Source organism: Manihot esculenta, chromosome 15, assembly GCF_001659605.2.
Source record: "Manihot esculenta cultivar AM560-2 chromosome 15, M.esculenta_v8, whole genome shotgun sequence".
NCBI classification, from domain to species: Eukaryota; Viridiplantae; Streptophyta; class Magnoliopsida; order Malpighiales; family Euphorbiaceae; genus Manihot; species Manihot esculenta.
The window spans coordinates 2,521,444-2,591,223 of NC_035175.2; the positions used below are offsets into that span (position 1 = coordinate 2,521,444).

Below are 69,780 nucleotides of genomic sequence, written 5' to 3' on the forward strand. Positions count from 1 at the left end.
AAAAATTGAACTAAATTTCTGAATTAATTCAATTCGATTAATTTTTTCGATTTATGTTAAATTAATTCAATTCGATTTATTTTTTCGATTTAAACATAATATTATTTACCCCTATTAATCGATACTAGTCAAATTTTTAATAAATTTAATAATAAACTTCAACTAATTTAATGTGTATAAAAATCAAAATATATATTATTACAGGCTTATTATGATTTTAAAATAATATATTATATTAATTTATTTTATCAGATTATTAATTTGAATATAGGATGACTTGTTCATAAACATTAATTACGTAACTCTTTTAATTCAATTTTATTTTAATTGTATTACTTTGTATATTAAATTATACAAAGTGAAATTAAATTTTATTTATATCAAATTAATTCATTAAAAAATTAAAGTGTTTTTTATAAATATTTATTTTATGCAAATAAATATCAAAATAATTAGTGCTATTTTCATATAACTTAAAAAGATACAAAAAGATAATTTAATGCAGAAAATGACAAATAAGCATTCAGGATAAACTTTGGTGGGTATCATTATGCATGGACCTTCATATGCCAACTGAAAGGGCCACCTTCATTTAATTTTGGGCATGCGCCCTCTTCCATAATAATTATGGAGTACTTAGTCTACTCGAGTTAAAAAATTATAAAAGCAATTTATTCGGTTTATTAAATATCAGATTTATTTTTTTTAAATAGAGATTTAAAATTAAAAAAATAAAATTTAAAATATTTTAAATTTATTTAAACGTATATATTATCATCGAATTAAATCTATTTAAATTTATGAGTACACTAAATTTAAATTATTAACTATTTAATAATAATTTTATTATATAAATATATATGCAGTATCATGTATTTATGATAAATTTATTTAGCGATGTATGCAAACTTTATATAAATTGAAATAAGAATAAATAAACATAGAGACAGACGAGGGAATGGAAGATGATGACGTAGCACAGGCATGCCACAAAGCCACGCGCAAATTAGCAGAAGAAAAAAAAAAAAAAAACGAAAATCCAGGGTGGTGGCTGCATGAAATAAAAAGAGAGAAAGAAGATGTTAAAATTGTCAGGGCACTCTCCTATCGTCTGTTGGGTTGTCTGGTTCAGAAAAAGCCAACGCCTCAGTCTTTGGTTCCATGTAAGAGTACGCTCTCACAGACCACAGTCCCGTTAGCTTCACCTGCTCCTCTGATTCCACCATCATCGTCCTATTCGCCATCCTCTGCACTCCGTCCAATGTGTTTCTAACTTTAATTTAGATGGGAATGTCAATATCTATCGCCTCTTTCTATCCCATTCCAGAATTCCTCTCCTACCCCGCAAATTCACTCTCTACTGCCGTACGTTTTATGAAAGCTCAGCTCCTTTGGATTTTCTATGTTACATATACAAAATTGTGTTTTTCCTCATGTAGATGCCAAAAGACATGGAATTACCTTGTCCGACATCCTTTTTATTTTCCTTCCATTTGCATGCATGTCATTTATTATTTCATTGCACTCATAACTACCACAGATGATAGCAAATAAATGCTAAAAATCTAAACTTTACAAATGATAATTTGAAGTTTTACAATGCTAAAACATAAACTTATTGTTATTAAATTAAAATTCATTGGTTTCTTTAATTTTTTTTTTTTCTGAAAAAAGGCTATGACATGAGTAATGAATGCAAGGCCTGTATAGTTGCCATCAATCCATTAAGATAGCTGGAATTCCTCCCTGTTACATGAACAATATAATTGAGGTGAAAGATTTTATTTACCACATTTATAGTCGATATTGGACCACAACATTCAAATTTGTTTATGCTATCCCAAGCGGAGGTAATTGCTTTTTAAGGAAAATGAGTTTTAAAGATTCGAAAAATAATTAAAAGAATTAGAAAATAAAGAAAGAAACCAGCATGGGTCTCAATTGATAACGCCATGTGGAAGTTGTGTGGCTTTCTCCCATGCCAATGATTGATGGTAACCATTCACTGGTGGCTGTTCTCAGGTTTTCTTCAGAAAAAGTTTTTCATTAATTACTCCACATGGTTACAGATCACAGGTTATATTCGAGTCCCTACAAATAATTAATCAATAATTTCTTTATTTTTTTTCAATCAGCTATATGAATTGGATCTTATTTCGAATTTAGTGGCAATTTAATATAATTCATACCAAAAGCTGATATGAGCAAATGAGGGAGGGAGTTGTTGACACGGGCGTTTGCGGTTGCTTTGTAACTTGTAAGATATAAGTTGAAGGGAAGGAGAGAGTCAAAGTCAATCGGGATGGGGAGATACAAGTCAAACATCCAGGACGAGCTGTGTCTGAGGATATACAGCAAATCCTTCCACATCATTAAAATACCAGAATGTACTGCAAACGCTGATCCGCATCCTCACCGCACTTTCGTATCTCCCACCCTCGCAGATTTCACCGTTTTCTTGCTGACTTTTTATTTTCTGATTTTTTTTAATCAGAGGTTTAATAACTGAAAAATAATTAGTGGATTATGGTGCGAGACATAACCACTTTCTTACTATATAAATGAATAATTTTATGGTAATTGTGATTAAATTAAAACTATTTCGAATAAACCGTTCGACCATAACTAAATTTAAATAAAAAAAATGATTCAAACCGTGGAGGCTAAAAACAAAATCTAAAATCAAATCCAAATCGGACCATGAGCAAAACTAAATAAGTCCACATGGATGCATGTCATGCCCTAAATAGACGAATCAACTAGCTGTAAGTGTCATCTAAATGGACTAATCAAAAGATTCCAAATCCCATTTAATCACAACAAAAGCCTTTTAAATGTAAATTCTAAGTTTCTAAAATAAATTATTTTAATAACTTGCATATTTTTTAAGAGAAAAGAATGATGCAAGAAGACCTTTATATTTAAATTGGTGGGACATTAGTGATAATTTTGAATATTAATAATATTTAACACTTTAAAATATATATTTTAGCTTTTAATAAGAAATTCAGGGAGTAGATAATTTAATTTAATATAATAAAAATTAATAAGTGAAAAAATATGATTATTGAGTTTCGAATATCTGTTTACAGGCTACTAAATTCGTGTAGGAAGACCGGACCATATGTAACGATCCCAAAATGGACCGTCACCGGCGCTAGGATTCAGGTCGGCTTAAGGCCGCCAGAACCCGTAGCAAGCCTGCTATACTCTCTGTGTACCTGTAAAGCTCATACATGATTATACATTTTCTGTGAAAATAAAAACTTTTTTCTGAACCAAGACTTAACATGTGCATGCACTATCTCTGTACTCTGTACTCCTGACTAGAGCTTGCTCTAGATGGGTTAACTCATACCTGTTAAGCCTGATGTTTCACATACAGTAAAACATATATACATATACAGATTATGTACAGAACAAACATCACTAAGTCAAGCACATTTCTAATTTTATACACAACTATTACATCTCTTTAATATTACATGTCCACTCTAAACTATTACAAATCTCTTTACTCTTTCTGTACTCTGTGGATCTCCTCTGTATACTGTACACTGAACTTGCAAAACTGGGGTTAAGGGAGTGGGATGAGCTCTATAGCCCAGTGAGTAGAACAGTAAAACATCTCAGTAAAATATGATCTCATGGAATGCACCATATCACAAACAATCCACATCAAGGGTCAACCTGTCACCACATAGTCCCGGAAACTCTGCCGTGCCAGGGCGTAGAATCGAGCACCTGGTCTTCCTGTCATATATGTATATGTGTATATAACACCTCTGTACTTACCATTGCCAGGGCGTAGTCAAAGGCTCCTGGACTTCTCTCAGAGACTATTGGATCATTCAGCATTCACCCACAACAACAATTAATTATGCAATGCAACATATTCGTGAATTCTAATGCAAACAACCTGCTGTATATTCATGATGCATGAACTATGCTGAAAGCAGTTTATGTCTCAATTAAAAGTATTCAGTTTAGTTCCACTCACCTCTGGCTAACTGGACTGACTCTGCTGGCTCTGAAAACTCTGGCGCAGTACTCACTGCTGCTCTCTCTGGTTCCTCTGGTCTGTACCTATACAGATGGACTCAAATGAGGGACCAAACTAGTTTATGAACAACTCTATACAACTCCCCAAGAATCCCCTTAAACTCACTCTAACATCCATGCAAAGCATGCAAAGGAAAGCTGGACAGGACATTTTCGGCGGCAGGTTCGGCGACCGAAAGTCCTCTCCAAAGATGAAACTCAAGCACCTTCGGCGGCCGAAGCTCTACTTTCGGCAGCTGAAGCTCTACTTTCGGCAGCCGAACCCTTTTGGGGGCAAGTTTCGGAGGCCAAAAGGCACTCCAGAGACGAAAGTCTTTGACCTTCGGCGGCCGAACTTCCCTCCAGAGCCGAAAGTCCAAAAGCTCGGGGGCAAGCTTGGGCAGCCGAAGCCACCTCCTCATGGGTTCGGCGGCCGAATGTACCTTCGGCGGCCGAATCTGAGTTCATCCGCAAGGCAGAAACTTGCTCTGCCTCTCGCCAAAAGCACCAAAACCCTCTCAATCTCAACCACCTCAATTCCTCAACTTGCATATACCCAAGTATATGCTCAAAGGGGTCAAAAACTACCTTACAACCCCAAACACACAACACATACAAAACAAAAATAAGCTTTACTCACAAAATCATCAAAACCTCACAAATAACCCTATTCATGCAACTCTCCCCCAAAACCACATAAAACCTTCAGAAAACATAAAAACAAGCTCAGGATCTTCACTTACCTCTTGAAACCAAGAAGATGAACGATCCTAACGTGGAGTTTTGGAGCAACTCTCCTTCAAACTCTCCAAACTTCACAACTTTGAGTGTTTAGCTTAAAACCTTCAAAATACCATAAAAACTAATCAAATCTTTGCAAGATTGGATGAAAAACATGAAAGAATACTCACAAAGGACAGGGTCTCACCTCAGAACGTGAAAGAAACTGTGATGTTTATCCTTTCAACCGACTGAGGGCCATTTATAGGTGGCTGGCCAGACCACCTTCGGCGGCCACACGTGAAACCGAAAGCCATGCATGTTCGGCGGCCGAACCTCAACTTCGGCGGCCGAACCTGGCTTTTCTGCCTTGGTTCATTTCACTCAAAAACTCATTTCCTTATGCTTTAAAACTTATGAACATATCAAAACAAGATAGAAAAACATAAATCGAACCCTCTAGAGACTTCCGGCATCCGAAACTCCATCGGAAAGTAGAATTCCGATGCCGGACTCTAGCCGGGTATTACACCATAGTTTTATCACATACCACTATATCGTTCGTCTACTAGCGCTTTTGAACAAATAAGCCGGACAGATTAGGATTTGGATCCATCGGAGAGATATTTAACTCAAATGATTTGATGGGTTAGTATGGTAACAAACCCCTATATATTTGGTATCGTGTCTACATGACGCCGAAAAAAATTAAATGGTCGTTTGACAATGAGAAAATACACGGTACATCCATTTGTACGGTCTAGCGTGATGTTGACAAGATATACTATAGTATGACGGCGGTTACAAGTCATTAAAGGACAAAATAAAAATGAATAAAATAATAAAAGTATGGACCAGTTAGACTAAGTACACAAATACATATCTTGAATCTACCCTCTATTGGATATCAAGATATCCATTAGCGTCGTTTGTGGGGATAAAGGAGATCCTTTTATAACCAAAGTTCTCATACTCACTATACTCACCATACCCACTGAGATCCGCATGGCCAATCACGACAAAAATTATACCAGAAACATCCTAAATGATCTGAATTCTGCTCAGGAAGGACCACAGTTTTCATTTTCCAGCCCTACCACCCCACTGAATCAATCACCTGTGTTGTTTAACCATTCGCCAAACTCAACAGGAACCATGCCTCGAACCACCCTATCTGACCATGAGCTATAAAACATAACTCTCCAACTCCAAAATACTGCTTATTGGTTATGGCAGATATTACAACAAAAGGGACTCAGTACCCTATTGAGCATATTACCAGTAACAAAGGAGATTCAGCCCGGATAAAGGAGCACTTAATAACTATTGGGTCTCGGATATCTTGGCCACAGTTAAGCCCATGTAGAAAGGCCGAACCGTAACCTCATCAAAGCACACCATGTGAGTTCATCCAATAGTGCACGATCCTGATTTTGGGCAAATAGGCCGGATAGAGTAGGATTCGGATTCATCAGAGGGAGATTCAACTTAATTGACTTGATGGATCAGTGGGATACAGACTCCTATATATTGGAAATCGTGTTTACATTGAGCCTATCAGAGAGAGATTCAGCTTAATTGACTTGATGAGTCAGTGAAATCCAGACTTCTATATATTAGAGATCGTGTTTGTATGGCGCCGGAGAGAATTAAATAGTCGTTTGACGATGGAATAAGATATAGTAAATCCATACATAAAATATAATGTAATAGAACAGTGATTATATATCATTAAAAAATAAAATAAAAAAATAAAAAAAAAGTATGGACCAATTAGACTAAATTTATAAATAAGTACGTTAAGTTTATTTTCTAATTGAATTGATGATAAAATTTTATTAATTTAAAATATAATGCATAAAAAATATATTTATTTAGACAAATCAATTTTTATAAAATGTAAGTGAAACTCGTATTATTAAATGTATAATGAATTCGATCCGAACGGATTGATATTTATTAATTTTATTTTTTAAATGAGAAATAGATTAAGGTTTATGAGATCACATATGGGATCTTTATTTTCTTCTTTTTATCATTATCTTTGATCGAAATCTTAAAGAAAGCACATAGGAGCTGACATCTTAGTCAGATTTGTCTCATAACACCTTCCTCTATAAAAGCAGCCACCCAACCATTTCTCCAGTAACGACGCCACTTCAGCAAAATACACACGCTCTCTCTCTCTTCTCTTAGAATGGACAAACCCATGACTGAGCCATGGCGCCCGGACTTGGCTCTTTTCCGTCCTCCGGAGACTCCAAGTGAACCCATGGAGTTCCTATCTCGTTCGTGGAGTGTGTCGGCCTTTGAGGTTTCAAAAGCCCTTGCGCCGCCACAAATGGTTCTTGCTAAGACCATGAGTGGTTGTACTATACAGGAGGACATTGCTGGAGAGTTAGAGGAGAGTGCTACTGTATCTGGGAACCCATTTTCTTTTGCTTCCTCTGAGACCTCTCAAATGGTCATGGAAAGAATCATGTCACAGTCGGTGAGTTATGCGAAACAGAGAGCTAGAGGATAAAGAGTTAAAAGACAACTTATGGGATTTTTGCTGTTTGGCTCTTGGTCTTAAAGTTCTAGCTTATGTTTTGTTTTCTTCTCTCTCGTTGATTGACTAGTTTTGTCCCTTATTTAGTTTGGTGGTGTTGTTGCAGAGTTTTGGCTCTTCTGGGTGCTGGGTTTGAATATTTTTGACAAATTGTTTTCTAATTTAACATTTCATTTCCTATGGTATTGGTTTTGAAGTAAACATAGTGGAATTTTTGTATAACTCAACTGGTATTGAAACTTGAAGTGAGATTTGTAACATTTTTATTTCACTCCTGCCAGTCTTTTGTTCCAAGGAAATCAAACCGCTGTTATGAAATTGCTCAATAATCTCTTCTCCATTTCACTACTGAAGAGTAAATTCCATTATCGCCACCTTGGATTTCCTCAAAATTTATAACGCGCCTTCTTTTGTGCCTCTTAATGCAGCAGGAGGTGTCCCCACGCACTTCGGGCAGGCTCTCACACAGCAGCGGCCCTCTTAATGGTTCCTTAACCGACAGCCCTCCTGTCTCTCCGTCCGAGATAGACGACGTTAAGGTACATAAATTTTGTGTGTATCCTCTTGTTGTTTAAGCACTTTTTGGCTTCTACAAAGCACGATTACTGAGCTACACTGAGTACTGACTCGTTCATGCCCAAGAAGACAAATCTCAGGCTTTCTCTATAACCAATGTTCCCTTTAATCTCCTCCGGAAGCAATAGTTTTGTTTCCTTTTCTTAAAATATGCTTTCCTTCGGTGGAAAGAATATCTGGCCCAGTTCTAGTTATATATATATTTTTAATTTTAGCGAAAATTCGGAGGACGTTATTTGTTTGATTTTGATGAAGCATATAATTACCTAATTGACCTTGCGGTTTTTGACACAAGTCCAAAGGATGGAAGAAAATAGAAACTGCCTATAAGAAATCTGTTGTGGACCTTTGATTCTGTCAAAACGTGGTTATGTTTAGTTCCCTATCCGAATTTGTTAAAACAATTACAGAGCTTTCCATTTATGGCTTATGTACCTTCCCCATCAAACATACCTGCTTGGGACGATTAATTATTGGTTAATTAATTTTTGTTGTTGCCCGTGAATTTTGTTTTTCGATTCTTCAATGGTTTATCATGATGCACAAGAGAAACAAATCGGAAATTTTGCCTCGTCCAAATGGTAATTTGATGAGACAATTCAATTGCTTTTCTTCTCGGCAGTATTCCCGTCCAAATAATAACGTTAACACCCAGTTTCGTACGCCCTCTGTAACGCCTGGTGCTGCCATTAGTGCCGTCGGAGGTGGTGGTGGTGGTAAGACTGTTGGTAGGTGGTTGAAGGACAGGAGAGAGAAGAAAAAGGAGGAGGCCAGGGCCCAAAATGCCCAGCTTAACGCTGCTATCTCTGTAGCTGGCGTCGCTGCAGCTGTTGCAGCTATTGCTGCAGCTACCGCAGCTTCTTCTGGGAATGGGAAGGATGAGCAAATGGCGAAGACTGATATGGCGGTGGCGTCTGCTGCCACATTGGTTGCAGCCCAGTGCGTGGAGGCTGCGGAGGCCATGGGGGCGGAACGCGACCACCTAGCTTCCGTTGTAAATTCTGCTGTAAATGTGCGGTCTCCGGGCGATATAATGACATTGACAGCCGCTGCAGCGACGGGTAAATTGACCTGTTTAACTGTTCAATTTCAATTAATCTACGCCAAAGCCATCATATTATATGGCATTCATGGGACTTTGTGAATGTATTTATATCGACAGATTTTATCTTGTGCATGTTATATTATTGCAGCTTTACGTGGGGCGGCAACGTTGAAGGCCAGGGCATTGAAGGAGGTGTGGAACATAGCAGCAGTTATTCCTGTGGATAAAGGATTAGGTTTTGGAAGCGGAAATGGTAGTTCTAATGGCAGTTTCAGTGGTGAACTTGTGCCTGAAGAAAATTTCCTGGGCATCTGTAGTAGGGAATTGCTAGCCAGAGGCTGTGAACTCCTCAAGCGAACTCGTAAAGGTGAGTAATGTTTCTGATTGTTGCAATTCCCTTGTTAGCTTCTTTTTCTTGACATGAAATGGATATATTGTTGAGCAATTCAAAATTTCTGTTTTCTTTTTGAACTTGATGTTGTTACTTATGGAAGAAGGGGATTTTGATTATTTTTTTGTAATTAATGCAGGTGATCTTCACTGGAAAATAGTTTCTGTTTATATCAACAGAACGAATCAGGTACAGGCCTCTAAATCCGAACAATCATTCTCAGGGTGTTGTTTAGAAATATGAAATGATGTTTAATTATTTGGGAATGATGGCTGTTATGAATGTGAATCTGATGAGGAAAAAGGGATCAGGACAAAAGCTAAAGCTCTCTGATCATTACTATGAAATAAATGGATCTGCTTTGTTTCTAATTTCTGTTTTCTTCTCTAACCAACCTTTAACTTTTGAAACTTCTTTTTGTGCAGGTTATGTTGAAGATGAAGAGCAGACACGTTGCTGGGACCATAACCAAAAAGAAAAAGAGTAAGTATCATTGCTTGTTTTTTCTCTAGTAAAGGGAAAAACGGAATTGGATGGGTGGGTCTTCTTCCATTTAGGGATTTGAGAAAGTTGAAATGGCATTAAAGTGTAAAAGATGAGAAGGGATAATCTTTAAATTCCTCATTTTGGCTTTTTGAACTTGCAGATGTGGTGTTGGAGGTGATCAAAGATATTCCTGCCTGGTCGGGACGCCACTTGCTCGTGGGCGGCGAGAATAGGCGATATTTCGGATTGAAAACTATATTGCGGGGCGTTGTCGAGTTCGAGTGCCCGAATGAGAAGGAATATGATATGTGGACTCAGGGTGTGTCGAGGCTTCTGGCCATAGCAGAAGAGAAGAACAATAGACATAGAATTTAACTTCCATATGAGGGGCAAAAGCTTGGGAATTGGGAAAGGGAATACTGGGATAACTGGTGTAAATATATGGCCCTTTTGAACGTCAATGTTTATAGTGTTGGTTGGGCTATATATATATAAATATATATTTGTTTTGTTCCTATATTTTGTGGAGGAGGAAAAATGATAGATTTTAGTTATATTCATATTAGGGCATCTCTTTTTGTTTAGTGGAGTGGGAATGTGTTTTTGTTTTTGAACTGGAAAAGTATGGCGGTTTGAATCAAAGAAAAGCAGGAACCATGTTATGAAAGCAATTGTTTATTTCAGTGAACAGTAAATGAAAGGGTTAAGTTGGACTGGGGTGGTCAAAAGGGGGGAATTAAAGGACGAAGAGCCCACGTTGATGATAGTAGAATATAGAATTAAAATACAAGATAAAGGTATTATGTGCTTTTGTTTTATATTATCTGTGGCCCTGGTTTTTGTCCCCAATATCGTCATAGGGCCCTGGGTACTTTGCTGTGGAGGCATGATTGTGTAGATTTGTTATCTTTCACTTTATCAAATAATTTGACTGCATTAGGTGAATGGAAGGGCTTTTGCAAATATTTAATTAATGTAAAAAGTATGATTGGATCCTCAATGTCCGAGGAATATAGGGAATTATTTTATTATGTTATTATGGTGAATGCTCTCAGGAGATGGGTCTTAAAAAAGGATTGTTAATTCTTGATCCAATAGTCAATTTTTATTCTTGATATTAAATTCAGATCAATTGAATTCCTAGAAGAGGGAGTACTTTCAAGCAAGTACGGCGTAACATAGTCGATACTCCTAACAATTTGATTTTTTGATATTAGAGTCGAGATTAATAGAATTCCCTGACTTCAAATTCCGGGGATGAAACAAGATCTATGTAGCTTGAGGACGTGAACTGTGGCCCAGTCCTCCAAAACTAAGAGACGCATCATTGGTTAAAGGGGCGCGTTGGTAAGAAAAGAGTTGAAAATGTTTCGCAGCTTCCAAGCTATGGAGCAGCAGGTGATGGAATAGGAAGATCAGTTGATGAGGAACTGAACGGGTAGGTCGTTGTAAGCTATTGTTACGACAGGTGACTTCATTTCGAAGTCATAACCATATCCTGTTCAAATGTTGGTGTATATTAGCAGGAATATTTCTTCTTTATTCCATATTTGTTTACGCAAAAACCAGTCAACCTCCGAAACAGCAAGTGGAATTCATTGTCAAGAAAATTATCATAGTTCCAGTGGAAACAACAAAATATCAACATAACATTCCCAACTCCTCGTAGTCCTAGGCTTAATAGAAATGCTCGTAACTTCAAATAAGAACACAGCCAAAAAGGACAACCCAGAAAGAGAGAAGACTAGAGAAGTGATCCAAGAAAAACGAACTTTCGTCTTGTGGGTTGCGGTGATGTGGGAGCCTTAGGTCTTCCTCACCGGGTCGCGATTCAAAACTTGCTGTAGAGTAGACGAGGCTCGAGAGCATAAACATTCTAAGTTTTGTCCTCGTCAAATACATACACAACGTCCTTGGGCATCCGAGAACGGTGGCAATCTAGTGATCGCTTAACAGCATATCCTTACCAACTATGACTCCACCTCCAGGTACATTGACAGTTGCGAGCAATGTTAGTACTCATCCGGAGAGGATAAACATCAGTAACAACTAGGATGATAACCTACAAGCTAGTCAAATGGCAGCATACATTCAAGTTTACATCATGTAAAGCGCATAGCTGCTCATGGCGGTATATTTTAACTCGGGTTATATTACAATCAGAAGCAGAGAATTTCTCAGGACCATGATCCTAGCACAAAATTGAGCAGCTGAGAATGAAATCTCTATCCCTTGTCAACAAGTAATTCTCTCATAGGGATCTCTAGACACGGGAACACCTAGAAAAATAAAAATAAAACTGCCTTCATCATCAGGAACGAGCTCAGATCATGAAAGATGCAAACATGCTGAAGATTGTTCGGTTGGCTTCATCTTTGACAATGGGAATTGTCTGTACACCATATATTACAAACAGCATGTCAACGTTCTTGGACATCTGCGAGTACCAATAATACATAAGCAACCTTCACATTCATTTATCATAGAATCCCACTTTACATAACTTGTATATGAAGAATTGAAAGTTTGCCTAGAAGCTGCAATAGAATTACCTCACAACTGCATATCACTTGCATCACAAATTAGAATATTATGATAAACTATTTTCATAAGGTTAGCAATGTCACGCTGAGCAGGACACAAGGAATTCTACCAAACCATGGCATGGGTATAACCAAAAGTAATGGTTACAATGGCATACTAATACACAGTAAAATACAAAGGCTGTCAATCATTACAGAAACATATCTTTTACTGGCATTCTTCAGATTCCCAGCAACCAAAACAAGATGGGACAGCCCATCTATCAACTGTTTGATATCAGTTCAATAATGAGCTCTACAACTGTGATTAACATAGATACTATGCACATTCCAAGTCGTAAAAAATGAAAAGAATTCTGTGGCCTACCTTCATTAAGATCAACAGAAAAACTTGCAATCTTCGGCTGATCATCAGCTGAGCTACACAAGGCATGTGGCATTCCAGGCAGAGGTGGAGAGCTTGTGCTGCTCCTGGCTAATTGTCCATTTGAGGTATGTGTCCTCACATGATGGTTGACATAAAACTCCAAGCTTGAAGAGGTAGGTCCTGTACTTTTCCTTCCCTTAAATTTCCCCCTGCAGCAACATATGCGGTACAAATAAAGAAAACACCATGGTGTCTGATTCAAGCGTTGTAATAACTGTAATATACATGAAACATGAAGTTAACGCAACTCATTAACAATCTTTGCCACCGACAGTACCTATCTTTTTTCTTCTCCAGATATCTTCGCAATGATACCTTTCGATTTGCTTGACCCTCTACATCTTAAAAAAAGCAAACAATGTTAAAAGGTTAAGTGATCAAGCCAAATTTAGACCCATTTTTCATATTGTTATTTATGTTAATCACACATTTTCTACCTAATATTATGGTTTTGATCTTATTTTGCAGAAAATGATGTAAAAGAATAATTTGGTAAAAATGACATTAAAACTGCCCAAAAGAGAGTAAAAGAGAACAAACCTGGTTTGCCCAAACCAAGTTACAACTGAAAGCTACAGACTTGTTGTTTGACCAAGCAAACTGGGCAAACAGACACGCAGGACAAAAGCAGAGTGCAGACAGCACCCAAGACTGAGTTGTTTGCCCACACAACCCGGGCAAACAGGGCCTGCGACAGTAGACAGCACAGACGCAGGAAAACTTAAATTTCAAGTTTTCAAGAAGTCTTTCCCTCCCCAAACACACGAGGACAGCTCAACAAGTCTTCAAGACATCTCAGCACTCTATCCCATATATCTAGGAAGCCAACTCTCAAGAAGATACAATTGCCTTCCAAGAATTCAAATCCAAATAGGAAAGAGAACCCCATCTCAACAAGGAAACAAAGGGCAACCTATTCAGCTATAAAAGGATAGCAAACCAGCAAGAAAAAGATTTGCTTCATCGGGAAAACGGACCATCAGCCGCGCACCAGCAGCCGACCCTTCCTCTTCTCCTTCTTGCTTTCTTTCTTTAATATTTGTGTTAATTTCAGCCATGAGTGGCTGAAACCTTTTTTCTAGTTGAAGATTAGGTGAAATTTCAGTTTGTTTATGGATTGTGAGATCTGAACACATGTTGTTTATATTTTATTTATCAATATTTATGCAATTTCATATTTAATTCTATTATTGCTTTGCTGTTTAGATCAATAGCGCCCATTGATTCTTGATTGTAAGGTAATAATTTGTTAGTTTGGATAGTTTGAAGTCAGTAATTGCTTGAATTATTCAAACACAAGTAATTCTTGGTGTAAAAACCAAGGAGATTGCATAATCTAGCAAGATCACCATACGTTTATTAGGTCTCTCTATTTCTTAATGCAATTGACAGTTGTATGATGCTAAAAGCCCCAAGAACGTTCCTTGGCAAATCGTTGATTAATGATTAATTAGAGAACGTTTCCTAGTTAATCTATGCTTAAGGAGGGATATGGAGTTGAGAAGCGTATTCCACCTCCATAATTGATTTATTGAGTCAAATTAAAGAATATAAATGTCAATGATCAATCCCAACAACTGAAGTGAATCCAACTCTTCAACTAGACTTTTCTCATTATTGAACTACCTTTACTTTATTATTTGCTTTCCTTTGCTATTTTTAATTCTAGTTTAGTCCATTAATTCCAAAACCCCCCCTTTTTATTTTATTTTCAGTTTATTTACTTGGTCTTGATAAGAAAAATAGGTAAGTATCAATTCCTTATGGATTCGATCATTCTACCACTATCTACAGTTATAAAATTGTGGATAACCAAAAAGGTTATTTTTGACCGGTTTCGACAACCACACAGTCATTAACCAACAACTGAAAATTAGGGGTGAGAGCCTGGTAGAGTTAGGAACAAAGAAGACTTGAAAATAGAAAGAACAATAGAGAGAATCTAAAATAGTATTGAGAACTTGTACTGATTGATAATGAAAAACAATACAACTCTAACAATATAACCTTTTCATAGATTTACAATCCCTATCCAAAAATAAGAACAATAAAAAGGAGCCAAACAAGGAAATTAAAATGGCTCATAAGGACCCCAAGGATCAATGTCTTTGCAAGAAGCCCCTCTGTAACAGCGAAATTTGTACTCAAAACCCAACCTCTCTACTCCCCATTTCATTCCTTATTTATACTCTTTTCCAGTTGGCTCCTTTCCATGTATCTTCCTCCGGAATTCTCTCTAATAGAAAAATATTCCAGCTCACCCAACTCTAGAAAAATATTCCAGCTCACTCAATTCTAGAAGTTTCTCCATACTCTGAAGCTTACCCATTCCTATCCCTATTAGTGCCATTCAATTTGAACCAAAATTCTAAACTAAACAACCTTAACTCAGAAATTCAGTTCAATTTATCAAGTAATTTGATTGGAGTCAATTTGAAACACAATCAAGTTCAGCTTCGTTCTTAAAGGAAAAGGATTAGGAAACTGAACCAAAATGCTTCAAAACTCCGCAAGTTAGGTTACTACTTTACGCTTGTGTGCAAAATTCCCTTTGCCCCCTCTTGATTTCTTTGACCTTTTTTTCAATTCACGCATCATAATGAAAATATTTATCAAATCACGCAGAATCCGAAAATATATTCGGATTCTGTGTGTTAAAGGTGCCGAACACGCCTGTCCAGCACTTAAGAGTGCTGGACAAGCCAAGGGGTGCAGCGGGCATGTTCGGCACTTTGTGTGCCGAACATGTCCCTGCAATGGCTAATTCGGCAATCTTAATGCTGAACTACACCAATGGCCCAAAATTTCCAACGGCTGCCCACCCACCCGCATCTCATCTCTAATTTGCTCTCTGCTTTTATAATCTTGCTTTTTTTTACTTAATTAAAACACATTTTTACATACATATTCAGTCAACATGTCAATTATGATCACCAGTCCTACACCCTCGATGTCTCCACTCATGTGCAGCCCATAAACGACCTTGCCATGGTCCCGGTGCTAGGAATTGTTGAGGATCCAGATCATCCTGTGTTGTCGGTGCATTAAGATAAGCATTTTGCACCTCAGCAGCAAATGGATCGGATTAACCAAACAGACCGATACCAGTATGGCTATATCCCAATCCAGCATTATACCCTACAAGCATATGCTCTGTAGTGCCGCCTGACATGTAATACTGCCTAGAAGTAGAAGCTCATGCACAGGCTTTGATGCAAATGCAGGAAACATCGATCCTATTGGTGTATATGGTACACCATAAGAACCAATCATAAATGAAGGCATAGTAGTCGGTATCGAAGGTCCAGACGTCCATCCCATGAACTGACACTCTGAGAAGGATAATACATAAAAAGACACATGAGATGAACTGGGCGGCACATGAGATGAACTTGGTGCATCTTCATCATGCATGAACTGATGGTACTGTATCGGGGGAAGCACTGGATGCACATCCCTCTCACATTGTGATGCTTGTGCCTGATCCCTTCTACGACCCCTAGCATGACCACGACTCCTACCCCTACTACCACGTGAAACTGACTCTGTAATAGGTGGGTCATCTGGGTTAGCCGTGATATGCGGTGCAGCAGGTGCTGGATGTAGAGCTGGCAACTGTGTCTGCCGTCTCTCCTCCATCATACAATAAGAAACGGACTGTATGAGGTCGCATATAGCCATCACGCTCCCAGTGGTTGGGTTGGTAGCAATAGCGTACATATGCTCCAGACCATCCTCCTGCAATACATATATTCAATTATATTATTTAAAATATGCTATTATTATTGAAAATGACATAAAAATTATAAATTTTTTTACCCTAATCTCTTTGCCGCTCCTTTAATAGAAATCCAGCGTCTGAATACCCTACGGTACCACTCCACATACTCTGAATGAAAATGGAGTGACTCTACTGCTGGCGGGCCAATAATTATTCTTCGATCTCAGGTGTTCCAGCGCGCGATCCAATGTGAGTGCACTTCTGCCCAAAATCAAAATCATGGAGTGCAGCAGATTGTTGAGGTTCAGCTGGAATATACTGCTGCATACCAAACTGTTGCATGACCCGATCCGGCTGATGCCACTCTATAATATGAAAGCAGACTAGTAGAACAACAACTTTCCAAATTTCTCGTCCTTCGGAACAGTATTCGGGGAGTGACTCAATCAGGGCATCAGTGTATAGCTCCCAAATTACTTGAAATCAACATTTAAGTGTTAATACATAAATTAATGTAGCAATAAAATATCCCAACACTTAAGTCCCTCACTTTCTTTTACAAAACAAAGTGTCCAGATTGATAATCTCCAGTCGGAACAGTTCGAAGAAGTGAATTACTAGATCTTGACGCCTCTTGCGGCCGAAAGATTGGCGAGGAAGAAATCGGAGATGTTCACTTACTTGGTTGCCGCTATGATGTCTAGTTTTGGGATTACTTCCATGGCTGTTATGGCTTGTTACTATAGATTTTATTGGCAAATGGAGGTATGTTTTAATTGCTTCCCTCTATCTCTTATAATCGAGTTTCCACGTATGTGTATTCTTGAATTGGATTCTTTATGGCGTAGGGTGGAGAGGTGCCTTTACTCGAAATGTTTAGCACATTTTCTCTATCAGTGGGCGCTGCTATAGGTTCCATTTTTCTCTATCACGTTACCATTGGCCATCAGTATGTAAGGCATTATTAGATGTCATTCCACCTAATAATGCCATAAGAGGGTGCTATTTGAAGATGATCTAGCTAGCTAAGGAGTTTAGTCAACTTCCAGATGATGCTGATGAGGAAGTTATACAGAGGTTCGCACGAGCATATATTATGAGGGTCATTAGATCTATTTTCAGTGATACATTTGCTTCGCGTGTGATCCAAATGTTTTTACTGTTGCTAGTCGATCTAGAAGAAATCGGCAATTATAGCTGGAGTGGGGCATGTCTGGCATAGTTGTACAAACAATTGTGTAAGGCGACAAATTCCAACATAACGCAGATGGCTGATCCATTATTTATACTTCAGATATGGGCATGGGACCATATCACAGCGGTATTGCCGACACTGTCTAGCCGAGTACCACATCATGATGCTCCACTAAGCAGCAGGTATGTGATATTATATTATTGTTAATTTATTTTTTTAAAATTTAATATTTAAAGAAATATTTGCTAATATAATATATTCTGCAGGTGGAGTAATGCCAAACAGATAACTGAGGTTGTCACCCACGTGCTAGTAGCGCTGCATTATCAGATTGATCGATTAATACCTGAGTAGGTAATATTGTAAAATAAATTTAATATTTTATTGCTACATTAATTTGTATATAACACTTAAATGTTGATTTTAGGTAATTTGAGAGTCATACACTGATGCCCTTATTGAGTCGCTCCTCGAATACTGTTGCAAAGGACGAGAAATTTGGAGAGCTGTTGTCCCACTAGTCTGCTTTCATATTATAGAGTGGCATCAGCCGGATCGGGTCATGCGACAGTTTGGCATGCAACAGCATATTCCAACTGAACCTCAACAATCTGCTGCACTCCATTATTTTGATTTGCGGAAGAGCGACACAAATTGGGCAGAAGTGCACTCACATTGGATCGCGCGCTGGAACACCCGAGATCGAAGAATAATTACTAGCCCGCCAGCAACAGAGCCACTCCATTTTCATTCAGAGTATATGGAGTGGTACCGTAGGGTATCCAGACGCTGGATTTCTATTAAACGAGCGGCAATGGGATCAAATGTAAAAAAAATTATAATTTTTATATCATTTTCAATAATAATAGCATATTTTAAATAATATAATTGAATATATGTATTGCAGGAGAATGGTTGGAGCATATGTACGCTATTACTATCAACCCGACCACTGGGAGCATGACGGCTATATGCGACCTCATACAGTCCGTTTCTTATTGTATGATGGAAGAGAGACGGCAGACATAGTTGCCAGCTCCACATTCAGCACCTGCTGCACCGCCTAGCACGGCTGACCCAGATGACCCACCTATTCTAGAGTCAGTTTCACGTGGTAGTAAGGGTAGGAGTCGTGGTCATGCTAGGGGTCGTAGAAGGGATCAGGCACAAGCATCACAAGGTGAGAGAGATGTGCATCCAATGCCTCCCCCGATACAGTATCATCAGTCCACGCATGATGAAGATGCACCAAGTTCATCTCATGTGCCACCCAGTTCATCTCATGTGCCTTCTATGTATTATCCTTCTCAGAGTCAGTTCATGGGATGGACACTTGAACCTTCGATACCGACTACAATGCCTTCATTTACGACCGGTGCTTATGGTGTACCATATACACCAATAGGATCGATATTTCCTTCATTTGCATCAAAGCCTGTACATGAGCCTTCTACCTCTAAGCAGTATTACATGTCAGGTGGCACTACAGAGCATATGTTTGCAGGGTATAATGCTTTGGGATATGGCCATACTGGTGTCGGTCTGTTTGGTCAGTCCGATCTATCTGCTGTTGAGGTGCAAAATCCAAATCTTAATGCGCCAACGACATAGGATGATCTGGATCCTCAACAATTCCTAGCGCCGGAACCATGGCAAGGTTGTTTACGGGCTCCACATAAGAGGAGACATCGAGGGTGTGGGACTGGTGATCATAATTGACATGTTGACTGAATATGTATATAAAAATGTGTTTTAATTAAGTAAAAAATAAGCAAGATTATAAAAGCAGAGAGCAAATTAGAGATGGGAGGGTGTAAAAAATAAGTCAGATAAGATATGAGAGGTTGATTGTAACTGGGTAAGTAGATAACAATTTATAGAGATGCGGGCGGGTGGGCAGCCATTGGAAATTTTGGGCCGTTGGTGTAGTTCGGCATTAAGATTGCCGAATTAGCCGTAGCAGGGGCATGTTCGGCACACAAATTGCCGAACATACCCGCTGCACGTAATGTCACAGGGGTGCAGAGATTCCTCTGCAGAGGGGGAATCTCTGCGCCCCTTGGCTTGTCCAGCACTCTAAATGCTGGATAGGCGTGTTCGGCACTTTGCAGCCACAGAATCTCTGCACCCCTTGGCTTGTCCAGCACTTAGAGTGCTGGACAGGCGTGTTCGGCACCTTGCAGCCACGGGAGCAGTTCAGATTGCTCCTGTGGCAGGGAGCAGTTTGTTCAACACTAATAGTGTCGAACAACATGCCCCCGTGTCAGTTCGACATCCATGGTGTCGAACTCCCCATTGTTCGATACCATCGGTGTCAAACAAGCGTATTCGGCAGTATAACTGTCGAACACGCTTTTTTGACACACAGAATCCGAAAATATTTTCGGATTCTGCGTGATTTGATAAATATTTTCATTATGATGCATGAATTGAAAAAAAGCTCGATTTCTTTCCCCTCTCCTACAGAGTTCTCTATCCTCTCATCACTCTCAATTTCCTAATCCTCTTTGATCCTTTTCATTCTTTTGATTTTTCAGTTTTCCTCTCTAGCAGCCAAACACCAAGCTGAATAATCTCCTCATCCTCTCAAGTCATGGCTGCAAAGATCCAAGCTCTAGAAGTCTTGGCTGAGCTCTCTACCTAACTGAGCAAATTTAACTATTGGTGAATATGGAAAATTTGGAACTAGTTATGTCAGTGAGGTTTTGAGCCTAGTACCGAATTCTGCTTCTGAAAAAGAAAGTGAGCTCATTTTATTACCTGTTGCAAATTGAATATAGATGCTTGAAGATGTTTGACTTGCTAAGAAGGCCCAAAATTAAGCCCAAAACCAATGAATCGAACTGTAACAGGAAAATGAAAATGCTCAGGGATAGAAATGAGGGAATGTCTACAATGCCTTGAATTAATCGGATACAATTTGAAGGATTTCGTAGGCTCATTTGGATAGGTTCAGTGCGGCTCCTATTAAGCTTGAATTATTCAGTTTTTGCGGTTTTCAGCCAAAACAGCTGATGCTCACCCCTACTGACTATGTAGACATTGTACTTTTAGTAACTTAATAATCTAGTCAGAGTACTTCTTACTGCTAAATCACAAGCAAATAGCATGCACGACAAATGCACCGGTAGAGCAAGCACAAAGAATCAGACTGGCTGTGGCACCACATTTGAAAAGTGAAGCTGGATGGGGAAATCGGTGTCAAGGACAAGGAGACAGTGCTGATTGTTGGAACCTAATTCAAACATGGCTGATTTGGTTTTCAAAATATCCTATAAGGTTTTAGATTCATATTTTTCAAGATTATTGTATTTCAATTTTTAAAGTAAAGATCATTATCTTATCTACTTATTGAGATTCTAGTGGAATTTATTTTATTTAGTTAAGTTTTAGTGCTATATAAACAACACATTTAGTAGTGTTTGAGTCATTGAGATACAAAAGTTTATCAACATACAATCAAAGTTTTTCCTATGTTCTTAAGTATGGTTTTCCTAACAGTGTTATCAGAGCTTTAATCATCCTATGGAATTTATGAGAAAAAGAAAGTACTTACAAGAAAGAACTTGTGAGAAACACTCAAGTAAATATGTATGCACAAGTTAAGAGGTTTTATTAGAGAGTTATAAAAAAGATAAAAGAAAAAGGAGTTTCATTGGTGAAGTGCGCCAAAATTTTTATGGATTATTAGAGAGAAGTGCAAGTGTTTGATGAGATGTTCTCCAAAGAAATATTTTAAGAGAAGTACATCAACAAAAAGATTCATTTTTTTAAGTTTGGATAGAAGCGCTACAACAAAAAAAAAAAAAGCAACAAAAGAAGTTTGGTGATTTGTAGAAAAGTGTTCCAAGATAATGAACAATTAGAAAGTTGGTGACAAGAGCGTCAAAATTATCAATTGCTGAGATGCGCTCCAACACACAAAATTACTAACCGAAAAAGTGCTCCAATCGATTAAATTCTCATCTGAAGAAAAGTGCTTGAACTACAATTAAAAAAAAAAAAAACTAATAAATCGAGTTTTGAATTGAGGGAGAGAATGATGGAATCTACTTCGATCGCAGTTGATTTTGTCTTTAGAATATCATATAAGATTTTAGATTTATATTTTCAAGGTTATTGTATTTCAATTTTTAAAGTAAAGATCATTATCTTATCTAGTTATTGATATTTTGATGGCATTTTATTTTATTTAGTTAAGTCCTTAGTGCTATATAAATAGCACATTTAATTAGTGTTTGAGCCGTTGAATTACAGAAGGTTATCAACATTCAATAAAAATTTTCCCTATGTTCTTTGGTATGGTTTTACCTAACCCCATTGGCGCTTGAGAAGATAATTGTAGTTGCACCTAATACTGATGGTGTAAGGTGCTGATGTAAATAGAGTGGATCCCAACACATGCAATGCAAAGAAGCATGACATCACAAGGGTTAGTCTCCAAGATTTCCACACCAAAAAAAGAAAAAGAAAGAAAGAAAGAAAAAAGAATCATGACTGACAACGCTGACATGGATGCACTATTGGTGGCAGCAACAGCATGTTATGCAATGAATAACCCTTTCTTTTTCAGATAATTAGTCTCCAGGAAAATGTCCTTCATTTATATTTTTCACTATTGTTATGCAAAGCAATAGAAAAAACAGTTAAAATTACTTGATGCCAATAATTTGTTCAATCACTTTGTTAAGGGTTGATAAAGCATCAATCAACACAGAAACTTAAAGCATCAATAATTCTTAGAATTTAGCATAAGAAAGCACATTATTGAAATGTGAATATTCCCTGCCGCTAACTTTAACCAATGTAATGTTCTAGAATTTATCTATTGCATAATAAAGATACTCATCCTCATCAAAGAACTATGACAATGTTTTCCAACAAGTAAAAGAAATCTACAGACCAAGAAGCTAAGGGCAAGTCCTTACCTGGGTCATGAGTCGTGTTCAATTTCTCCCTACACTGATGAGAATATTCTGTCGACTTCTCTGTAAAGTTTACACAGAGCATTTGATTCAGTATTGCTTGATGAAAAGCCCCTAATCTTGAGCTTATGTTTTGAACATTATAGTTTTGAATTATGAGTTATTTTATACTAGATCTCATATGAGTTTACTTCTTGTGGAACTCTAGTCAAATGATTCACATTAGGTTCTATTTGGGGCTTTTGTAATGAAGATCTAGAAAAGTGACGTGTTATGGAACTTTGGAGAACTGCTACATTTCTTTCTAAAAACAATAATAACCAGTGTTACAATTTCTTTTTCTCGTGTTAAGGTCATGCTGACACGTGTTGATATACCTTTCCATTTACTAAATACACCTCGAGCTCTAGCTACATCCAATGCACCTAGTAATTCTAGGAGACACAACCTCAGCACCCAAAGTCACAAGGTTTAAAGGGAAATGATAGAAATCTTACCTGTTAGAGTGGCATGGACAAATGCAGCATTAGGATGAAGAAAGCCATGTTTGTCACTTGGGGTCTGAAAATGACATGGAAATGAAAATGCAGGTCTATGAATTGGATCATCCAGATGAGACTGAATTGGACTTGCTGCAAGATGCATGATTGCCTGGGCCTGCAAATCCATAGTTTGGACGCATTGGAAGGCCAACATGCTATCATAGTTATCTCCAGGTATCCATGCAAAAGGGGAGCTTCATTACCTTATCAGGTGGGACTCCATCATACACATTCACCTTGCCGCAATAGAAAATTGTCATTTGCCTGACCAATCCATCTGTTGCACCAGGACTTCTGTGGCCGCATTTTAAAATAATTCATTAAAATGGTCAAGTTGGAGATAACTATAGCTAGCCAGGATTAATAGGATTGCCTAAGGCCTAGCTTTGATCGTGTGTTCTATTTGTGCCAATTTACATTTCAGACCATATTTCAAAAAAAAAAAAAGTGCTATGTAAACAGGACTGCATATGCAATCAGAAACAAAATATAGCAAGCTTGAAGTAACGCATTTCAAAGTTGTACTGTTCACGAACCATTCTCAATTAATAGGTGCTCCCAAGCTACCCATTATACTTCACCAGAACATTCTTCTCTTCATTTCCAGTATCGAGTTCCAATCATTTGGGCCACAGAATAAAAAGAATAAAGGATATAGCATCATCTCTAAAACATACTTTCACAAAAAAAAAAAAAAAAAACCTACAAGCAGATTATGGAGTTTAAATAAGAAGTAAAAAGAAAACCTGACCAAAAAATACCAAATCAGCTAATCCCTAAATTTAAAGGAGAGACTAAGAGCCACGTTTTTACTAAACTACACATACCAATATCAAGAGTTATGCAGCCTATAGTAAAACCCATGAAGCAATTTAATTCATGAAGAATCAAACCTAACCCAGAATTGAATAACCATTTCTTAGAGTATTAAAGTGCAGCTAAATAAAAGCATTAAACTGGGAGCCATATTGCAAGGTCCATCTACATCAATTGATATAAATCAGTGAGTTGCTTATATTCGTCATTAACTAATCCGGCTAACATAATAGAAGCAAAAACGACAAAAAGAAAAAAAGTTAAGAGCCAAAATAGAAAAGCACAGGTTAACCTGGAAGCAATGGCTTTATTATCTGCCTCTTCAGCTTGGCAATCCAACGGTCCCGGAGGAGGGGATTTTGGAGAATCATTTTGCCGGCAAGGAGCCGTCTCATCTGCAGACCCCGAAATTGCGATATTATTTGTATCACTCGGTTCCTTAATTGAATCAATCGAAATTGAAGTAGCCTACAGATAAATTAGATGTACTTATATATGCAATCTTAAAAAAATAAAAAATAAAAATAAAAGAAGAAGAAGAAAAGGAACAACAGCAACAGTTCACCATTAGTCGAGGGAGTTGGGACTCACCGGTGGTTTGGAAACTAAGATTTTCCGGAGAGCACCGGCGCCGGAATCTTCACTAGTTTCAAGGAGTGCTTTGAGGGAGATTACTTGCTGGATCGCTTGTGATTTGTTCCAAGAAGGTCTCCGCATTCCTGTACGGACATAATCAGAAAACCGAAACAAAACGAAGACACGTGTCAGCTGCCTCTAAATTTACAGGCACCGGAAAATATGGCGAAACTCAAGGATAATTATGGAAATGAAATGGAGGATAAAAAAACCACAAACGAAAAAAAAAAAAAAAAAAAAAAGGAAGAAAGAAAATGAAAAAGAGAAAATAGCAAATAGAAAGGAAGTACCTTTTTCTTTGAGGTATTTGCGGCAATCTTCGCGGGTGAGCTGGGAAATGTCTTCTTCAGTAAGCTGTGTGAGGGGTTTGTCGAGTATCGACCGGAATGCCGTGACACCGGCGTCCATGCCGTCGGATTCACCGGAGGACAGTCGAGGGCAGGCGGTTGTAATTTCGTGGAGTGGTGGAGTGGGCGCGTTGAAAAGTGGGGTAAAGCAGAGACGAGACGAGGAAGTGAGTGAGTGAGTGTAGGCGATGACGCTACGCTCGCTTTTTTTTTTTTTTTTTTTTCTCGCTCTCTCCCTTTCTCTCTTTTTAAGCTTGGGAATAGAGGGAGCTTTTTGAGGATGGGGATGCACCCTATACTGCCACGTAGATGAAAGTCAAAGTTAATGGTGGATTAACTTTGTTTTTACGCTAGATTAATGGGTTGTTAAAAGGTAACAAATTGCATTTATGCCACTAAACACGTGACGCACACAGTTGTCTGTTTCCTCTTCTCCGCTCCCACAAACCCTCTGCCTACCGTTTCCGTTGCACATGGTCAGTCGGACATGCTTGTTAAAATAAAAGTTCTTATTTAAAATAAATCGGAAAAATCTTTCATTTGTTTATTATTACGTTTTAAGAAAATATTTATCAAGAAATATAATTTTATGTACTTTCAAAATTAACTTAATTTTATTTTACCAATTTTAGGAAATTTACAAATTTATCTTTATTTATTGACTTTTTTTGTCAATTTGAATATATAAATTTAACTCTAGGATGCTTTAGAATCAAAGTTCATTATTTTTTTTCTTTATAAATTTACTCTCAACAATTTAAATAAATCTTTAATTTTAAATTTAAGTCTGTTTAATTAAAAGTGTATAAACCCTCATTATAATACCATGTTTTAATGTGAAATTTAAGTCTTGTATCTTATAATTTAATAGAACTGGATGACCAAAAAAAAAACATAAAAAATGTGGCTTTTTCGTGCTAGCTTTCACGCATCATTTTCCACCATTCTTCAACAATAAGAAGATAAGAAGTTTCATGCATATACGGAATCAGGTGGGTCATACACTAATCATTTAATTGGCTAATAACATTTAAACAGAAGACTTAACTATAAGCGAGGTGGATTAACAGCAACTTATTCTCTAAATGCAAGGCCACTGATGGGAAAAAAAGAAAAAAAAGAAAAGAAAAAGCTAAATGATTTGGTGGGTTCTCCACTAGGCAGCTCCCGTTCCGTCCCAAAAGTGAAAAGGAAAACACATCCCCAATAGAAAAAGCTTTGAATTCCAGCCCAGAAAATGTACAAATGAACATAAATCAGACTAAAAAGGATTGTATAATTATACATTATCGGAGCATGAAGAGTCCCTTTCAAATTTGTATACCCGATGTATCTAATCCAAACCCTAGAAAAGCAAGGGGTTGCTTGCTGATGCTGCCATAGTTGTCTCTGACGTAGGTCCACACTGTTCAACAAGAAAAGCTTTTGTTTTCAGAAGCTCAAAATCTCCTCAGGGCCTCTACAGTATCATTTAAGAAGGCCTGTTCTCTTCTCGGATTGCTACAATCTAGTGTCAGGCCCACTTCCCACTTGCTACGAGGCCTAATTATTTGGAGTTTTCCTCTTCCATGCATATTACCATTTCCCATCATTCTCTCATGACGTTAATATTGCACCCAAAATGCTTCGCTGATTGTTTTCGTACTACCTAATCCTAATCCTGATGCTTTCCATTTAACGAGTAAAGTTCTATTTGTGTCTATCTATATATTATTGATTTAATCATCTTCAGGTCTAAGCTATTAACTGGTAGAAAGATGAAAAAAAAGAAGAAGAATTAACTATTTTCCAAGGTTAAATGTGGCGTGCTAATCTTGGTGGTTGCTCTATCAGACACAAACCGGGAACTGAGCAAGGCAGTGATGTGTAAGTATTGAACTTAGCTTAGCTTCCGGCCTTAAATGCAAGCCACCGAACCCAAAACTCCATTGATCACTGTTTGCAGAGCAGAAATTTCAAACCCAATTGCGAAGCTGTGGTAGGTTTTGCTTAGGCCCGCACTCACAGAAAGATCACGGAGGGGTTGAGTTGGGTTCATTTAATATTTATGATAATTATTATTATATAGTTTTACCATATCTGCAAGTAAAGTAACGCTGTCAAACACGTTCGGTCTGCTGTTCGCTTGATGGGTCCCAATTCAGTGGGTCCATCCCATATTTATTAGCCCATAGTACTCGAAGGAGGGATAGAGAGAGGTTTAAACTTTAATAATAATAATTTAATAATAATAATGGGTGAGAGGTAAAATGAAAGGGTTGTTGAAGAGGGGAAGGTTAAACCTTGAGTCCTTGACGCAGATATTCGTTCTCGTACGAGACAGCACTCCCTACCCTTGCACACGTACGCTACCACACGGGTGCTGTAGCCTCCACCTGAACACCCTCTTCTTTTGGAAATATTACCTTTTAGCCTTCCTTTGCCATGTTTCTCTTATTACACCCTCATTACTTCCTCCTCTCTCTCTCTCTCTCTCTCTCTCTCATATGCTGATAACGAGAGATCATGAACCATCAAGTTCAATCCTAACTAGACTTCACTCAGAAATAACTGTTTCAGTGTTTAATTTTGATTGGATCACTTTAGATTCGTTTGGTTCAAAATTTTTTATTTCTTAAAAACTATATTTTTTAATAAATATAAATTTATAAATAATACTTCCACCATCTCATAATTTTTATCAATTTTTTATTTTTTAATTATCTTAAAATTATTATTCACTTTTTTTCATATTATAATAACATATAAATTAATTATTATAATTTTATTTTATTTTATTTTATTTTTAAGGAATCTATTACAATATTTTTAATATTTAATAAAATTTAATATATTTAAAATAAATATAATTGTAAAACTAATAAAATAAATTTTATTTTTTAATATATAAAAAATAATATAAATAAAAATTATAAGATGAATAGGTATAATAAAAATGTGTTTGATATTTAAATTTACTTTTAAAAAAGATAAATTTATTTTTAATTTATAAACAATAACAATATTTATAATATAATTTAAAATATAATAAATTAAATAATAAATAAGTAATTTATTAATAGGAAAAGTGTAATTACTTACTAAGGGTTACTTAACTAAATTACTTTTTAAAAATATATTTTAACAATATAAATTAAATAAGAGAATTTTTTATATTTTTTAATCTATTTATTCTAATTAAATAAAATTTTAATTTAATTTTAATTTTTAATTTTATATAATCACATCCATAATCCTCTATTTTCGAGATAAATATATGTGAATTATATACTTCCAATAATAATATTTTAGTTTATGTACTACATGTTCTTTTTGAATGGTATTTACCATGTATTGCAATAATTTCAAAGACATTTTTTATAAATCATCAATATTTTTGGAATGCCCTTGTCCTTGTTTATTTTGTTAAGCCCTTAAACCGATGACGACATGGAAGTAATTAAAGTATTTAAAAATTGATGGAAAATTGGGAGAAATCCGAGGTATAGAAATCAGAATCCGGCCGGCGGAAATGGATGGTCTGATTTATAATACTATGCAACTACGTGCCAATCATTCAGGGTAGAGCCCACCCCTCTCCCTTTGGCCAAACAATAAAACAAAACTTCACCTGTTCCTCACATTTTCTCTAATCTTTTCGGTATATGTCTTTGACTTAGACCTCTCCTCCCACACGCTCACACGCAAAAACTTTTGCAATTACCTCTCTCTCTCTCTCACTAAACCTATGCTCCCGTCTTAGGCCCTTTTCTTTCTTTCTTTTTCAGTACACAACACTTGTTGCTTCCTCACCTCCACCTTGGCGATGGCCCTCCTACGCCACCGCCACCTATCAACGCTGCTCACTGCCTTCACTTTTCTCCTTTTCTTATCTTCTTCGGTTACCACTTTCTCCTTACACGGTAGGATTCTGAATCAATCATCCGACACTTCACTTCACTTCACTAACTAAGCTACACCCTCTTCTTCCATTGTTAATTCAAGTCTTAATTAGCTTCTCTATTGTGCAGGTAATGGGTTTTCAGAGAGGAACGACGGGGAGAGAAGAAGAGCGTTAAGGGTGTTTGACAGAGTTCTCAGTCAGAAACGACTTAGTGGACCAGGTTCTTCACCACCCACGTGTAGATCCAAGTGCGGAAAGTGTTCACCATGTAAACCGGTTCATGTGCCGATTCAACCTGGTTTTAGTATTCCATTAGAGTATTACCCAGAGGCTTGGAGATGCAAGTGTGGAAACAAGCTGTTCATGCCTTGATATAAAAAAAAAAGGTTTTTTGTTCTGTTACTATTTGGTTAACTATTGAAGCTCGAAGGAGGTGGTCTTGTGGTGCCTTTCCATGCTTTGCATTATGATGATTTTGACTCCGGACAAGGAACTCCGGGAATGTAAGTTGTAGAGGTGAGATTACCAAGAGAGATCTCCTCTCTCTCTCCCTCTCGTGTTAATGATCTCTTCTTCCTTTTTTTATTTTTTCACTCACTTGTATTGATGCAAAGTTCATTAAGAGACAGATGGAACTGAGTAAAAGCTGTAATTAAGATGAGTTTCTTTACATAAGAACAGAAGCTGCGAGCCTGCGATGCTTAAAGCCTTCTCTCTCTTATTTCGTTTTTACTGACAATGAAAATAGGAAGTTTTACTTCCAAGTAGGACAGAAGCAGCTGAGTAAAAAAGATTTTTAGTGACCTAAACTATAGATTTACAAGCTATAATGTTTCTGTTCTAAGAAGGGTATCTGGAGCGCTGGGTTGCTCTCTCTCTATCTAAATGCCACTAGTGAACAAATGTATTTTGCAGACTATGTAGCAATAACAAGAAGAAATGGGCAGTTTTGCAGAAGGAGAAAAACGGAGATGTTTTGATGAAAACTTAGCCCTTGAAAGCTTTGGCATGTGAACAAAAACATGGGTTTCCATTTTCAATTATAGTATTATGAAGCAAAATTCGGGAGAGTGAGCCATCAAAGGAAAAACGATGGGGACACTACTCTTTGTTTGTTTCTTTTCGTTTCTTGTCTGCAGTCTGAAATTGGTTCTTATTACCATTATTTAAAAATTCTAAATGATTAATCTCCCTTCCCACCCCCCTCTTTTTCTCCATATTATACCTGAGAGTCTCATCAATTTCGTATCCCCAAATTACCCCTGATAAAATCCATAAATTTCTTTAATAATAATAAACTTATGGTATGTGCAATAAAAATTTGAGTTATCGATTTAAATGGTAGCAGGCAATTAATATTTGTGATGAGGTATAGACTGTTGGCATGTGGAATGTTCATTGACTGGGAGACAAATTGCTTTCCAGACTCACCTGAAACAGATTTACAAAGTTTCTCTTTCAAATATGAACCCAGTTTGCCTTGGTCTTTTTCCTTCAGGTTTAACCATGTCTGAATAGTATAATAATACGTTGTCCTTTTCTTTTTTCCTGCAAGTGAATACAGGTACTTTTTAATCTATACTATTTTCTAGCCGGTAAAAGGAAGTAAAAGTATAAATAAATAGGCTTAACGTGAGAGGTTTTAAGGTTCGACTCTCCCAATCCCTATTTAAAAAAAAAATATAAGCAAATTTCATCATCTCTCTTTACATTTCTATATTGTGAATGCATTATCAAGTGTTAGTCAATTGTTTCGTAGTTTTTGAACACTGCCCATGTGTTATAAAAGCTTTATAATATGATTAATTAAGTAAATCAGTTAATTTTATGATAATTAAAGTTGATCTATCACTCCGAGTTTAAGTGGTGGAACCTTTACGAAATTTCAGGGCACACGAGGGGCCTGTTGAGTTTCCTGTGCACATACAATTTGAAGCTGAACGTATATTTTCCTGTGGGTTTGCATAAAGCAGTGTTGTTTATATTGAATAAGGTAAAATAAATAAAAGAAAAGAAAAAAAGATGACTGTAAAAAGAAAAGCCCTCACGTACTCTATCTTCATATGGCCCCACCCAACTTTAAATCAATCAATCAATCAATGAGATGATATTTATGGAAGTGGTCATGAAATTCCACCCTATATTTCCTCACAGTGTCTTTGTTATCTGCCCACTAGACCACTAGCATTTCCTTTTTTCAATTTCTTGTAAAAATTAAGAGTATGATCATGATAATAATGGGAATTTCGATATACTAAAAATACTAAAATTTTATAGTTTATATAAGAAAAAAAATGTTTTCATATATTATTTTGGTGGTATAATTATTTGCTGGATTGGGCTAGACAGAATGACAAGAGAGGAGAGGAAGGACAATGGGCAATTGAAAGGGGAGAGGTTAGGCGGCTTGTTGAGTGGTGTGATGGCTCTAAATAGAATATTAAAGGTCTGAATTCTGAGTCAGTTTGCCCATTTCTTTGGTAGCCTTTGGCTTTGCTCTTGGGTTCTGAGAGATCTATCAAAGATAAAGGGGAAATGATATTTGAAGTGATATTTGATTTGACAGTGTTGTTGGGGTTGCCGGTGGACTAGGTGGTATAGGACCATAGACTTCTTCTCAAGAATGAGGACTACCATCTTTAGTTCCAACTCCAAAGGCGTTTCAATAATTCACTTCAAAAATCAACCCTCTTAATAACTATAATTTTCTCTGAATCTGGCGCAACTAAATTAGTTTTATTTTATCTAGGAGCTGAACTGTACTATATAGTTGGAAAAATGATAATCATAGAGAGGGAGGGCTGTTTTCAATTATTCATTTTAATTATATTCCCTACTGAGAACTGTAAGACTATAGTCACTAGCTAGCTCCCAAGGACATGGGGACAAAATAAAGGGGAAAGATCTAAGAGACATGTAATGATCAATCAATACATAGTTGTTGTTTTCAGCTCCTTGTTCTTGACCATGTCAAGAGATTCAAAAAAAGAAATCCATTGCACTACTTCATCTAACCCTAGTTTGTTTACAGTAGCTATCAGCAAACCAGCAAGAACTACCATACAAGAAATGATAATGCCATCAACAACTACTTTGCAAACCATAGTTCGGCTCTATTCATATGGTAATTCTCTATGCTGTGATATAAAGATTTTAAATTTATAATTTTCCTTTACTTTCAAGTTAGAAGATAAAATGCATAAAGAGTTGCTGCTGCAGTGATTTTAAGGCCGGAAGATGAGGGCCCTTTTGAGGCCGGGTTCTTGTATGAAGGCCCATTTAGATCTAAATAATAATGTTTTGTATTTAATCAATACAATAATAGTATACAATTGTTGCACGTGCAACCACTGCGTAAATATTTTCTCATTCCCTTGTACATCTAAGGGCATTGTAGTCTTTCAACAAACCCCGCGCTTGCTCTTGTTTGCAAACAAGCGCCATTCTACATTTCTCCTTGTGCACTCTGGAAAAAAGCCACAGGGGGAGAGCAGAGAGGCGAAAACGAGCAAGGGAAAAATGGTTGCCCCGAACCAGGTAATTGTTAAGCTCCTTTGCAATATATTTAGCTATCCTTTTGTTTTCATAGAAAACTTATTTCCGAGAAAATTCTTCTTCTTAATATTCATAAATTCATAATAATGAATAGTCACGCCAAGTCGTTTTGATATTTTGTCACAGCTTGTCCAAGTTCCTAGGTACTATCCTTTTACGCAGACAAACCCTATTTGCTTTTCAGAATCTCGTACATATTTGATTATTTTCAATGTGACTTCCATTTTTTAATTGAATTTTGACTTTCTGGTCAGTGCAATTTTAATTAAGATAGATTATTTAACTTGTCTATGTAGATGGTGACAATCAATTTTTTTTGCGGACCGACTAATAAGTGTCGCCTGGATTGGAGCTCAAGTTGGAGTGAGTAATGCTTCGTTGGTTCATTAAATGTCAGTTGTATAGCTTAAAAGAAAATATTAAATGTAATGTAAGGGAAATATTCAGCAAGGATTTTGCAAGTGGTAGGGTTTATGCTGCTCTATTAAAAATAATAAAAGAATGCTTTTGGAACAAGGGTATCTTTTTTGCCTTCTCTCTTTACGTTTTTTTTTTTTTTACTCTCCAGGTGTGCACTTGATGTGGTAAATTTATATCATAGCTGTACAGGATGATTAATCTAAGATCCATTTGGTGCTATAGGTATTATTCTTTCTGTAACTGGTGTTCAAATTATGGTTTGGGAAACTTGATTTAGTAGTTTTTCACTCTCAGTTATATATATATTCTTTAAAATGTATTATAGAACCTTCAGAACTTCTAGTACAAGGAGCTAGATTGGCCTCTGAGCATCTGATGCTATTTATCTCCAAAATTGATATCATTTTCTGAAGTTCTTTCTTTGAACTTTTAATGTAGACTGCGAGCAGTTTTTTATTCAGAGTGGAATTGGCTCAAAATTTTCTGAAGGCTGGCTCTATTTTTTTGTTTTCTCTTTAAATGGTTGCAAAAAGATGCATAAACTTAATTAAATCCTAGGTTTCCCTGGTTTTCATTAGTTTCCAAAAGAGGAAAGTATAGCAATATTGTGATGAGTTTTTTCTCTTGTTTTGTAATTTCCACCAGGATACTAGGAAAGAAGTCATTCAGGCTTGGGACATGGATAATAGTTATGAGGACCAGAGACATCACAAGGACCCTAAGGAATTTGTATCCTTGGACCAACTTGCTGGTAAGCATTACCAGAACACACCTTATCTTTATGTGATCATCAAGTAGTTAAGGATATTCAACTCTGCTACACTGGACAATTGTCTTGCATTCCAGAGCTCGGAGTGCTTGGTTGGAAACTAGATGCTGACAAACATGAAACAGATGAAGAATTGAAGAAAATCCATGAGGAATGTGGATATTCTTATAAGGTTTGTTTTGCTAACTTATTAGTTAATTTCATATCTATCACTTTTTCCTTATAGGCTATTCATTTCAGGGTCAGGAACGATTGCTTTAACAATGACCAAGAAATTGTTGTTCTCTGATATGGGAATGCCAATTTGGGCAAAATTTTCACAGTTAAGTTTCTCTTGATTTTTTTGCCATCTTTGATGAAGTGATGTAATAAATGAATGTTATACAAAGAAGCAAAAATCAATAAGATTTAGACCCTGTAATTTTAGAGGGGTAGTTCTTGGGCCTACCCAGAATGATGTTTGCTCACAAAGGTGTTATTCTTCATTTTCTTTTCAATGTCTAAAAACTCAATTGGTTTTATGTTTGACAAGTAATTTTGATCACTATGACTTTATCATCAGGACAATATTGAGATTTGCCCAGACAATCTGCTAAAATGTGATGAAAAGATTAAAACCTTCTTGGAAGAACATCTTCACACTGATGAGGAGATCCACTACTGTCTGGCTGGAAGTGGTAAGACCTCTGTGTGCAAGTGTGTTATTTGACTAGTACCTCTCTGTTCAGGCCTGATAGGAATTTCCACTTTGTTGAGGTTGTTTTGATGTCAGGTATCATAACTGACTGCTGGATTCATGTCTGAATGAAGAAAGGGGAAATAATTGTCTTGCCTGCTGGAAATTATCATCGGTTTGCACTGGATACAGATAATTACATTAATATATTCAATTATATATGTAAGAATATGAGTTGTTTGCAAGTGTGTCTCTTTATTGGAGGGGAAAGTGTAATTGAAGTGTCCTTCCTTTTCCGCCTCCCTCCTCTTTGGTAATTGGAAGATAATCATGAAAGTCAAATTCATTCTTTTGATGCTTATATGTTGGTCTGGAGCCTTATGAGTTATGTCGAAGCATAACGATGACTTCTAATGCCATTGTGCCACCATAACTAATACCATTATTAACTCTGCACAGAGTGATTGTAATTTTGCTGACCAATATTCCCATGATTATGTGGTTGGTAGTCTTGTTGCTTTCAGTCTATTACCACAACGTCAAGTATGGGGCTGTATCTGTCTTACAAGAAGACATGGCATGTAATGCATGGTTATTGTTTATTGCTTATTGCTATTGCCGTTGATTAGTACAACTTTCAACCGAAGTGTTTGGCTTTGTGGTGTCATGCTGTGCAGATGTTATTTAGACTGTGCTATAATTTCTAGCAACCTGATACATTCAAAAGTCATTTGGGTTAAGTGCCTGAGGACTATTGTTTTGAGATTTGGTTTGCGTGATGTAGGATGGATTTGATGTAAGATGTTGCTTGGGACATGAATACTAATTTTATTCTAAAATATGGGCTGCCATAATTTTGTTACATAAAAAGTACTGAGCGACATCTTATCAAGTACTCAGGTCACAGATCTTAGTTGCAGAGTGAATGCTTTATGGGTTTTCTACGTGCTACCATGCTTGGGATGGATAAGTTCATATATCATGTGAAGGTTGAGGAATTTTAAACCAGGTCTTATTTCCTGTCGTAGGGAATATTATTGGTTATGCGAGAGCAAGGACAATTAGGCATTAAATATTGGGTTGCCTAGGTAGTTCCACTAGTGCTTCTTCATCTCTTGATGTGGGACTCCTTTGGCATGATATCCTTGGGGTTCTGTAGATGTGAAGATGAATATGCTGAATGATTTCGAAGTTGGCATACAGCAGTTCTGTTGTTTATACATGCTCATGTCTGATATTGGATGCTTGGCATATGTCATTCATATTTTGGAGTTCTATTCATCTTTTACTTAACGCCCGCTTCCCTCATCATATAATTAGTTTCTGTTAATACAAATATGTGTAGGCAATGCGACTTTTTGTGGGTGATCCAATTTGGACACCATTCAACTGTCCACTTGATCATCTACACGCAAGGTATGCTCCTTCTCATTTTCATTGTTATTGATATTTAGTTGTACACATATTGCTAATAGAAAATTCAATTTGTTTTGTCGAGTCTTGATGGGGATCCGTGTTTGCAGGAAAGAGTATCTGAAAGCTTTTGTGCATAAGGAAGTTGGCAATCATACTGTTGATGCTGCTGCATGAAATCTTCCGACGCTACTAAAGTAAAATTAAGAACGTTATTAGCTCCAATGAAAAAAAAAGCTATGTTTTGAATGCCCCCTTTGATGTTTGCTACCCTTGGCTATACCATTGATGACTTGTCATGCTTGTGCAGCTTGCCCATGGCGGGAGCAAATATGCAATTGGTGGCTGCATTAGGTCCAGAGGTTGGCTCTTTTTGGGCTTCGCAGATATTGGGCTAAATAATTCGCTTCAAAACCAAAAGGTAGGTGTCGGGGGTAGGGGAGATGAGATAGGATTCGATATCTCTTCAGGTCAGTGTGGGCCCCAAACAATTTCTTGAACGTTGCAGCTCTTTATAAAAATCTTGGTTAGATTTGGGTGTGTCGGGTATATACGGTGCGGCTCTACACTCTTCCTCCCAAGACTTTTTAAAGCTGCTATATTTTTTATTTCTTTTATTCGCATTAGTTTAATTCAACTCGGCAACTTGCTTTAATTGAATACCATCATCCTCTATATTGCTCCATCACCACAAGTAAATATGTAAATATCTTTGTTTCTCTGTATATAATTTGTCTTCTAAGTGCCAAATGCTCCTTAGTCGTGTTCAATAAAATATCTTTTGAGACAAAAAAAAAAAAAGAAAAAAGAAAGCTAGCTACCCGCACCTTCCTATTCGGTAATTAACCCTGATTGGAGAAGTGCATAAATATTATTATATGCTAGGGTAATAAATTCATTCTTATGAACAAATATAAACTTATCATCTTTCTTTCTGAGTTGTAGACATTTCATTTGCTTGTGAATTATTATCTTATTTTCTGATGGTAAAGGTATATATATATATATAATATTTATTTAGATCCGATTTACTATGAATCAAATAAATTGTAACGTATAAATAAGTGAATTTTTTATAAAAAAAATAAAATAAAATTCACATATTACATTTTAGAATTGACTTTCTATTATATATATATATTAATTATTTGTTTATAAAATATTGATGACGATCAGGCTTAGATACCCCGGTCATGATTGAAGCTATGTTAGAAATGTTGAGTCTTAGTTTTATTAGGGTCTAATGCTCGAACCTACTCTATATACAAGCTTTTTGACTTGTGCTGGACTTACTTTGACGAGCTTGTCTGGGTGCAGGCCTACATGTGGGGGGCCGAGTCATGAATAACCCCTTAGTTTTATGGGACAACAAACTCCGTGATGTCTGAAATCATGTCCACCTGGCGCTGGATAGAATTAAATGGCCACCTGATGATAGAAAAAGATGTGGTATGTCCGTACGTACGACCAACGTGATTATGATAGGAGGGTACGAACGTAAAACGACGGTTACACGTTACTAAATGACAAAAAAGAAAAAGAATAAAAGGAAGCAAGGGAGGAACAAATCAAGTTTACCAAAATACACTTTGAGTCTGTAGAAGGATAATATTTGTTGTATTTCACAATAAAGATTACAATCTATTTATACATGAGAGAGGGTATCTAAATAGGAAGGAAAATCAAGTCTATGATTATACAATCCCTAGGATTAAGCAACTGACCCATCTATCAATATTTACTTCCTATATTAACATATTTACTTTCTATAACTTATAACACTCCCCCTCAAGTTGGATCATAAATGTTAATCATGCCCAACTTGTTACATATATAATCAACTCGAGTCCCATTTAGAGCTTTAGTGAAAATATCTCCTAATTGTTCTCCAGTTCGGATATGTTCTGTTGATATTATCTTTTGTTGAACCTTTTCACGAACAAAATGACAATCAATCTCGATGTGTTTGGTCCTCTTGTGAAATACTGGATTGGAGGCAATGTGGATAGCTGCTTGATTATCACACCACAACTTAGCCGGCACCGAATTTGAAAACCCAACTTCTTCCAACAGTTGACGTATCCACAAGATTTCACAAACGGCTTGTGCCATGGCTCGATATTCAGATTCAGCACTAGAACGGGAGACCACATTTTGTTTCTTACTTTTCCATGAGACCAAGTTACCTCCCACAAAAACACAATACCTAGTAGTTGACCTCCTATCAACTTTCGAGCCTGCCCAATCAGCATCAGAAAAGCATTCAATATTTGAGTGCCCATGGTTACCATAGAATAGGCCTCGCCCTGGGGCCCCTTTAAGGTAACAAAGAATCTGTCCCAGAGCATCCCACTGGGCAACAGTAGGAGAGGACATAAACTGACTTACCACACTCACTGAATATGCAATATCAGGACGAGTCACAGTCAAATAATTCAGCTTACCAACTAATCTTCTATACCTTCCAGGATCTGCAAATGGCTCACTGTCTTCTGTGGTAAGTTGAAGGTTAGGGGTCATTGGGGTACTACAAGGCTTAGCACTCAATTTTCCTGTTTCTGCCAACAAATCAAGAACATATTTTCTTTGAGATAAGAAGATGCCTTTCTTACACCGCATAACTTCAATTCCCAAGAAATATTTCAAGGAACCCAAATCCTTTGTGTGAAACTGTGTTTTAAGAAATTCTTTTAGGGATGTAATGCCAGCAATGTCACTTCCTGTAATAACGATATCATCCACATATACTACAAGCAGAATTACTCCACTATCAGAATTTCTATAAAACACTGAGTGATCACACTTACTCATCTTCATTCCAAACTGTTGGACCACCTCACTAAACCTGCCAAACCATGCTCGAGGACTCTGTTTCAAGCCATAAAGGGATTTTCGAAGTCTACAAACCTTACTTGACTCCCCCTGAGCAACAAAACCAGGTGGTTGCTCAATATAAACCTCCTCCTGAAGATCACCATGAAGAAAAGCATTTTTAATATCCAGTTGATGCAAGGGCCAATCATGAGTAGCCGCCAAGGAAATAAACAATCGGACAGATGCGAGCTTGGCAACTGGAGAGAATGTATCAGAATAGTCAACTCCATAAGTTTGTGCATAACCTTTGGCCACTAAACAGGCCTTGAGGCGAGCAATAGATCCATCAGGGTTTACTTTTACTGCAAACACTCATTTGCACCCAATAGCCCGCTTTCCCGGGGGCAAGGACATCAACTCCCAAGTACCATTAGTGTCAAGGGCCATCATTTCCTCTTCCATTGCAGCACGCCAACCAGGATGGGACAAAGCCTCAATAACAGTTTTGGGAATTGAAATAGAATCTAAAGCAGTGACAAAACAACAAGAAGAGGAGGATAATTGATCATAAGAGACACAAGATGAAATAGGATAAGTGCAAGTACGTTTACCTTTGCGAAGAGCAATGGGCAAATCCAAATCAGACAGTGAAGGATCAGTGGGAGCAGGATCTGTCGACGAAGAAGCAGGTAGCGGAATGGAGTCAGAGTCCTCTAAGCGTCTGGAATACACATGAAAGATGGGAGGGCGACCTGGCACATGAGCGAAAGGTGTAGGAGTAGTCTGAGGAGACAAAGAGCGAACAGTGTATAACAAGAGGTCATCTTCCTCCCCCTCGGTGTTATAAACAGATGATGGCGGAAAAAATGGAGTGGACTCAAAGAATGTTACATCCGCAGACACAAGATACCGATTCAGATCAGGAGAAAAACAACGATACCCTTTCTAACGTCGAGAGTAGCCAAGGAAGACACATTTGAGTGATTTAGGATCCAATTTAGTAACCTGTGGACGAACATCACGAACAAAACATGTACAACCAAACATACGTGGCTCAATAGGAAACAAATATTTAGTGGGAAACAAAATGTTATAAGGGATATCACCATGAAGGATGGAGGAAGGCATGCGATTGATCAAAAAACAAGCAGTGGATACAGCATCAGCCCAAAAACATTTAGGTACCTTCATTTGGAATAAGAGAGCTCTGGCTACTTCAAGAAGATGTCGATTTTTTCTTTCAGCAACTCCATTTTGTGAAGGAGTGGCAACACAAGATGACTGATGAAGAATCCCTTTTTGTAACAAATAAGATTGAAATTCCCCAGAGAGATACTCTTTAGCATTATCACTTTGCAATATACGGATGGAAGTATTGAATTGGGTTTGAATTTCAGCATAAAATGCACAAAAAACAGAAAATAATTCTGAACGACTCTTCATTAAAAATAACCAAGTAGTACGAGAGAAATCATCAACAAAAGTAACAAAATACTTAAAGCCAGACTTAGACACAACAGGACAAGGACCCCAAACATCTGAATGTACTAACTCAAAGGGGGACGAAGCCCGTTTATTGACTCGAGGCAGTGTAGGTAAATGATGATGTTTGGCAAATTGACAAGAATCACAATCTAGAGTAGACAAAGAATGAAACTATGGATGTAACTTCTTTAAAACTGAGAGGGAAGGATGCCCCAAACGACAATGAACATCAAAAGGTGTTAAACGCGTGGAGCATACCAGAGATCGAGGAGATCGAGGTAGTTGCTGATCCAAGATGTAAAGACCCTCTGACTCGCTCCCTCTACCAATAATCTGCTTCGTCGAAAGATCCTGAAAAACACAGTGATCAGGAAAAAATGAGACACAACAATTCAATGCACGAGTGAGTTTACTAACGGAAAGCAAATTAAATGCGAACTTAGGAAGACATAACACAGAGGATACAGAAAGAGAAGGGGTTAAGTTGACATGACCAGAACCAATGACAGAAGATTTAGTGCCATCAGCAAGAGTAACATAAGAAGGCGATGTACGAGACTCAAGATTGGACAAAAGGGTAGAATTACCTGACATATGATCGGTAGCACCAGAATCAATAACCCATTTTGAGGATGAAGACACAAGACATGTAGTAGAGTTACCTGACTCGGCAATTGCAGTGATAGAGGAAGAATTAGAGGATTTTAGAGATGTCTGGTATTGGACGAATTGTGCATACTCATCTGCAGATATCAAAATTCCTTGATTGGAAGATCCATTCAATTTGTGTTCCGTGATTTTAGTCATCATAGGAATCACATCAGTTACGGTGGTGGTTTTCACTTCAACCATGACAACAAACCCAAAACGACAGCAACAAAAGAAACACAGAATCAGAAAACAGTACCCGGCGTGAACAGTACCACGTGAACAGTACTCGTGAACAGTGTCGATGAACAGTACTTGTGAACAGTACCGATGAACAGTACTTGTGAACAGTACCGATGAACAGTACCCGTGAACAGTTCCGATGAACAGTACCGATAAAAACACCTCCCCAAAACCCGAACGGCAAATAAACCTCAGATCTGACAAGGGAATGATGTGGCGACTCCAGCGATGGTGAGATCCAAATATTACCCGTTATGGGTAGCCCAAATAAACAGAGCCCTAAGTCTCCAAAAAAAAAATTTTTTTTTTCTTAAAAAAAACTTTGACGGGAGAAAAATTAAATCTCTACGAGAAAGGCTCTGATACCATGTAGAAGGATAATATTTGTTGTATTTTACAATAGAGATTACAATCTATTTATACATGAGAGAGGGTATCTAAATAGGAAGAAAAATCAAGTCTATGATTATACAATCCCTAGGATTAAGCAACTGACCCATCTATCAATATTTACTTCCTATATTAACATATTTACTTTCTATAACTTATAACAGAGTCTACCCTTTACTGAATTTCAGATATCAATTAGCGTCGTTTGTGGGAACGAAAGAGATCTTTTCATCACCGGAGTTCTCATAATCATTTCACCCACTGAGATCGACATGACCAATCACAACGAAAACTATATCGGAAAAACAACTTGAGCTCAATTTAGGAAGGTCCACAATTCTTGTTTTCTAGCTCAACTGTCCCAGTAAATCAACTACCCATATTGTTTAATCCTTCACTAAACTCAGCCAGGACTGGGAATCGAACCACCCTATCAAACTAAGAACGGCAAAACATGGCTCTCCAGTTACAGACCATTGCCTACTGGCTAGGCCAGATGTTACAACAGAGAGTGTCAGTATCCCGTTGAGAATACCACCTATAGCTGAAGGGTCCAACACCAATGAGCCCTAACCCTCATTGAACTATCATATCCCTCAACAGAACAACATGAGGACAGACGATGGAGATGGGAAAGCCAGTTGAAGAAACGAATCGATAGCTTGAGCTAGAGGCAGGGTAGTGAGGGAGCTTATCAAGAATAATGGGGCTGAGAGCTACTCTTCTGAGTCAACAGAGAGGTCGAAGAGTGAAGAGATAGAAAAAAACTACTGCCTGGAAAAGAGGCCCAGAAGGGAAGACGAAAATATAGACCAAAAGTTAAAAAGACTAAAAAAACAATCGCTAACGGAACTGAGAGCATGAGACAATAGCAGTCCCCTATTGCCAACCTCATCACCGTTTGTGAAATGGGTTCAACAAGAAACCATACCAAAGAAGTTCATGATGTCAACTATGGTAGCCTACAACGGAACAAGAAATTCTCGAGAGCACGTCTTGAACTATAAGACATTCATGGAGTTGCAGATCCATTCGGACGCTCTGATGTGTAAGGTTTTTTCAACCACCTTTGTAATATCCAGCTAGACTCTGGTATCGGAATTCCTACTGTCCGGTGGAATTTTGGGTGTCGGAGACTTCTAGAAGAGTAAAACCATGTTTTTATAAAATGTTTTAATGCATTTTATGTTTTTAAGCAAGAAAGAAAATGAGTTTTTGCATGAAAATGGCATTGGAGGAAAACTCGGGTTCGGCCGCCGAACATGCATGCGCCTCGGGAGTGCTTTAGGCCTCCGAAGGCATAAGTGAGGAAAGTCCAGGTTCGGCCGCCGAACATGGCATGCATGCGGAGGCATGTTAGGCCCCCGAAAGTGGCTTGGCCAGCCACTTATAAAGGGGTCCCCATGTCCGAACGGGTGAGCTTTTTCTCCCCATTTTTGGCCAAGGTGAGTCTCTGCCGCCCTCGTGCCGATCTTGAGTTCTTCCTTCAGATCCTCCATGATTTTTATGAGTTTTCACCTTTGTTTTGAAGATTTTTAAGCAAATAGCAAGTTTTGGAGCTTGGAGGTTCAAGGAACTCGATCTCTCCCATCTCCGAGCTAGGATCGTTTTTCCTCTCGATCTTCAAGTGGTAAGAGCCGATCTTGAGCTCAGTTTATGTTTTAAACAAGTTCCAAGTTGATTCATGGGGTAGAAATGCATGCTTAGGTCAGTTGAGCTTTGTTAGGTTTTGAGTTGTGTTTATGGACAATGTAGGTTGCTGAGTTGCTTTTGATGTGTTGTAGTTGGGGTTTAGGATAGTTTGAAGCCCCTAGGAGCTTATGTATGTGTTTATGCATGTTTTGGTTGAGTTGTATGCATGATTGAAGGGTTTTGGGGGGCAAATGTGCATAAGAGTCGAGTTTCTGCCATTTTGGAAGAAACTCAGGTTCGGCAGCCGAAAGGACTTTCGGCCGCCGAACCTGCCTGTGGAGGCAAACTTTTGGCTGCCGAAGCCTGCCCCCGAAAGTGAACTTTCGTCTCTGGAGGGGACTTTCGGCCGCCGAAGGTGCTGCCGAACATGCATGAGTTTCGCCTCTGGAGAGAACCTTCGGCCGCCGAAGGTGCATGACTTTCGGCTCTGGAGGGACTTTCGGCCGCCGAACCTGCCGCCGAAAGTGCCCTGTTCAGCCCTCCTTTGCATGAATTCTTTGATTGTTTTGAGGTGTTTTAGGGGGTTTTGGGGGGATATTTTTAGAGTCATGTTCTAGTATGTTTGGTCCCTTATTTGAGTCCACCTGAGTAGGTTCGGACCCAAGGAACCGAGGACCCCAGCAGTGAGTCAGCTGCTTCAGTTCATTGTCAGAGTTAGCCTGAGGTGAGTAGAGTAAACCTTATGTTTTAAATTAATGCAAGTTTTAGCATGAATCATGCATCACAAATGCCATGTGATATAATAGGTTGTTGCATTAGAATCCACGAATATGTTGCACTGCATTCTTTATTGTGGATGTGGGTGAATGCTGTATGATCCAATTAGTCCCTGAGGAAAGACCAGGACCCCATTCTACGGCCTGGCACGGTATGGAACGCGAAGTCCAGGTGCCCCGATGAGGCCCTGGGGCAATGGTAAGTAATGTTATGATATGACAGGAAGACCAGGACCCCATTCTACGGCCTGGCACGGATATGATGCTGGGACTATTTGGTGACAGGTTCACCTTTGATGTGATTTGTCTGTGATATGATGCATTACATGATGGCATATGTTTTAAATGTTTTAGTATTCTGCTTACTGGGCTCTAGTAGCTCACCCCTTTCCCTATATCCCCCAGGTTTGCAGGTACGGGCTAGTTCAGGGAATCAAGAAGAGTAAAGTCATGTGATTGTAATAGTTAGATGTGGACATGATAAATTGTAAAATGATGTAAGAATATGAGCAGTCATGTTATGTAATATTGATATTGAGGATTAGAATTGTGCTTGACCATAGTATGTTTGGATAATCCCATGTATATACATGATATATGTTTTATGATGTTTATGTTCAACCAAGCTTGATGTCTGATGAGATACCCCATTGGAGTATGTGATGAGGCTCCAGTGTGTGGTTTATGTTTATGTTTATGTGCATGCACAGGTTGAGCTTGGTAAAAGAAAAGAAAAAGTTCTCATGTTTATGTATATGTGTGATCATGTATGGGATTTGACAGGTATTCAGGATGTATGTTTGGCTTGCTACGGGTCCCGTCGACCTTAAGTCGATCTGGATCCTAGCGTCAGTAGCGGTCCGGTTTCCGAGTCGTTACAACCTTAATTGGACCAATCTGGGCTTGGTTTAATAGTTTAGAGTCGGCAGGCATAAAAAACTTCATAAACCTAGCTAATGTATTCATTTGCAGGTTCATTGCCGGCTTCCTGCAGAAAGAAAAATGAGCTACTTAGAAACTATACGCCCATGCTGAGTGTCTACCAGACCTGTTGGCGGTGGATAAGGGAGAACAATTCGTTCATTAGGTAAAGGAGCCCTGGTTCTAAAGATGGTGGTGTTAGAATAGTTGCGAAAAAACTAGTGAGAGAAGGAGGAAGGAGTAATAGATGACACTAGACCCACTATATCAGGAATCCTAATAGAAGTAATGAGAGTAAAACGTACCTTATATTAGAAAATTAGGGGTTATAGAGAAGAGAAAGAACAAAGTAGCAGAAGCAGTACAAGAAACAAAGTAACAAGTGAAAATGGATAAAGGCGAAGAAGAGACGTTCTGACAGAGCTCCCTAAAGCCACATAGTAATAATCGAGATCTTGAAGTTTATCCCCTTATTAATCATGAAATAATTAATAAGCGGGTAAAGAGGCACTTAATGACGAAGGGTCCAGTACGCCCCGATCATGACTGAACTCATGCTAGGAAGGTCTGGTCTTAGTTCTATTAGGATCAAATACCTGGACTAACTCCATATACAAGTCTTGGATTTGTCCTGGACTTGTTTTGACGAGCCGAACTGGGTGCAAGTCTACACTTAGGTGGCTAGGTCACAAATAACTTGTTAGCTTTGTGGGACAACAAATCGCGTAATGTCTGGACTCATGTCCACTTGGCATCGAGTGGAATTAATTGGCCACTTAATTATAGAAAAGAATGCGGTACGTCTGTTAGAGTTGAGTAGTATTCGGTTCAAATAAAAAAAATGACCGAACTCAATTAATTTGAAAATTCAGTTCGGTTTTTTATTCATTTCGATTCGATTTTTAATTTTAAAAATTTTGATTATTTCGCTTCAGTTCGGTTTTGATCATAAAAAAATGAAAAACTGAACCGAACCTATTAGTGATAATAATATATTATTTTCAATAATATAGAGAGATTAGATCATATTAAGATTAAAATATTTTAATTAAATTTTAAAATATTAAAAATAAAGTTTAAAAAATAAAAAAAAATTAAAAATTCAAATCGAATCAAATCAAACTGAATCAGATTGGTTCAGTTTGATTTTGTTTCTAATCAAATTCGATTCGGTTTGATTTTTATAAATACTAAAATTTTAATTTTCAGTTTATTCAGTTCGATTCAATTTTGAACCGAACTGACTAAATGTTCACTTTAATGTCGTGAATGTTTGTATATATTGCTAATATGATTATAACAGAAGGGTATAAACATAAAACAATAGTTATATGTCATTAAAAAAAACTATAGAGGAGAGCAATAACAAATTAAATTTATCAAAATAAACTATTGGTATATTTTTTTATTAGATCTCAAAAATTAAATATTATTCTATTTTTATAACTACGCATGTATATATATTTTAATGAAATTGTTAGTTATTAAATTAAATATTTATATTTTAAATAATATGTTAATTTCGTTGTTTTGACCATTAAATTTATATAATCATTATTATAAACATATAGTATAATGATTACAATTTTATTTCTATATAATTATATAGATAGGAAAAGGGGGGCCATAACTCGTGATTCGTTGATTTGATCAGCCGTTTACAGCCGATATTTGAGACCAACGGCAATGGGTAATTACTGTGCCAAACTTAGCGACGCAAACAAAAGCTGATAGATTTATCCCTTTCAGCAATATAATTTATTTTTTTTGAAATGGCATCGAGAATTAGAAATTAGAAATTACGAATAAAATATAAAATTTTTTAAATTTATTCATATATATTTTCTATTATGATAAATTAGAATATTTATATTTAAAATTGAGCAAATAAATTATATTTTTTTTAAATTTTTACCTAACCTCTTGTAATTTTTAAAATTACAGATGTTGAATAAATCTTTAATTATTTATAAACCTGAAAAAGATTCTCAATTTTTTTTCATTGATTTATGTTCTCAATCCCTTTTTCTTTTTGGACAGTACACTGTCTGAATGGAGGAAGTAAAGAAAAGATAATAATTCGAAGGAAGTTATTTTATTTGACTTAGATATATAAAGAAAAATAAAACAAAAACACTTTTAATGTTATAATACCAATTTATCCTTAAATTAAAAAAAGAAAAATCTAAAAGCTACATTGTAATATTCCTTTCACTTGTTTCCATTTGAAAAAAAAATGAATTTTTTTTCCCTTGGGTTTTCTCCATTTTAATTTATTTTTTAACTAAATAAAAAATATAATAATTTTTTTAAAAAATTTTTATCCCTCCCTTAATTTACCTTCATCTAAACATAATAAATGTCGATGCTGCTATGGGCCAACGCCGTTGAATAAGGTCTATGAGGACCAATTATTATAAAGATGAGACAATTTAGCCCTATGATTTAATAAAATCTACGTATTTATAATTTTAAAAACTAATGAATTAATCTTTCCGTAAAAAAAAAAGAGCTAATATTTTTTATTTCGTTTAAAATTTAATTTGTATAATTCTATAGATTCCTACAATATAATCCTAGTTTTAAAGTATGTAGTAAATTAATTTTAAATAAATAATATAATAATAGTGAATTAACTATTTCTTCAAATTTTTTTAATTATAAAACAGTTAAATTTAAAAAATAAATTAACTACTGTGTAAATTTTATTAAATTATTATAACTGAATTATTTATTCTTATTATATTAACTTATGAAGTGTATAAATTTTCTATTATTTCTTATTAAAATCATTTTGTTTTATTTATTCTTTAAATTTTTAAATTATAAAATTATTTAATTATTGTGATAGTGGCGTATATTAATTTACTTATATATTAAATAAAACAAATATAAAGTGAAAAAAGTAAAATAAAATAAAATAAAATAAATTATTTGCAGTCAACCATATATAATAATATCTTGGTTCTTAGATATTTTTCCTCGCACAATGCTTTAAAGATATTTAAGTTTGGAAACGGTAAGCAGAGCGTTTAATATTCGGTTCAAATAAAAAAAATTAATCGAATTGAATTGATTTTAAAATTTAGTTTGATTTTTTATACATTTCAATTCGGTTCAATTTTTAATTTCAGAAATTTCAGTTATTTTAATTCGGTTCGATTTTAATAAAAAAAATCGAAAAAATTAAACCGAACCGAATGTCCACCCCAATCTGCAAGTCTCTTGGCTGGGCCTGGGTGGATGATGGGCGGGTGGGCTCCGGTTGAGTGATTTGAGGAGCTCAGTGAACAAAGCTAAACAACTCCTTTAAACGCTATGCTTAAATATATCGCTGTTTTCTCTCCCTCTCTCTCTCTCTCTCTATATCTATATATATATGCCCTTACTTATATCATTTAAGTTTTTTTAATCTTTTTTAAATAAATATATGATTAATAAATAAATTTCCCTGAAAAAATAAAAAATAATCATTATATTATTTTAAATAATTTTTTATTTTTAATAATAAATAAATTATATAGTATATATTATCATTTTACATATAAACACTTAAAGTTCGTTCAAATTAACTATTAAATACATCTAATAGTTGATAGTAAATAATTAATATTAATAATCATCATGATTAATAGTTTATGGTTAATTAATTGAAACTAAAATATTTTAAGTGTTCGATAAATTATTATGTTTAGTTGTTATTGATTATACGTAAAATGATGAATATGGGTGTATATATATTATATAATTTATTTACTATTAAAATATACATAAAATTAATAATTTATCATATAATATATATAATTTAAAAATTATTATTATTAATAAAATAAATTATATATATATATATAGTTTTATTATAAAATAAAAATCAATATATAACTAAAATAGTTATTTTTATAATATTTATATTTTTTTAATTATAAATAATTTATTAAGATAATTAATAAGTATTATAAGAATAATATGATTTAGATAAAATAAAAAATCTTATCAACATTCAGCAGATAGAGAAAAAAAAAAATTAAAACTAATTATTCAGCTATCAGTTAAATGAAAAGTGTAAATCAAATACCCTTTCATCCATTTATCTTTGCTTTGCGTTTTTCATTTTATTTCACCACAGCCAGTGTTCAGTTTTCCTTTGATCGCCTATAGAAAGTCCAAAATTTTCTGAATCTCAATTTCATTACCGCAAGAAAAAAAGTGTGGTTCGTACAACCTTCTGTTATTGAACCGACATAGAATCGCAAAAAAAAAAATCTAGCTATTTGTGGTGAATTTAGTTTTTCTAAATGTTTGTTCTCTTTTCTCTTTGCTTTAAATAAACATTTCTCTCTCTCTCTCTCTCTCTCTCTCTCTCTCTTTTTTCTTTTGAACAGAAATAGGGGGGAAAATGGAAATGAGGTGTCCCAGACTACCTGTGCAGGCATAATAATAACTTTCCCAAAGGAGAAAGAGCCAACGAGGGAAATATCTGATCAGCCATTCAGCCTTATGACCAATGCCCTTTTGCCTTAAAGAAACACCAAATATTGTCAGCTATTTATTATATGTTGCCTCTTATTTTTCATGTGCTCTTGCTTTCTATATGCTTCTTCTTGGGCTCCTTAGCATATCTCTAGACTTTGTTCTCCAACATTTAATATCATTCTCCAGTTATGCATCTTCTGTTCATGTTTCTGATTATTCGTTCAAGCTCAAGAGATAATCCAATCTCTCCCTTTCAACTTCACTTTTCCATATTCAAACCAAACATTTACTAACAATTTGTTATTCCCCTTTGCTCTCGAGATAATTTCATAGTCAATTCCCAATTCATCTATTATTCCTCACTTCTCCCAACGAACAGTTATCTTTATGTTCATTCAAGAAAAAGACATCTAACCCACATTGAATCTTAGCCCTCTTTTTCAGTTCCCAATCATGAATCATGATCTGGGCCAAGTGAAGGAAGAGTATGCGGGAGCTAGTTCATCTTACTCAGGCATGGCATCTACAGCTATTCCTCAACCAATGGAGGGACTTCATGACGCTGGTCCTCCCCCTTTTCTCACAAAAACCTACGACATCGTGGAGGACACTGCCACAAACCATATAGTTTCTTGGAGTCGTGGCAACAATAGCTTCGTTGTTTGGGATCCACAGACCTTTTCCATGAGTCTTTTGCCCAGATACTTCAAGCACAATAATTTCTCGAGCTTTGTTAGGCAGCTTAACACATATGTAAGTTTTTTTTCTTAATAGATCTTCAATTCTGAATGAAAAAAAATTAAAAGAAAGTGGGTGAACATTGTTTTGAATAGATCCAGTGTAATTTCATGCTGGTTGTGTTGAATTCTCTCCAATGTTCATGAAAGAGCTAGAATGTATTATTATTCATTTTTTGTTTAAAAAGAACTTTTGGTTCTTTTCAGTAAGATCTGGTTGATCCCTTTTCCAGCCTATTGGATGACCTAAAAAGCCATTTTGTTAGTTCATGGTTGGAGAAGAGTGGGAGTCTGCCGATGAAAATAGAGAATATATAGAAACCCTATTACTTGGTTGCTTAAGCCTCCACAGTGCCTGGACATTTAATTTGTTAGAACTTGTTTGATATTTGATGTGTCGTTTTTAAATGTAGTTGTGGAAAGAGTTTTTAGTTCAAAGATCAACCGAGCTTAATTTGTTTTCGATTTGATCATTGAGGAAGGAAATTTTGGTTTATGTAGGGGTTTAGAAAGGTTGATCCAGACAGATGGGAGTTTGCTAATGGAGGGTTTCTCAGAGGGCAAAAACATCTTCTCAAGGATATAAGAAGGCGAAAAGCTCCCCAGCCTCAGTCTTGCCAGCAATGTCTAGACCCTTGTGTTGAAGTTGAAAGGTTTGGAGTAGATGGAGAAGTTGATCGGTTAAGGCGAGACAAACAAGTGTTAATGATGGAGTTGCTGAAGCTTAGGCAGCAACAACAGAATACTAAAGCTTGTCTTCAACTAATGGAACACAAACTCAAAAGGACAGAGACAAAACAGCAACAGTTGATGGGTTTCTTACCTAGAGCAATTCAGAATCCCAACTTTGTTCAGAAACTAATCCAACAAAAGGACAGAAGGAAGGAACTGGAAGAAGCATTTAATAAAAAGAGAAGGGGACCTATTGACCAAGGGCATAATAATGTTAAATTCAGGGACTTTGACCATATTGGTGGGGATGTGGACACTTGTATTAAGATTGAACTTCAGGAATTTGATGACCTTCCTGACTTTGAAGCTTCAGAGCTGGGCGCACTGGCTATGACCTTGCAAGATGTGAGTGGAAGCCAACAAAACTTGGAGGAAGAATGTAAAGAGAGAGGAGAGGAACATAAGGATAAAGGTAAGGACCTTGACGAGGGTTTCTGGGATGAGTTATTGAATCAGGATATTGGGGATGAAATGGTTATGTGTGGTGAAGCTGAGGACGTAGATGTGTTGGTAGAGCAGCTGGTTTATCTGGGTTCTAGTCCAAAATAGAGAGAATTAATTAGTCATAAGAAAAGCAAAAGAATGCAGCTTATTTTTCTGGGATTATTCACATTGATATAGTGGATCGTAGGTTCAAACATATAACAAGATCACTAGATCAACATTATTGTCTCTAATATGATGTTAATCTTTTGTTTTCTCATTTGATTCTACATGCTACCATTAGTTTTTTTGTTCCTAAAATCTGAAATCGTTCTTGTTCTTGGAATAGCTTATCATTGTTTTGTATATTATTCTTGTTCTTAAAATTCAAACATGTGAGCTCTTGAGCTGGAGTTGTTGTTGTGATTGTTTCATATGCATAACTGGGTTCTAATTTCATTTGCTTTTGCTCACTGTACTCAATTTGCATTGCATTTGGGATCATTTTTTGTCTTAAAATCAAGGGTAGCTGCACTCTGTCTCTGATCATGTTGTCCTTTTTTTTTTTTACCCCAAAGATCACGTTGTCCTTACTATTGTTTCTTTTGTGCTCTACATGGTTCTAGAGTAAATAATAATTTCGCATTCAATTTATGTCAGGAAGTGGTGGGCTGATGGCGATGTTACCAAAATGATTAAAGCTTGAAGTCGTTTAGAGCATTCCGTAGAAACTTCATAACACTATTCAGATCTGTGTTCTTTTTAATTATTTAATTACAAAATATCTTTTTCCTGAACTTTCTTTAATTAAAATAATATTATATTCTCTAAATAGAGAACAACATTTCGACTCCATCCGATCTAGCATGCATATTCCAGTATGAAAGTAAGTTCCGAGGGAATCCTTTTGTAACACAGATTCTTTCATTCCTTTGTCTTCTCTCTCTCTCTCCCCCTGCTACAGACAGATGCCTGCAGCACGTAGCGTGGATTTAAAATTTTAATTAGTTTCTTTCTTCTCATCTAGGGTTTACAGGCATAGATATACAAGGGTGAGACAGGTCATGAATTATGAACAAGATAAAATCCTTTTTATTGGGTCATGACTTTAAACAGAAAATTATCTAAGATTCATGACAAAAATAACCAGGATGTAATAATAAGGCAGTCACCATTATTTTCTGGGACACCACGGGGGACCAACTGCACAGCAAGCCTAACATCAGTGATTTTTATTATTTTACATGTGCAGCCATCAAAGAAGGGTATGGTAATGCATGGGCACAAGGGTAGAAAGCTAAATCACGAGCTTACCTAAGTCGTGGAATTTTAAGGCGTGCACCATCAGAATTGAGTTGGATCACATTAAGCATTTGCACATATCTGCTCAAAGAGATAGGGTTTCACATGCTGCGCATGAGTTTAGGTGGCATGTATAGAGTATGGGAACAAGTTCAAATTGAAACTCCCTTATAGCTAGTTTCTTTCTTCTCATCTAGGGTTTAATTAGTTTCTTAATTTCTTTGTCTGGCAATTGTAGTTCTTTGGTTGCCAATGGGAAAAATATATAAAACAGACCTAGATTTCTAGTTTTAGCTCGTCTACTGTGCTTCAATAAAATGCTTGACTGAGAAGAAATATACTGTATAAGGCGAGAAAGCAATGTAGAGAGAGCAGGCACTGTGTCTGTGTGCATGTAAAAATTGTAAAATTGGAAGGCTTCATTTAGGTGATGTAACTCGGGAATTGGAAGCTTGGGCTTGGAGGCCTTTCGGTTGGAGAAGCTGAAAATCACATTCATAATCATACAGTTTGAACAACAAATCTGAATTGTTGAGTTATGGATCTGAACGGATGATGTGATGAAGATGAGCTCTTAATTTACAGCATAAAGAAATGGAGAAGATTGTCTCTTTCACAAGTAGGTTGATTTTGTTTGATCTCACATCTATCGTAATTGGTAAATGGTAATAATCTAGAGTAAGTCCACCACATATATTTTAATTTTAAAGGTGAAGTTGGGTGATGTATTAGTGCTGAATTATTCTATGTGATAATCAAAGAGTAGTTGAAACTAGGCGAATAGAGCTTCAAGGTGAATGTATTGTGATTTTGTGGGGTGAAATAGAACAGCGGTGTGGTCATTTTCTGACCTTATCATCAAATGGCATCTTTGAAATCTGAGTTCCATTTTAGGTAGAAGACAGTAAAACTGTGCAAAGGCTTAGTAGAGGCGTCCAAATCTTATTAGCCCATACTCAGACAGAGCCTAAACAAGGACCTCATCAGCAATGGAAGCCCATCTATTCAACCACCGTTACAGCCCATCTTTCTTTAATTCTATGCCCAAATTCTCAGTCTTTCTTTTCCACTCTCGTCTCTTTCATTTCCCCGCCATTTGATTAAACATCTCAAGTCATGCCATTATAAAATTGAATTTAAATTTATTAAATTGTAAATTTTTAATTACATATTATAAAATTAATAATTTTGTGTATTATATTCTCATAAATGATAATTTATGAGAGATTTATTATTTAATTTTTTAATATTATTAAATCAATTCTTATATTTTTAAAATTTTATTAAAATTTTATTATTTTTTTATTTTCATCAATAAAATAATCTTTTTATCTATTTTTATAGTTAAAAATACAACAAAAAATCAAATTATCCATTTCTCATCTTCTTTCTTCTTTTAATTCTTTTCTTTTCTAAATGCCTTCTCTTCCTTTTTTTTCATATTTTTTCTTTTTAGAAGAGAAAGAGAATAAAAGACTATTTTATTGATAGAGACAAAAAGAACGTTTTAATAGATTTAAAAAAAATAAAAACATTTCAATAAATTTTTAAAAATATAGAAATTAATTTGTTAATAATAACAATATTCAGAAACTAAATAATAGATTTTATTTAGGGCAAAATTGAGTTTTAAAAATTCTCTCATGAAAAAAATATAAAAATAACTGATGACCGCTGGATTTCTTCACCCCGGATCAGGGACTTGACCACAGCCAAAGGCTCATAACGTAGAGGCCCACGCACCTGATACGCACAACAAGCCTAGCTCATTCAACCTTCAAGGCCGGGCTCAACCAAGCTTCTTCACCCAGATCAGCCCAGTCCGCGACCAGCAGGCCCTCTCCTCTCAGGCCTAACGTCCGGCCCGACTCTCGGCCCAGCCCAGTATCCAGAGCCATACTCAGACAACCTAGCAGATCCGCTCGAGCGTACGCACGCGGAGAATCAGAGGCCGTTACGCATGGAGCAGGCGGCTGATACCCTCGTACGCCCGAATCTGTATGTCAGAGACGCGTGTCCCAATCATGGAGAGGCCTTTACACGTCACCAGCAAGCATAGCGAAATGGATAAAAGGGGAATCCCCTCCCCAGAAAGTTTAAGTTTATTTTTCAATACCAAAACCCTTGTAAAACCCTATTCTATTGGATCTCAGATCATCAATTGGCGCCGTCTGTGGGAAACGAAGGAGATCTTTTCATCACCGGAGTTTTCACTTTCAAAACCCACTGAGATCCACGATGGCAAATCACCAAGAAAGTAACCTTAACGTCCCCAATGACCTGAACTCTGCCCAAGAAGGGCAGCAGTTTTCTTTCTCTAGCCCCACAACACTAAACAACCAAATACCCGTTCCCCTGAATCCCTCGCCGAGCTTGGCAGGGAATGCTCCCATCGCTACCTTATCCAACCAAGACCTTCAAACCATGGCCCTCCAGCTACAGACTACTGCTCACTGGTTGGGACAGATAATGCAACAGAGGGGCCTCAGCACCCCAGTAAATGCACTCCCAGTGGTGGAGGAACCCAGAACCAATGAGCCCCGACCTACCTTTGACCGCCCCCAAACTAACAGCCGTGATACCGGGGAAGAGGAAGAACCGGAGGCCCGAATCCATGGGAGGAGGGCAAGAGAGATGATAGAAAATGAGGGGGCGGACAACTATTTTGCCGAAACAACCAAAGAAACGGGAACTGCAACAGAAGAAGAGGAATGCAGCTTGGAGGGAAGATCCGGTTCAGAAGACGAGAAAATGGACCAAAAGTTGAAAAGGTTGAAGGAGCAGCTCTTAGCCGAGCTAGGTAAGAAAGACCAGAGCCAAACCTCTTTGCCCACATCTTCCCCTTTCTCAAAAATAGTGCAGCAGGAGACTGTTCCTAAGAAGTTTATGATGCCGTCGATGGCGGCCTATGACGGAGCTGGTAACCCGAGGGAGCACGTCATGAACTATAAGACCTTCATGGAGTTGCAAACTCTGTCAGATGCCTTAATGTGTAAGGTGTTTCCAACAACACTCTCGGGACCAGCACGGGCGTGGTTCAACAGTCTAGAGGCCGGAAGCATTAAAAGTTTTGGAGATCTTGCCACCCGTTTCATCAGCCGGTTCATAGCTGGAGTGCCAGCAGATAGGAAGACGAGCTATCTGGAAATAGTGAGACAGAAAACGGGTGAATCACTCAGAGAATATGTCGCCCGCTTCAATACGGAGGCCCTGCAGATTCCCGAGTTTGATGAAGGAAGGGCGGTGGAGGCCATGCAGAAGGGGACAACCTCTGCCGAGTTCTTTGGCTCCCTAAGCAGGAAGCCTCCGACCTCATTAGCTGAGTTGATGAAGAGAGCGGAGAAGTATATAAGGCAGGATGATGCCTTGGTAACGAGTCGATTTTCCAAAGAAATAGCAGGAAAAGAGAAAGCCCCGGAGAAAAGGAGGCCGGAGAGACACGAGAAAAAACATGGGAAGAGACCTGAGCCGTATAAGCAGGCCTGGGAGAGAAGGGATCAAAGACCTTCCCCTCCTCCTTTTCGGGCTCTTGAACCAAGAGTGCTCCCTCCTTGGGTTCCCGAGAAACCAACCCCCCTCAACGCTTCCAGAGCCGAAGTGCTCATGGCAGTCCAGGATAAGGAGTTCCTCCAGTGGCCCAAACCCATGAAGACGGAAGCAGATCAAAGAAATCCTGACAAGTATTGTCAGTACCACCGGACACATGGCCACGATACGAATAACTATTTTCAGTTAATCGCGGAGATTGAGAGGCTGATAAAAAGGGGGCACCTCAAGAATTTCGTGAAGAGGTCGGAGGTGCAGAAGCTTCAGCCAGGTCCGGCAACTCAGACGCCTAGGAAAACAGGAGCTGGACCAGTGAATGATGGGTCCAGTGGAACCATCAATATGATTGTGGGAGGAACGGGAGGACGGATGAGCCGTCGAGGAAAGAAGAGAAACCGGGAAGGGGAGACCAGTAATGGTGAAGTCATGCAAATCGTTGAACACTCTCCCATGACTATCGCTTTCTCTCCGGAAGATGCACAAGGCATTCAGATGCCCCATGATGATGCACTCGTCATTGAGGCTGTCATTAACAATTTTCGAGTAAAGAAGGTTCTGGTAGATGATGGGAGTAAGGTCAACTTGCTGCCATATCGGGTTTTCCAGCAGATGAGAATTCCAGAAGAACAGCTGGTTCGGGACCAGTCACCGATCAAGGGGATCGGAGGAGCACCGGTGCTCGTAGAAGGAAAGGTGAAGCTGGCTCTCACCTTGGGAGAAGCACCTAGAGTTCGCACCCATCATGAGGTATTTTTGGTGGTCAAGCTCCCATTGAGCTACAATGCGATTTTGGGGAGACCGGCGTTGTTCGACTTTGAAGCTGTCACTAGCATCAGGTGCTGAGGGTAGTGGCGCGGGGATACTGCTTAAGGGGCCAGAAGGTTTTAAAGTATGTTATGCCTTGCGTCTAGAATTTACGGCTTCTAACAATATGGCCGAATATGAAGCCCTGGTAAATGGAATGTTGGTAGCTTCGGAGGTAGGGGTAACCGACCTCGAGGTGAATAGCGACTCCCAGTTGGTGATCAACCAGGTGACGGGAGTATATCAGGCTAGGGACCCCATCATGCAGAACTATCTTGATAAGGTAAAAACTATAGAAGCCGAGCTCACGGGTCGGGGAGTTATCGTCAGATTTCAAAGAATACCTCGGGATGAAAATGAGGAAGCAGACCTGCTTAGTCGATTGACCAAAGAGGAGTTAGAACAGCTTCCCGATGAAGTATATATACAGCATGTCCGTACACCTGCTTTTAAAAAGACAAACACGGTACTGCAGATAGAATAGAGCCCAACTTGGATGACCCCATACCTGAGATACTTGGAGGAGGGTGAGCTCCCCGAAGATAAAGATGAAGCCAGAAAGATAGCAGCTCGTGCTGCCAACTACCAAGCAATAAGGGGAACCTTATACAGAAAAGGGAAGTCCAGCCCATGGCTCCGGTGTGTGAGTCCGGAAGAAGCTGCAAAGGTAATGGAAGAAATACATAGAGGCCTATGTGGGGCTCACGAGGGAGCAGGGACATTAGCCAACAAAATATTCAGGCAAGGGTACTACTGGCCCACTGTTAAAAAAGAAGCAGAAGAGTTTGTCCGAAGGTGCGACGTATGTCAGAGATTTGCTAACGCCATCAGAACCCCTGCCACTCCTCAAGCGAGCATATCCAGTCCATGGCCTTTCTCACAATGGGGAATCGACATCCTGGGACCTTTCCCCAAGACTACGGGGCAAAGGAAATTCGTGGTGGTGTCTGTGGAATACTTCTCGAAATGGCCAGAGGCAGAAGCAATAGCCACAATCACAGCTTGCAAGATGATAGATTTCGTATGGGGACATATCATCTGCAAATTTGGCATACCTAGAGTACTTATCTCAGACAACGGCAGACAATTTGACTGCAGCATTTTCAGAGCCTTCATGACGAACATGGGCATATGGCATAAGTTCTCCTCCGTGGCTCATCCTCAGACTAATGGCCAAACAGAAGTCACTAACAGAGCTATCCTTCAAGGATTAAAGAAACGGCTGGATGGCGCAAAGGAGAATTGGGCAGAAGAACTCAATAGCATACTATGGGCACTCCGAACCACTCCCAGAGCGCCCACTAAAGAAACACCGTTTGCACTTGCTTATGGCACAGAAGCCGTAGTCCCAGTTGAATTGCAGATCCCCACTCATCGAGTCCAATTCGTCAGTGAGAATACTAATGAGGATAAGTTAAGAAGCAACCTGGATGCTCTTGAGGAAGTCAGGGAAGAAGCCCAAGTCCGAACTGCCGCTTATCAACAATGAGCAGCGAGATATTACAACCAAAAGGTCAGAGAAAGAAGCTTAAAAGTGGGAGACCTAACCTTAAGAAACCTGGAAGCTACAGGAAAAAGAGCGGCCGCGGGCAAGTTAGCACCGACCTGGGAAGGTCCCTTCAAGGTGACAAAAGTGGTCAAGCCAGGGGTATACCGAATCGAAGATATGCAAGGAAACCCCGAGCCCCACGCTTGGAACATCCAGCACCTAAAAAGGTATTTCCCTTTAAATATTTGTAAAGAAAAACATTGTATTTTGACAAATATGAGTAAATAAAAATTATTTATACAAATATGAATTATCTTTATGAATAACATTCCTCCATGAAAAAGAATAACATTCTTCCATGAAAAAGAAAGAACAGGCTCAGAAAGATCCCTTGAAACAAGACCTCAGTTAGGCACAAAACCAGCTGAGATGACGAAGCGACAGTAAGGCCAATGAGCCTAAATCTTGTGCAAACACCTCAAGAAGACACAAAAAACTGCCGGCGGGGCCCCGAGGTCACCCCGGAACGGCCGGTGAGGATCTTAAAGATGCCTCCCGGAGCATGAAGACCGGGATCCCCTAGAACTCCCGGGAAAACAAAATAAAAAACTGCCGGCGGGGCCCCGAGGTCACCCCGGAACGGCCGGTGAGGATCTTAAAGATGCCTCCCGGAGCATGAAGACCGGGATCCCCTAGAACTCCCGGGAAAACAAAACAAAAAACTGTCAGCGGGGCCCCGAGGTCACCCCGGAACGGCCGGTGAGGATCTTAAAGATGCCTCCCGGAGCATGAAGACCGGGATCCCCTATAACTCCCAGGAAAACAAAACAAAAAACTGCCGGCGGGCCCCGAGGTCACCCCGGAACAAAAACAGCCAGGGTCTCGTAAAGATCTTCTGAAAACAAAAATGGTCGGAGAAGGACTTAAGAGCCTCCCAAAATGAAAATTTCCCATATCATATGCAGGGACAACTTATAAAATACAGTTCCGACCTCACAAAAAAGAGAAGAGCCCAGAGCTACCAAGGCAAAATCAGGTTCTGACCTCCTGTAGAGGTTCGGGGCACAATAGCCAAGAAGCGTCGACCTCGAAACAGATGCTAACGCTAGAAATTTGGCTATCGAAGCAAAAGGCCGAGCTCCCAGCTCGGATAGAAATATATTCTCGAAAGCTCAAGGTCGAGCTCCCAGCTCAGATAGACTTGTATCCCCGAAAATTCAGGGTCGAGCTCCCAGCTCGGATAGACTTACATCCTCAAAAGCCCAAGGTATGAAGGCCAAAACAAAAGGCCGAGCCGTCATTAAAAGGTATGAAATTTGATCTCTCAGATTATTAGCTAAGAGCTGAGCTCGCAACTTAAGATCAATTCAGAGCTTATGAATGAGAATACGTAGTGTACGTTACAAATACGAAAAGTAGAGATAAATTCCAAGATATATGAAAGAACAAGAGTAGTTTGGAAAAAGAAAACTGATATTTCATTAACATAGATATTACAATTTATCTTTCTGACGAGGTGGGAGGATAAACAGTCCTTAAAGGACTTACATCAGTAGGAATATCCTCGCCTACATTATTTCTATTTACAGCCACATCTGAAGGAAGCTCGGTATCCTTTAGATCAGAGCTCTCAACATTAACAACAGGGGCAACCTCCGACCCAAGGTAGAGGTCCTCCTTCTCAAAGTCAGGGTCATCTTCCTCTGACCCAAGGACTTCCACGTCCTCCCCCTCTAGCTCGGATCCCTCTGAGGAAGACTCAGCTGGCCGGCATATGTCCCTCCGGCAATCTCCTCGGGGCATAGGGAAATCATCCTCTCCATACAGCACTGGCTCACCATCTGAGTCCACTTCGTACCTGCGAAGCTCGGCCAAAGGAGTATCAGGAGCGTGTCTGGCTTCTCTTAAGCCGCGATTGTAGCCGGTCACATACATACGGAAGGCTTTCTTAAGAATAGCCAATTTCATGTCACCAGAAGCTTTATATTCATCGAGATGTTCCTCACAGGCCTCAGCTACAAACTCCTTAAACTCAGAAGAGTCCTTGTAGTCCTGAAGGTGAGCCTCACAGGCCTGCTCGATCTTCTTTTTCAGCTCGTCAGACTCCTAATACTCCGCTATACATTGTTCGCGCACCAGCGAAGCCTTGTTCTCAACATGTTTTACTACCTTGAGCAGGGCTAAACACTTACTTTCCAGGGTCCTGACTTCATGGTTGAGTTGTTGATGGCGAAGCTTGAGCTCTTCAGCCGATGAAGCTAGGTCTCTGATATGATCAGAGCTCGTACTCAATTCCTGCTCAAGGACCTTCACCCGAGCTAGGGCCATTTCCTTCTGATCCTTCACTTCCTTTAGTTGAGCTTGAAGCTCTTCAAAATCAGCCTTTAAGGCCTCATATTGTTGCTGGACCTCAGCTTTTTGCCTCACGGACTCATCCCTTTCGCTAAGGGCCTCCGTCATAGAGGACAGTTGCTTCAAAACTTCTTTACAACGAACCTCCACTACAGCTGCCCTCTCATCAGACGCTTTGAGAACCCTGCGAGTCTGAGACAGCTCTGCTTCTAAAGACTTGGTATGCTCTGCTGACTCAGCCGCCTTCTCATCAGCCTTTTTAAGGGCCTCCAGCGCAGAATGCAACTCCACCTGGAGGGACTGGATCTGCTCCTGAGCGGCTACCAGATTACCCCTCGCGTCATTGGTTGCAGATAAGTTCTCATCCAGACGCGCCTCTTCAATCCGGCGGTCAACAGACTCCTGGAGGGAGCGATCACGGACGTCCACCTCCATAAAGAGACCCGTCACCTAGTACGGAAGAACAACTGTCAAGAAAAGGAAACAAAGCAAACTGAAAAGAGGTGAAAAAAGTAATTTACCATCAGAAGCATTTCCCTGATCATGGATCTGAGCTCCTCACGCGAGCGAGATCGGAAGGATGCTTGCTCCTTGGTCGAGCTGGCTAAGAGACCAGTCAGGGCAAGAAGGCGTGGATCTGAGGCCTCTGTGATTCCGCCGAACATTCGCTCCCGGAGAAGTTCGGCAACACCACTGGCCGGAGACTCGGAGGTAATGCCTGACGCGTTCAGAACATTGTCAGTAAGAGATAACGAAGGCATAGCAGAAACACCTTTCTCCTTCCCAATGGGAGGAAGAGCTGGAGAAGATCCTGCAGCAGTCCTGGACTTCTTCCGAGCAGGAGACGGGACAGATGTTCCGGAGGGGGCTGGACGCTTGTCCCCGGTCTTTGACGAAATGCCCTCAGATCCCTCAGGCTCAATCCTCGCAGGGGCAGGGGCATCTTGAGTAGAAACCTCTGAGATTTGGTCATCTAGGAGGATGATCTCCATCCCTGTCCCAGAGGCCTCCTTGTCTTCAGTAGCAGGGGATTTAGATTTTCCCCCTGACACCCCTCCAGGAGAATGGGCAATACCCTGCTCCACTTGTTCAGCACCTTGGGTCTGCTCCACAATAGCTAGGGAGGCTTCCCTCACGACCTCTGAGGAGGCTGGAGCAGATCTAGACCCTTCAGCAGGCTTCGAAGTTGAGCTCGATCCACCCCGGCTAGACAGCCGAGATGACTTGGTGCTACGGGAGCTCGGCTTTGAAGCTCTAGAAGAAGCTTTGGTGAGGTCGGCTAACCTTTTTGGAGAAAGCAGCTTGAACCATCTCCGCAACAATCTCAGTCACTGAACGCCCATCCCCAAAGGCGTCGAAAATGGCATGCATATTATTCCGAGACAGGACAAAGTTCTTAGGGAACTTGATGTCATCCATTTTTACCTCAGAAGCTGCAAAAGAAACGAAATTATAAAGAATCAGCATACTTTTCGATATTATGAGCAAAGAAGAAACAGAATAGTCGGACAAGGCATTATACCCGTGTCCAGGATATCCCTAAGATTGGACGCGAACATACACTTCTCGACGTCATACTTCCTCTCAACGGAAGTCAGTCGAAGCTGCCCGACCTGCTCAATAAGACTCAATTGGGGCAGCTCGTTGCAACCCAGAAAGATCTCCCCCCAACTTAGATCCACCTCCCACGTTCGGGCGGACTCTAATTTTAACTCCACCACAAGGAAGTTCTCCACCCATCCCTTTATGGAGTCCTTGTACCCCGTGAAAAGAGATAACCCAGTACGGGGGGAAAAATAATAGAACTTTTGAACCGCCCTAACCAGACGAAAAAAAGTGACAAACAGACAGGCCGTGGGTGTAAAACCCCAACTCAGGCAGATAGACTCAAAACAGGACATGAACAAAATGGAATTTGGGGATAACATCCGAGGAGTTACCCCGAAGTATTCAAAGACCTCAATAAAGAAAGGGGTAAAAGGAAACGGTAGACCGAATTCTCTCTGCTTCAAGAAAAACACTATGCGACGACCCTCTTGGGGATCTACCAAACCCGGAGGGGGAGGGTAAGGAAGGACTATCCTTTCATTTGAAATAGGTGCTCGAATGAAATACAACGGAGCATCTAAAAGTCTCTGGGAAATATACTTAGTTATGTTGAAGGGTGTAATATGCGACTCAAGGTTACCAACATCAGGAAGCTTTGAACTTGCCATGGAAGAACAAGGAAGCGTACCTGAGAACACAATAGGGTGAAAAATGCAGAAGGAGTTGCAGGAAGACAGAGAGCAGAAAAGAGCTAGTTTCTTCAGAAGACAGAAGGAATTTGTGATGAAAGGCAATAATGAGATGGCACGCTGATCTGAACAGTTTTGTCTTGGAGCGGCGCGATCATTAATTACTCTCGAAGTTTACCCTCTCAACGGTTAGATAAATAACCGGTGAGAAGGTAAAGGGGCAAAAAGATGATCGCTGGGCTTCTCCACATCCGTCAAGGGCCAGATCCGTGATTACAGCCCATCAAACAAAAGCCCATTCGCCACCTACATAATACAAGCCCAACTCGCCAGTCAGAGCAACTTAGCCCACAAGAACAACTCAACCTGCAAAATTCACCACTTCACCACCTCCATGGTAAATACCAAGGAAACAGAGGGGCAAGTCATGAAAAGACTCAAAAGTACAAGCAAATGGGAGCATGATAAAGGTCAGACTTGCTCATCGTTTAAAAAGTTATAAGATTTGACTTATCGTTATTGAACAAAGGCTGCGAGATCCGAAAGAGGCGATAAGGGCACCTCGGAATCATACAGAGCTGAGAGTTCAGAAATCAACTCAAGGATTAGAGACCGAGCTCACAGGTCGGATTAGTCCAGCTCGAAAAACATAACTTGAGAGCTCGGTCGGCTAAAGGAGGCTAAAGGAGGCTCAAAGCTCAACCCGTCAAGGATTAAAGACCGAGCTCACGGGTCGGTTAGTCAAGCTCGGAAAAGTAAACCGACCGTCCAGTTGGTTAAGTAGGCCCGGAGCTCGGCTCATCGACTAAAAGCAAGAGTTCACGAAATATGGTCAGCTCAGCTCGGAAAAAACAAAAACAAAATTTAGTTGGCTAAAGCTACGAAGAAAAGCAGTATCAGTACTTCATCCATGACAGAGAAAGAACAAGTAAGAGTAAAAAACAAGAACTTCATTAAAAGAAAAGTACATTACAGCACGTTACAAAGGCCTACACTACGGGATGAAAGACTATCCTTAAAGGATTTACATAACCACATACATCATCATCTACGTTTACATCACTGACATCTGCTCTGCTATCTTAGTCTTAATTCCGGGGACTATCCTAGTACGGAAAGCGAGCTCTACAGGTCGGCTGAGCTCTGTCTTGTTATTATAGGGGAACTGAACAAGTTGATTCCCATAAGCATTTCTCACTGTTCCCCTGGGCAAACGTTCGGTTACCCAAGTGTGATGCACGGTACATTCGGACAAGCTCAGATATTATATGCCGGCCGTGCACCACACATGAAAAACATAAGTCTTCGAGTTACGGCACCGAAGATATTACAAAGCATACATTCGAAGAAATCGCTGGAGACTTGACTGAGTGTAGCTGATCTCAGTCCCTCATAACGTAAGCACCCCACACTGAAGGAAACAATAAGCTGATCTTTCTCGCCACTTCCATTTATATCAAAAGAAGATAACAGGGGCATCGGAGAAATTTCTTTCTCCCTCTTGAGGGAAGGCAAAGTTAGAGCAAACTCCCCAACAGCCCAGAACCTCTTTGGAGCCCGGACAACAAACAGAGGAGGAGGCCGGCCAGACGACCTGGGTAAAGCAGTCTCAGCAGCTTGCCAAATAGTCTCACCCATCGGCGGCCCCACCAGAAGGATCTCCAAAGCACCGTCCAGACTCTTTAGAGGTAACATCAAATTTTCAAGAATTTTGAACTGACCCATTCTTATCTCAGGTACTGCAAAAAGTTTCAAAACAGAGACAAGTCAGAAACAATTCTCCATCAAGATGATAAAAGCAAGATTAAAACAAACCTCTGGGGCAACAAAGCAATACAAACTCAAGCTCACCTCATTCCGTTTGAAGAAGGCGTCAAATGGATCCTTTGCAGATAAAACAGAACAATCTCGCTGGAGGAAAGAAGCAGACAGAGAAGTGGAAAGGAAGAACCTCTTGTTCCAGCAGAGGATTTGAGAATGAAGAAAAGTTAGCATTGATATATACCCGGAGCCTGAGGCCTTAGCACAGGGCAGAGCTATGCTAGACTCTAAGCTAACGGTGTCAGAATTTTAAAAGATAGTCATGGAAAAGGAAAGAAAGAACATGTCCAGATAATGATGACAGGAAAGCAAAGACAGCAAAGAACACGAAGAATGGAGAAAAGTCAGAAAAGGGAAAGAGCAGATAGGATTCGGAAACTGCACAACGACAGAAAGATGAAAGGATGTTATTAAGGCACCTGAACTCGAACAGGCGCGGTCATAATGGTTCTTGATATTCACCCCCTCGGCAGTGGGAGCAATAACTACCGAGAAGGTGAAGGGGCAATTGATGACCGCTGGATTTCTTCACCCCGGATCAGGGGCTTGACCACAGCCAAAGGCCCATAACGTAGAGGCCCACGCACCTGATACGCACAACAAGCCTGGCTCATTCAACCTTCAAGGCCGGGCTCAACCAAGCTTCTTCACCCAGATCAGCCCAGTCCGCGACCAGCAGGCCCTCTCCTCTCAGGCCTAACGTCCGGCCCGACTCTCGGCCCAGCCTAGTATCCAGAGCCATACTCAGACAACCTAGCAGATCCGCTCGAGCGTACGCACGCGGAGAATCAGAGGCCGTTACGCATGGAGCAGGCGGCTGATACCCTCGTACGCCCGAATCTGTATGTCAGAGACGCGTGTCCCAATCATGGAGATGCCTTTACACGTCACCAGCAAGCATAGCGAAATGGATAAAAGGGGAATCCCCTCCCCAGAAAGTTTAAGTTTATTTTTCAATACCAAAACCCTTGTAAAACCCTATTCTATTGGATCTCAGATCATCAATAACTATTTCGTTAACGTAGAAAAAAGATAAAAAGACGTTTTAATAAATTTTTAAAAACTATAGAGGTTAATTTATTAATAATAATAATATTTAAATATTAAATAATAAATTTTTTTAATTATAAATATATTTAACTTTGTATTTTCCTAGGCTTATTTGAAAATTTTATTTTACATAAAAAGAAAAATAAAAAATAAAAGATATTTTCCTAACGTTACATTTTACATGGTTGTTTAAATAAAAGAATTTGAGATAATAAATAAAATAATCTTTGTTTATAAGAGAAAATTACAAAAAATTTACAATTTTGCTCTATATATTTTTAAATTGGAAAGTGATGATCTGAGATCCAATGGAATAGGGTTTTACAAGGGTTTTTGTATTACTGAATAAGGCTTAAGCTTTCCGAGGAGGGGACTCCTCTTTTATACATTGTCTTGCTTGCTGGTGACGTGTAAAGGTCTCTCCAGGATTGGGCCACGCGTCTCTGTCATGCGGATTCGGAGGTACTGGGGTATCAGCCGCCTGCTCCATGCGTAACGGCCTCTGATTCTCCCCGTGCGTACGTTCGAGCGGATCTGCCAGGTTGTCTGGTGAATATTTTTCTGGATCCTGGGCTGGACCGAGAGTTGGGCCGGATGCTAAGCCTGAGTGGAGAGGGCCTACTCCGTGCGGACCGGGCCGGCTTGAGTGAGGAAGATAGGTCGAGCCCGGCCTTGAAGGTTGGATGAGCCAGGCTTGTTATGTATATCAGGTGTGTGGGCCTCTACGTCATGGGCCTTGGGCTGTGGTCAAGCCCCTGGTCCGGGGTGAAGGAATCCAGCGGTCATCAATTGCCCCTTCACCTTCTCGGCAGTTATTGCTCCAACTGCCGAGGGGGTGAATACCAAGAACTATTATGATCGCGTCTGTTCGGGTTCAGGTGCCTTAATAACATCCTTTCATCTTTCAGTCGTTGCGCAGTTTCTGAATTCTATCTGCTCTTTCCTCTTTCTGTCTTTTCTCTATTCTTCTTGTCCTCTGCCGCCTTTACTTTCTTGTCATCATTATCTGGACATCTCCTTTCTTTCCTTTTCTGTGAATATCTTTTAGAAATCTGACACCATTAGCTTAGAGTGTAGTGTAGCTTTGCCCCGTGCTAAGTCCTCAGGCTCCGAGTATATATCGGCGCCAGCTTTTCTTCATTCGTGAGCCTTCTGTTGAAGCGAGAAATTCTTGTTTTATCTGTGGCAGGTCTATCCGACGCCTTCTTCAAACTGATTGCCTTGTGCCCCAGAGGTTTGCCGTGATTGTGCTCTTATCATCTTAAGGGAGAGCTGTTTCTGACTTGTCCCTGTTTTGAAACTTTTTGCAGTTCCTGAAATAAAAATGGGTCAGTTCAAAATTCTTGAAAATTTGATGTTACCTCTAAGGCGTTTGGATGGTGCATTGAAGATCCTTCGGGTATGGCAGTCGAAGGGTGGGACCATTCGGCAAGCTGCTGAAACTGCTTTACCCAGGTCGTCTGGCCGGCCTCCTCCTCTGCTTGTTGTCCGGGCTCCAGAGAAGTTCTGGGCTGTTGAGGGGTTTGCTCTAACTTCGCCTTTTTCCACAGAGAAACAGGGAATTTCCTCGATGCCCCTGTTGTCCTCTTTTGATATAAATGGGAGTGGCGCCGGCGCTCAGCTTGTTGTTCTTTTTGATGTGAAGTACCAGTATTATTATTCCCTTTGGTGTGAAGTACCAGTATTACGTGAGACTGGGATCTACTGCACTCAGTCAGGTCTCCAGCGATTTCTTCGAATGTGTACTTCGCGATCTCTTCGGGGCCGTAGCCTCGAAGACTTATGTTTTTCATGTGTGGTGCACGGCCGGCATACAATATCTGAGCTTGTTCGAATGTACCGTGCATCACACTCGGGTAACCGAACGTTTGCCCAGGGGGACAGTGAGAAATGCTTATGGGAATCAACTTGTTCAGTTCCCCTATAATAGCGGGACAGATCTTGGCCTTTTCTGCCAAACTCACATTCTGAGCTGTGAGAATTCCTCCGGGCTGAAGACCAGAGTAGTAGGATAGGTGATAACGATGTAATCGTAGATGATGATGTATGTGGTTATGTAAATCCTTTAAGGATAGTCTTTCATCCCGTAGTGTAGGCCTTTGTAACGTGCTGTAATGTACTTTTCTTTTAATGAAGTTCTTGTTCTGCTCTCATGCTTAAGCTGTTCTTCTTTTATCATGTGTGAAATACTTTAGATTGCTCGCCTTATAATTTTAACCAACTGAGCTCTATCCTGTTTTTTTTTTTTTTTTTTTTTCCGAGCTGATCTAACCTATCTGCGAGCTCTGATGAGTTGAACTCCGGATCCACTTAGCCAACTGGACTTTCAAGTTTCCGAACTGGACGGTCTGACCGACCTGTGAGCTCGGTCTTTACTCCGATGAATTGAGCTTTGAGTCTCCTTCGTCCGACCGGGCTCTCAGGTCATGTTGTCCGAGCTGGACTGATCGACCCGAGAGTTCTGTCTTTGCTTAGTGAAATGAGCTCTGAGTTTCCTTTAGCTGGCCGAGCTCCCAAGTCATGCTGTCCGAGCTGGACTAATCCAACCTCTGAGCTCGGCTTCTGATGAGTTAAACTCTAAGCTCCCAGCTCAGTATGGATCCGAGGTATCCTTGTCGTCTCTTTCCGATCTCGTAACCCTTGTTTTAACAACAAGTCAAATCTTATATGTATTCTACGTGATGAGTAGGTCTAACCTTTATCATGCTTTCATCTGCTTGCATCTTTGAGTTTTTCCTTCTATTTCCTTGACACTTACCACGGATGTGGTGAAGTGATGAATCTTGTGGGTTAAGTTGTCTTGGCTGGAAATCAGGTCCGAACAAGTTGGACTTGCCATGGCTTTTAAGTGATGGGCTATCATTGTGGACCTGGCCCTTGATAGATGTAGACAAGCCCAGCGATCATCCTTTTGCCCCTTTACCTTCTCTCCGGTTATTACTTAACCGTTGAGAGGGTAAACTTTGAGAGCAATTAATGGTCGCACCGCTCCAAGACAAAACTGTTCAGATCAACATTCCGTCTCATCATTGCCTTTCATTTCGAATTCTTTCTGTCTTCCGAAGAAATTAGCTCTCTTCTGCTCTCTGTCTCCCTGCAACTCCTTCTGCTTTTCTCACCTTATTGCATTTTCAGGTACGCTTCCTTGTTCTTCCATGGCAAGTTTAAAGCTTCCTGATGTTTTTGACCTTGAGTCGCATATTACACCTTCCAACATAACTAATCACATTTCCCGGAGGCTTTTAGATACTCCTTTGTATCTTATTCGAGCACCTCTTCCAAATGAGAGGATAGTTCTTCCTTACCCTCGCCCTCCTGGTTTGGTGGATCCCCAAGAGGTTCGTAGCATAGTGTTTTTCCTGAAGCAGAGAGAATTTGGTCTACCGTTGCCTTTTACCCCTTTCTTTGTTGAGGTCTTTGAATACTTTGGGGTAACTCCTCGAATGTTATCCCCAAATTCCATTTTATTCATGTCCTGTTTCGAGTCTATCTGTCTAGGTTGGGGTTTCGCACCTACGGCCTGTCTGTTTGTCACTTTTTTCCGCCTGGTTAGGGCGAAGCAAAACTTCTATTACTTTTCCCCTCGTAATGGGCTGTCTCTTCTTACGGGCTACAAGGATTCTATAAAGGGATGGGTAGAGAATTTCCTTGTGGCCGAGTTAAAACTAGGGTCCTGCCGATCGTGGGATGTGGACCTAAGGTGGGGGGAGATCTATCCAGGCTGCAACGATCTGCCCGAATTGAGTCTTATTGAGCAGGTCGGGCTGCTTCGGCTGACTTCCGTTGAGAGGAAGTATGATGTCGAGAAGTGTATGTTTGCGTCCAACCTTAGGGATATCCGGGACACGGGTATAGTGCTTTGTCCGGCTATTTTGTTTTTTCTTTGCTCATAACATCAGGAAGTATGCTGACTCTTTATAACTTCGTGTTTCTTGCAGCTTCTGAGGTTAGAATGGATGGCATCAAATTCCCCAAGAATTTTGACCTGTCTCGGGAGAACATGCATGCAATTTTTGACGCCTTTGGGGATGGGCGTTCTGTAACTGAGATTGCTGCAGAGCTGGCTCAGGCCGCCTCCTCCAAGAAGGTCAGCCGACCTCCCGTCAAAGCTTCTTCTCGAACTTCCAAGCCGAGCTCTCGCAGCATCAAATCAGCTCGGCCATCTAGCCATGGTGGGTCGAGCTCAACCTCGACGCCTGCTGAAGGATCTAGATCCGTTCCAGCCTC

The 69,780-nt window shown here is 38.9% G+C and overlaps 4 protein-coding genes and 1 long non-coding RNA gene across 14 annotated transcripts; 4 read left to right on the forward strand and 1 right to left on the reverse strand.

The window, feature by feature from the left end:
* The first annotated feature begins 6,819 nt into the window (after positions 1 to 6,819).
* On the forward strand, positions 6,820 to 10,481 carry LOC110600860 (VAN3-binding protein). Of its 2 annotated transcripts, none has more exons than XM_021737765.2 (7): positions 6,820 to 7,252; positions 7,741 to 7,851; positions 8,511 to 8,949; positions 9,082 to 9,300; positions 9,464 to 9,513; positions 9,750 to 9,807; positions 9,971 to 10,481. In XM_021737765.2, the coding sequence occupies exons 1-7, from the start codon at positions 6,959 to 6,961 to the stop codon at positions 10,183 to 10,185; spliced, it is 1,386 nt and encodes a 461-aa protein (XP_021593457.1). In that variant the 5' UTR covers positions 6,820 to 6,958; the 3' UTR covers positions 10,186 to 10,481. The 2 variants fall into 2 exon arrangements, with proteins under 2 accessions (XP_021593457.1, XP_021593458.1); XM_021737766.2 differs by having other exon boundaries at positions 6,888 to 7,252; positions 7,744 to 7,851.
* A 901-nt stretch (positions 10,482 to 11,382) lies between these two features.
* Positions 11,383 to 25,210, reverse strand: LOC110600861 (protein TIFY 4B). Of its 6 annotated transcripts, none has more exons than XM_043950897.1 (9): positions 24,906 to 25,210; positions 24,571 to 24,698; positions 24,272 to 24,447; positions 23,367 to 23,454; positions 23,119 to 23,182; positions 22,625 to 22,684; positions 13,058 to 13,121; positions 12,721 to 12,929; positions 11,383 to 12,247 (listed from the first exon to the last, which is right to left on the reverse strand). In XM_043950897.1, the coding sequence occupies exons 1-9, from the start codon at positions 25,021 to 25,023 to the stop codon at positions 12,231 to 12,233; spliced, it is 924 nt and encodes a 307-aa protein (XP_043806832.1). In that variant the 5' UTR covers positions 25,024 to 25,210; the 3' UTR covers positions 11,383 to 12,230. The 6 variants fall into 6 exon arrangements, with proteins under 6 accessions (XP_043806832.1, XP_043806829.1, XP_043806833.1 ...); XM_043950894.1 differs by having other exon boundaries at positions 23,119 to 23,278; positions 24,906 to 25,209; XM_043950898.1 differs by having other exon boundaries at positions 13,058 to 13,115; positions 23,367 to 23,457; positions 24,906 to 25,209.
* Positions 25,211 to 28,652: 3,442 nt separating this feature from the next.
* Positions 28,653 to 29,617, forward strand: LOC110600862 (EPIDERMAL PATTERNING FACTOR-like protein 4). The gene is made up of 2 exons (XM_021737768.2): positions 28,653 to 28,864; positions 28,973 to 29,617. Exons 1-2 carry the CDS (start codon positions 28,768 to 28,770, stop codon positions 29,215 to 29,217), a joined length of 342 nt encoding a protein of 113 aa, XP_021593460.1. The 5' UTR covers positions 28,653 to 28,767; the 3' UTR covers positions 29,218 to 29,617.
* A 2,457-nt stretch (positions 29,618 to 32,074) lies between these two features.
* LOC110600863 lies at positions 32,075 to 36,366 on the forward strand. 4 transcript variants are annotated; one of them, XR_002485741.2, is made up of 12 exons: positions 32,084 to 32,382; positions 32,527 to 32,543; positions 32,697 to 32,763; positions 32,969 to 33,042; positions 33,466 to 33,571; positions 33,667 to 33,761; positions 33,830 to 33,911; positions 34,152 to 34,266; positions 34,346 to 34,440; positions 35,611 to 35,681; positions 35,789 to 35,875; positions 35,989 to 36,366. It is a non-coding gene; the product is annotated as an uncharacterized LOC110600863 (long non-coding RNA). The 4 variants fall into 4 exon arrangements; XR_002485742.2 differs by having other exon boundaries at positions 32,075 to 32,382; positions 34,362 to 35,681; XR_002485739.2 differs by having other exon boundaries at positions 32,077 to 32,382; positions 34,346 to 35,681.
* Positions 36,367 to 49,099: 12,733 nt separating this feature from the next.
* Positions 49,100 to 51,394, forward strand: LOC110602562 (heat stress transcription factor A-6b). Its single transcript, XM_021740111.2, has 2 exons — positions 49,100 to 49,813; positions 50,299 to 51,394. Exons 1-2 carry the CDS (start codon positions 49,514 to 49,516, stop codon positions 51,076 to 51,078), a joined length of 1,080 nt encoding a protein of 359 aa, XP_021595803.1. The 5' UTR covers positions 49,100 to 49,513; the 3' UTR covers positions 51,079 to 51,394.
* The last annotated feature ends 18,386 nt before the right edge of the window (positions 51,395 to 69,780 follow it).

Excerpts from the sequence above, each read along its gene's own strand:
- LOC110600860 (XM_021737765.2), top strand. The coding sequence starts at position 6,959 with ATGGACAAACCCATGACTGAGCCATGGCGCCCGGACTTGGCTCTTTTC. Across the intron at positions 9,301-9,463 it reads CCTCAAGCGAACTCGTAAAG|GTGATCTTCACTGGAAAATA; the intron begins GTGAGTAATGTT and ends TAATTAATGCAG. Across the intron at positions 9,808-9,970 it reads CATAACCAAAAAGAAAAAGA|ATGTGGTGTTGGAGGTGATC; the intron begins GTAAGTATCATT and ends TTGAACTTGCAG.
- LOC110600861 (XM_043950893.1), bottom strand. The coding sequence starts at position 25,023 with ATGGACGCCGGTGTCACGGCATTCCGGTCGATACTCGACAAACCCCTC. Across the intron at positions 23,458-24,271 it reads AATAAAGCCATTGCTTCCAG|AAGTCCTGGTGCAACAGATG; the intron begins GTTAACCTGTGC and ends ATGCGGCCACAG. Across the intron at positions 12,930-13,057 it reads CTGGAGAAGAAAAAAGATAG|GGGGAAATTTAAGGGAAGGA; the intron begins GTACTGTCGGTG and ends ATGTTGCTGCAG.
- LOC110600862 (XM_021737768.2), top strand. The coding sequence starts at position 28,768 with ATGGCCCTCCTACGCCACCGCCACCTATCAACGCTGCTCACTGCCTTC. Across the intron at positions 28,865-28,972 it reads TACCACTTTCTCCTTACACG|GTAATGGGTTTTCAGAGAGG; the intron begins GTAGGATTCTGA and ends TCTATTGTGCAG.
- LOC110602562 (XM_021740111.2), top strand. The coding sequence starts at position 49,514 with ATGAATCATGATCTGGGCCAAGTGAAGGAAGAGTATGCGGGAGCTAGT. Across the intron at positions 49,814-50,298 it reads TTAGGCAGCTTAACACATAT|GGGTTTAGAAAGGTTGATCC; the intron begins GTAAGTTTTTTT and ends TGGTTTATGTAG.